The sequence below is a fragment of the Lontra canadensis genome, unplaced genomic scaffold (assembly GCF_010015895.1).
Source record: "Lontra canadensis isolate GAN:19392208 unplaced genomic scaffold, GSC_riverotter_1.0 scaffold6, whole genome shotgun sequence".
Lineage (NCBI taxonomy): Eukaryota > Metazoa > Chordata > Mammalia > Carnivora > Mustelidae > Lontra > Lontra canadensis.
The window spans coordinates 9,544,175-9,598,495 of NW_022631000.1; the positions used below are offsets into that span (position 1 = coordinate 9,544,175).

General features: G+C 36.4%; 1 protein-coding gene across 1 annotated transcript; it reads left to right on the forward strand.

Moving 5' to 3' along the window:
• Nucleotides 1-8,595: 8,595 nt before the first annotated feature.
• Nucleotides 8,596-43,169, forward strand: LOC116864529 (T-cell receptor-associated transmembrane adapter 1). The gene is made up of 6 exons (XM_032852136.1): nt 8,596-8,840; nt 20,788-20,898; nt 29,897-29,933; nt 36,699-36,760; nt 38,796-38,884; nt 42,170-43,169. The coding sequence occupies exons 1-6, from the start codon at nt 8,834-8,836 to the stop codon at nt 42,425-42,427; spliced, it is 564 nt and encodes a 187-aa protein (XP_032708027.1). The 5' UTR covers nt 8,596-8,833; the 3' UTR covers nt 42,428-43,169.
• Nucleotides 43,170-54,321: the final 11,152 nt, after the last annotated feature.

The following is a 54,321-nucleotide window of genomic DNA, read 5'->3' on the forward strand; positions in this document are numbered from 1 at the left end:
TAGTCTATCCTGAAGATTGTTCTGTGTATGTTTGAAAATGTGTATTTTGCTGTTGCCACGTGGAGAGTATTCTTTAAATGTCAATTAGGATCCTTTTGGTTAATACTGTTGTTCAATGTTTCTATATCCTTATTCATTTTCTCTCTGCTTTTATCAATTACTGAGGGAGGAGTAGCTAAATCTCAACTTTGGCTGTTGTATTTTCTAGTTCTCCTTAATTCTGTCAGGTTTTCCTTCATTTGTTTTCAGACATTGTTGTTATTAATGTATATAGTTAGTATCTGTTTCTGATGTATTGACCCATATATCACAATGAAAGTTTATAAAGAAAACCATCTCTAGTAATAGTCTTTGTGTGGAGGTCTATTTAACCTCAGGTAAGTATAAGCACTCTGTTAGGATTACTGTAGGCAGGCATTTTTTCCCATACTTTGACCCTCACTTATTTGTATCCTTGAATTTCAGGTATTTCTTTTGTAGACAAAAAGGAAGATCTTGTTTCTGGTTTTTGTTTTGTTTTGGTTTTGTCTTTTGTATTAAACAAAACTCTTTGGATACCATTTTAATTCCCTAATACTTTAGATGCATTGTTTGAGGTTTTTTCCTTTTAGTTGCTTCTAGGGGTTAAAATATTCTTCTTTAAAGAAGCCAAACTCTCTCTCTTCAGAGATGACATATACTTTATGTGGAAAACCCAAAAGACTCCACCCACAAATTACTTAGAACTCATACAACAAATCACTTATGTGGCAGGGTACAAAGTCAACGTACAGAAATCAGTTGCTTTCTTAGACACTAACAATGAAACTGTAGAAAGGGAAATTAGAGAATTGATTCCATTTACAATAGCATCAAAAACCATAAGATACCTTGGAATAAACCTAACCAAAGAGGTAAGGAATCTATACTCAAGGAACTACAGAACACTCATGAAAGAAATTGAAGACACTAGAAGATGGAAAAACATTCCATGCTCATGAGTTGGAAGAATAAATATTGTTAAAATGTCTATACTGTCCAGAGCAATCTGTACTTTCAACGCCATCCCGATCAAAATATCATTGACATTTTTCAAAGTTCTGGAACAAACAATCCTAAAATTTGTATGGAACCAGAAAAGACCCTGAATCACCAAGGAAATGTTGAAAAGAAAAACAAAGCTGGGGGCATCACGTTGCCTGATTTCAAGCTTTATTACAAAGCTGGATCACCAAGATAGCATGGTACTGGCACAAAAACAGACACATAGACCAATGGAACAGAGTAGAAAGCCCATATATGGACCCTCAACTCTATGGCCAAATAATCTTTGACAAAACATGAAAAAATATACAGTGGAAAAAAGACAGTCTCTTCGATAAATGGTGCTGGGGAAATTGGACAGCTATGTACAGAAGAATGAAACTCGATCATTCTCTTAAACCATACACAAAGATAAACTTAAAATGGATGAAAGACCTCAATGTGAGGCAGGAATCCATCAAAATCCTAAAGGACAACATAGGCAGTAACCTCTTCGACATCAGCCACAGCAACTTCTTTCAAGACACATCTCCAAAGGCAAAGGAAACAAAAGCAAAAATGAACTTTTGGGACTTCATCAAGATCAAAACCTTCTGCACAGCAGAGGAAACAGTCAACAAAACCAAAAGACAACCAACAGAATGGGAGAAGATACTCGCAAATTGACACTACAGACAAGGGGTCGATATCCAAGCTCTATAAAGAACTTCTCAAACTCAATAACCAAAAACAGCTAATCAAGTCAAAAAATGGGCAGGAGACATGAACAGACACTTTTCCAATGAAGACATACAAATGGCTAACAGACACATGAAAAAATGTTCATCATCATTAGCCATCAGGGAAATTCAAATCAAAACCACATTGAGATACCACCTTATACCAGTTAGAATAGCAAAAAGTAACAAGGCAAGAAACAACAAATGTTGGAGAGGATGTGGAAAAAGGGGAACCCTCTTACACTGTAGGTGGGAATGCAAGTTGGTGCAGCCACTTTGGAAAACAGTGTGGGGATTCCTCAAAAAGTTGAAAGAAGACCTAGCAATTGCATTACTGGATATTTACCCTCAAGATACAAATGTAGTGATCCGAAGGGGCACATGCACCCGAATGTTTATAGCAGCAATGTCCATGGTAACCAAACTACGGAAAGAGGCTAGCTGTCCATCAACAGATGAATGGATAAAGAAGAGGTGGTATATATATATATATATATATATATATATATATATATATATATATTCACATACACAATGGAATACAAGGCAGCCATCAAAAGAAACAAAATCTTGCCATTTGCAACGATATGGATGGAAGTAGAGGGTATTACGCTAAGTGAAATAAGTCATTCAGAGAAAGACAATTATCATATGATCTCACTGATATGAGGAATTTGAGAAACAAAATAGAGGATCATAGGGGAAGAGAGGGAAAAAATGAAACAAGATGAAACCAGAGAGGGAGACAAACCATAAGAGACTCTTAATCTCAGGAAACAAACTGAGGGTTGCTGAGGGTGGGGGTGGGATAGAGTGGCTGGGTGATGGACACTGGGGAGGGTAGGTGTTATGGTGAGTACTGTGAATTGTGTAAGACTGATGAATCACAGAATTGTACCCCTGAAACAAATAATACATCATATGTTAATTAAAAAAAAATCCATGTCTGGCAGGACAGAGAGTACCTATCTAAAATTAAGTTCATTCTCGGGGCGCCTGGGTGGCTCAATGGTTTAAAGCCTCTGCCTTCAGCCCAGGTCATGATCCCAGGGTCCTGGGATTGAGCCCCGAATCGGGCTCTCTGCTCAGCAGGGAACCTGCTTCCTTCTCTCTCTCTGCCTGCCTCTCTGCCTACCTGTGATCTCTGTCTGTCAAATAAATTAATAAAATCTTTAAAACTAAGTTCACTCTCAGCACCTCTTATTTGCATATTTATCACTCAGATCTAGTCTTTGTTCTATATCTCTCTTCGACCCATGGGAGGCTGACTGCTATGGACAGAATCGTGACTTCCTTCTGACTTCATTGGATGTGACTAATGAGGAAAATGTGTGGGAGATTGGAGGGCAGAGAACAAAATTGGCATGTTTTCCCACATCTCCCTTTTTGCCTGGTCACAAAACATGATGGCTGCGTTTTTTGTTCTGTTTTGTTTTTTAACTGAAAGCCAAAGTTCTAGTCAGGCAACCCTTTCTCACAGCTCTTTATCTCACCAGGTTCTAGTGGTGGACATTCTTCTAATACTTTCAAACCTAGGAGTTGTCATGGCTCCCTCTGTGGTTAACCTGGAAGTTCACCATCCCTTATTCTTCCCTTTGGCCCAGACTGCACCTCTTTATAGTCCCTACTTTAAACTCACTCAACTAATCCTTTTGACTGCTGCATCTGTTTCCAGCCAGGACCCCAACTGGAGCATCTCCTTTTCCCATTCTGTTTCTAGTCCTTAGGGCCCTCCATCTAGAGCTTATATTCTAGAAATGTCCTAGTCCCAAATCTCTTCTTCGGATGAAAATTTAGTTTACCATATGTTTTATTGGGTGGAAAATCCACTAGAACTAGTCTCACTGGGAAGGCTATTCTGAGGATACTGGTGGTATTACCTGTCCTGGGACATGTGAGTTTTAAGGGCTTATCCCTTATAATCTCAGGCACAATGTTTCTAGAGATGGAAATTCATATGTAGGCAGTAAAGTTGATAGTATCTGTGGTGTCCCTCAGGTAAGCCAGGTACCGAATATGGGTGAAAGTCAGAAGACCCAGTTCGACAGGAACACATATTGTTTGATCCAGTGTTTTGTGAAGCACACACATCAGAGTGATAGTCCTGCAAAAGGCTTTGAAAAAATAATAAAATAAGAGAATATCTCTCTTGTGAAATAATTTTTGGGAATACTGAGTATCGCTTCCTCTTGAAAAGAGAAATTTTATATTAGCTTACTAAAGTTCGGAGTTCCATGGTAAATAAACTGGATTTCCTTTGAGCCAGTTGTATTTCAAATAAGAACAGAATTTTTCAGAATGCTTTGAGTTTACTAATAGCATTCTCTCTGGGGCATTGTGTAGAAATTAGGAAGCAAATTGCTTTCTCCTAGAAAATTTGAATATTTAAGCCTTTCATGTGTAGGAAGATGACTGTATCTACTAATAGCCATTACTCTCCCTTGTTTCTGAATTTTACATATTTGATTTTCCAGGAATTCTGGTCCTATAAAGTTATAATAAGTATAATAAGTATAATAAAAAGTATAATAATTATAATAAAAGAGCTTAGAATCTTATGCCAAATCCATGCATTGTTCTATTACTTTTAACTTGTTTTTTCTTTTCTACCTGAATAATTATGTCTTCTAGAGGAACTTAGAGTATAAACTCAATGAAAATACGAATCACTAATATAGTCTAATCAGATGTAATTGTAGCACCATGATTAATTTTGAATAATTTCATATTTTAAAATTGCATAATTGGAAGCACAGGACCCCTCCCCTCCTGTCTTTCATAAAGTTGTTTCCATACCAGAGTCAGTCTTACTAAAGAATGATTTACCAGAATAAAGAAAAATCACACAGAGATTAGTTCTGTTCCTATAAAAAAAGAAAAAGAAAAAAGTATTCCAAAGATCCTTTAAAATAAGGAGTCATCGGGTTAAAGCTCAGTGGGTTAAAGCCTCTGCCTTCGGCTCAGGTCATGATCTCAGGGTCCTGGGATGGAGCCCCACATCGGGCTCTCTGCTCAGCAGGGAGCCTGCTTCCCCCTCTCTCTCTGCCTGCCTCTCTGCCTACTTGTGATCTCTCTCTGTGTGTCAAATAAATAAATAAATAATCTTAAAAAAAAAAATAAGGAGTCATCTTTAGTGCCTGGGTGGCTCAGTCAGTTAAGTGTCTGACTCTTGCTCAGGGTCCTGAGATCAAGCCCTGCATCAGGCTCCATGCTCAATGTGGAGTCTTCTCTCTCTCTCTCTCTCTCTCTCTCTGGAATAAATAAATATAATTTAAAAAAAATAAGGAGGCATCTTTTATTCCAACCATTTTGTTTAGTGCATGTTATTGGAAATAATTTAAACAATGGACAGATTTGTAAAATGTAAAGCCAGAGTTCCAGAGTTCAAACCTGTTAATGGTTTGAAACTCTGTAGACTTTAAAATACATATTCATATATACGTATGTGGAGTATATATCCTTGTATGATATATACAAATATAAATAAATATACTATGGTGATAAAGATTAAAATAAAGATAATAGGTGACCATCAAAAAAGAGACTTGGAAATTGGGCTTCTTTCTATAAACTATGACCCATTTTTCTGAGTGTGGAAGCTCCAAATGGCAGCTGCCATTTTGATCTGTTTTTCTTTTTCTTTTCTTTTTTTTTTTTTTGTTGGAGGGCGACAAAACTTCAATTTTGTTGGCCTTAAAATTCTCATTTCTTGACAGGTGCCCATCAGAGCCACATACCTTCCCCCAAAATTCCCTATATTTTTAACTGCTCCAAGCTTGTCAGGACAAATCTGCTTAGTCCCGCTATCTGCTAAACTTCATTTCAATAACCCAACTCATTAAAAAGTACTACAGAAGCCTCATGTTTATTTATTATTTGAACATGACTCATAAAGCCATCATTCAAATCTCCAATTGTACTCACTAGTGTATTTCAAAACAAATAAAAATCCATAGGCTTTTTTATATTCTGATAATATCTCCATGTGTTCAGCCACCTATATTTAATGAAAAGCTATCTTTTTTTTCTCTCCTGACAAATTCCAGACATATGTGAAGCCACCTAATGCACAGGCACAGACTTTCTGTGTGACCTTGGACAATCTTGCTCTATATCCTGATTTTATAAATCTACAGAATGGGGAACATTGTCATGCAGATCACTTTTCAAAAGTATTATAATAATTAGAAATTGTGAAGTAGTTCAGATCTATCAGCAGATGTTTTATCATTTTAGAAATGTCTGTCATGGGTCATATTCATTAACTGGGTAAAACCATTAAGTAATCATTCAACATGTACCACAGGCTGCCTTGTTGACCTGAAGAATAGGATATACCCTTTCTCGATCCCCGCCTGTCTCCTCTGCTCTCGCCTTCCCCAGATTTCTGCAGACTGGTAGATGTCACATAGACTTGAGGCAGGGAAGCCCTCAGGTAGCTTTGGGTGCTGGCCCAACTGGTTCACTTGGTTTGAGACTATGTCCCTGTTGGGCTGTCCTGAGATGTACATCTCTGGGGTAACTGCAGGATTCCTGCATTTTCACCTGAATTATTCTCACTAAAGCTGACCTTCTCTGTAACCGAAGCCAACCACTGATGGATTTGAGTTCTGTGGATCAACCAGGGTATCCCTGTTCCTTCTTTCCCCATCCTGTACACTATTCTTGCTTGAACAGAGGAGTCCTGCACAGAAACCTCCAGTCCTGAGACCCCTTTTGTCTCCCACATCTTCTCTCAGCCCCTGCTGATGTAAATGGGTTTCTACTTTGCCCATGTTTCAAGATTTTGAGGTTGCCATGCTCCTACTTAGGCCATCTATGCAGTTTCCTTTTTTTTTTTTTTTTTAAGATTTTATTTATTTATTTGACAGATCACAAGTAGGCAGAGAGGCAGGTAGAGAGATGGAGGAAGCAGGCTCCCTGCTGAGCAGAGAGCCTGATTCGGGGCTCCATCCCAGGACCCTGAGATCATGACCTGAGCTGAAGGCAGAGGCTTAATCCACTGAGCCACCCAGGTGCCCCTGCAGTTTCCTTTTGAGCCCGAGGCTTCTATTTTCCTTGCTAGGTATCCTCTTCTAGGTCCAAAATTCAGTCCCTTACAACCACAACCCCTCACAACTGCCCCACAGCTGGGCTCTCTCCTCCTGAATAGATCTCCATTCCTATGTCCTACCTAATTATTGGATGGATCCTTCTAATTCTTTGTTGTCCTCTGGTCCCTACATGAACCCAAGACTTCTGTTCCCTTGAGCTCTTGGTCTCTGGGCATCTAGGCCTCCTTCATCCCAACCTGTTACCCTGTTAATGGATGGTACTGAATCAAATGTTCTCTGGCCAAGTAGGTTTAGAAAAAGCTCTGTTAAAGTGGTTATTCAGGTTTACTTTTTATAGAACTTACTTATGATTTTAATATACTCATAGGCATCCATGAAGGTGAAAATAATAGTTTTTCCAAATATATCTGTTGCAGGAGCACTTATCTCCAAGTTTCCTTTAAGGCCTAGTGTTCTATGAAATGTATTTTGAAAATGCTTTTTTAGAAGAGTAGGAAATCTCCATGATCTTTTTCTGTTTTACAGATTCTGATTCAATGATTCACAAGAAATATTTGGGGGAAAGCAATTGAATTGGAAAAATCTGTTAGTATTAAGTCTTTATTCATTCAAAGAATAAAGAAGCACTGTATTTTGGTTACTAGGAAGTTGTTTTCTATAATGGAGCAAAGAGAAAGCAGAAGATTAACATTCTTTTATTTATTCAATCATTGTGAGAATATTTATTGAGAACTACAGTGTGCCAAACATTATTGTAGATGCTGGGGTTTTCATGGTGGATAAAATCAATACTCTCCCTGCCCCAAGAATCTTATAGAAATCAGCAAGAGTAAGATATTCTGCTAGCCATTTAATATTTTTATTTGGAGTCTGTGCATCAAAAGTCTCATTTTTAAATTTCCCTTAAAGTTTAACTTCTTAAAGTTTAAGTGCATTCCCTTTCATAGTAAACTGGATTCAGATTTGTCATTTTTCTATAGCTAAAGAAAACTGGTGGGATCCATAATCAAATATCCATAGATACACAATACGCAGCAGGTATACGTACTGCCAAACACATACAAACCATATATTCAGATACTGCCCAGATCATCTTTGACTAATGCTAAAAATGAACTCTACCATTGACACATACATGCGTTTTTCAGAGCATTATTGAGAACCTTTATATTTTAAAATAACCATGGGGCACTTGTGAAAATGCAGATTCCCGGACTCTGCTCCAAATATTTGGGTTTAGTAAGGCTCAGGAATATGAGTGTTAAACCAGAGCTGAATAGCATACTTATGCATACTAACATTTAGGAACCTCTGATTACTGAGATACTGGAGTGTGCATTGAGAGCTGGAGCCTGTTGCCAAGTGGCCCTAGACTGCACAGACTCCCACTGACTGGATTGAGAGTTGGTGGCAAAGAAGGCAGACACCTGGTCTTCCAGCAGGACCAGGTAAACAAGGCACCTGATACACAGTAACGTTCAAAAAGCCTCAATCCCCTTTCCTCCATTGTGCCTCAAAGAAAACACACCCAAAAACTGAACACACCTGGGAGCTTCTCACTGTTTCCTCCCCTGTTTACTATATTTGAGTTTGTTTCCATGTGAACTCATTTGTGAGGAGATTCCTGGATTCTCTATAGAGGCATGGGGGACTCCCTCCTGGGCTAATTCATACTTTGCTTTCATTATCATTTTAAAATTAGATTTAGGTATTGATAAAAATCTAAATACCAGAATACAGAAGCTTGTGGGATTTTTTGTCTCACATAACACAAAAATTTAAGAGCATACTGGTTTCAGATCAAACCTCTAGAAGCCTCCATCACCACATTTCCTGTTTGTAACTGAACAAAGTACACACAAAAGATTTTAAGACACAGAAGAGAGAAACCCGAGGTACGGTTACAGACACGTTTTACTGGCACACTTCTTCTAAAATACCAGAGCACCTTTACCGAGAAAAAAAGAGTTTGTGGGAGCCTTTTTAATCCATACATTTCCCTTATGGCTACATAAGGATTTCTCTGACAAAGGAAGCATGTCAGGTAAGTGGAATTTTTAATTTTTTCATTCTATTCCTGTGCCTAAAAATTCACGAAATAATTTCCACTACTCCAACCAAAAAAACACTTAAGATTTGGGGATTAAATTAGTTTATACATTATTTTTAAAATGTGAGATAACTTTTAGTATAATTTAGAACATACTTGGAAATATTTTAGTGAATATAAGTTGATTATTTTCTCTTAGAATAAAAAAATGGGAAGTTGCATAAGATAAAGCTAGTTGTAACTGTTCAGTTAGTGTTCATTGATAATTATGCCATTTACATATCTGTTATTTTTAAAGAAACTTTTGTTGATCATGCATATTCCTCTTTAGTTATAAAACAGGTCGGTAGTAACCACATTCTAATTCTTTTGAGTTTAAGAATTGTAATATCGTCCCAGAAATTAACCCAATTGCTGATATCAGAGAGGTGACCATTCTGCAATGGCCGGTGAAAATTTGATCTCCGTGGCATGGATCACAAGGCTTGAATCCCCATTGATTAGCTGAGTGTCTGTTCCATGTTGATGGTTCATACCCCTTTTAATGTTTTGTGTGCTTTGTATGTCTTTAGTAAGTATCTTTTTGTTGTAAAAGAAAAGATACACACTATACGAAGTAAGAGGACTGAAATATATATGAAAAAGAAAAACATTTACATAGTTCCCACCACCTCAATAAAACACAAGGTATTATGTTGTATTTCCTTCCCACTCTTATTTCAATACATTCTACATGATTTGCCTTTCATACCTGAAATAATAGTGAACATAAAATATACTGAGAATTTTTTGCTAACATTAGAGTATAAGTTTTTCCCTTTTCATGATGATTTCTGCCTAATCATTTTAGAAGAATGTAGACAATGACATCCATTAGACTAATTATAGTTTCCTTAGCTATTTCTTTATTGTTGGACATTTATGTTGTAAACAGTTGTGTTATATTTCAAATGACAGAAAGATGAACATCTCTATACTTTTCCTATATTAAGGGTCATTTTCTTGGGAAAAATTTCTAGACTTGGCATTATTGAGTAAAAGGTTACTAACACTGTAAATCTCATTATTATATAGTTGCTTTTCCAAGAGTGATGCCAATCCACTCTCATTCTAGTGTGTTTCTCCTGAATAGGCTGGTATCACCTAAAAAAAATCGACTCGATAGTACATATATAAAATGGAGCCCAGTGGTGGGCTGGAGCATTGGGTGTTATATGCAAACAATGAATTTGGCCAGCACTTTAATCCCAATAGGGTTTCTCAAGTTGACCAATCCCAATTAAAGTTTAATTATAAAATTGACAAGTAGTCCAGTCCTGGGGAAATTATAACATAGTGTCTTTTTTTTTTTTTTTTTTGAGGTTGTGCATTTTATTTTTTATTTTTTAATTTAATTTAATTTAATTTTTTTCCGTGATCCATAATTCATTGTTTATGCACTACACCCAGTGGTCCATGCAGTGCGTGCCCTCCTTAATACCCACCACCGGGCTCACCCAACCCCTCATCCCCCTCCCCTCCAAAACCCTCACTTTCTTTCTCAGAGTCCACAGTCTCTCATGGTTTGTCTCCCCCTCTGATTTCCCTCAACTCACTTCTCCTCTCCATCAGAGAGTCTTAAAATCTCCCCCCACACTTCCCTCCACAGGTATGTTCCCTTTAAACAAATTCAGTTAAGTGTTGGTTAAGAGCAACTATGATGTACTAGAAAGATGTCACACAGATGAGGATCTGAACTCCAGAGTTATAATTGGCTTAGTGAGGTTCAGTGAGATGCAAAAAGTCACACAGCTAGGAAGTGCCTTCACTCAGTCTCCCTCTGCACTTTGAAGCAGGCATTCCAATGCCCTGTATTGCTATCTTCCCTCTCCCCATCACTGTCCTTCCCCAACAGACAGCATCCATTTCTCAAATAACCCTCTGTTCATACCAGATCCTTACTTAAGGTGGACAGATACCAAGTTTTGCATTAAAAACAATATCTTATTTACTTGAAAGCCTGAGAGTGGATTTCAGAATATCTTCCAGTGCTTCTACCAATGACTCTTAATGCGTTTTATTGATGGGGTGATGGGGATGGATGGTGGTGGGATGGGGGGCTGTGTGGATACTGACAACGTGCTGCAAAGAGGCCTCAGGAAAGCACCTAGTTCCACAGCAAACTGTCATTAACTGTCAGTAAGAAAAAACTCTTTTTATGCATAGGATCCATGGGGATGTTATATCAGAACTTTTTCTTTGAACTTTCTGGGGTGCCTAAAGCAGGTATACCTACTCATGGAATGCAACAAGGAGACGTTCACTGCTCTGACAGAATTTGCAAGCCAAGGGAGAGAAACCACGTTGAAAAGCCATATCCTATAAACTATAAACTCATACAATTGTGTCAGTTACAGACTCCCTGAAGGAAAACAATTAAGGCATCATATGTATTGCATTTCTATTGTTAGTTAAGTGAAGGCTTCTGCATGAATCAAACCTGCCAGCAGAAAAATGATACATTTGCTGGGTTTCCCTCCAGAGCACAAGCGAATGTGAATTCCACCTACAGTGCCTGCCAAGTACTGTTGGCATTAAAGGAGTCAGAGGTCTTATAATTAGAGTGACTACGATTAGCCCCTGACAGTTGAAAGCTAGATAGAAACTTAAATCATGCTTTTCCTAGCTGTCATTGCCTCACTAATAACTTCTTGAGGCCTTTGGCTTTTTAACAGTGTGAAGAGCTAAATTCAAATTGTGTGGGAGTTCTTTTTAAATTGATAAAAGCTTTTTAAATGAAAGTAATTACAATTATGGAATAATGATACTGAAGATTGCATTTGTTGGGCAAGAACTTTTGAGCACTTTGTGTATCTAATAGTATAAGCAGCATTATCTGTGCTGAACAGACACCCACATGGGTTTGGAGATACTCATACTGCATATGGGAAATAACTGGGTGAAGGGAGGTATGAAAGTATGTGCGAACTCTTACATAGATCTGTCATTCAGGTTGAAAATCCCCACCATTTAGCTACTCAATAGCTAAATGTGTATTTTGTTTTGTTTTGTTTTTCTCATCTGTGTAAGGTTTTTTTTTTTTTTTTCAAAATGGGGGCATTTACTGTTGGCAATCAAAAAATTATGAAAGCCGAGGCACCTGACTGGCTCAGTCTTGATCTCAGACTTCTGACTCTGAACCCCACCTTGGTTGTAGAGATTACTTAATATCTTTTTAAAAAAATTATGAAAGCTATCAAGAATGTCATGAAATACAGTTTCTAAATGAAAATCTGCCTGTTTAAAACTCATATCACATTACACAAGGAAAAAATCTTGGAAAACAGAAGGTTAGATAGGAGTTGGAAACTCCCGAAATCAGAAAAAACCAGAGACCATGCTAAACCAACCCCACACTTTAGAATTTGGCCTAAGTTTTCAAAGGCCTCCAGTTGGTTATGTGAAACAAATTAATTGTTACAGTAAATGACAAAACTGAGCCCTAGAAGCATGTATGGTGTGGTCTAAGTTCTTGCCTTACTGTTGCTAACATATTTCCTGAAAATTACTAGGATTTTGTTAAAGCCTTTACATAAAATAGTAGGCTCATGTCCCTGATATGGTTATTTCTTTGTAGTTGAGAGCAAATTATTTCCTTGTCCCAATTAATGGACAGATACAACTTTTTCATGTTCCTTTTAGTTAAAGAAGCTAAAGGGAAACTTCTAATTGAAATATAATTTTGTGCAAATGATAGGATATTTTATAGCTAGAATCAGTATAATTATAAAAATAAGATGAGGGGTTTTGCCTTGAAGTATGCCTTTTTATACAGCACTCTATTCTATTTGCCCAAACCACAGCTATTTATTGAATATAGACTAAATACTAGATACTATGAGAACTGGAAAGAAAAGAAACAAAAAACTAAGTACAAAGTAAATCGTTAGTTCTCTCAAGGATAAGTTCTAGACATCTATTATTCCTTCTTTCTTTCTTTGCTTTCTTTGCTTTCTTACCCCTCCCCCAGGAAGAGTGGTATTTGAAGTACATAAAGCATATAGTCCTGTATAAGGGTTAACCAAATAGATCAAGACAAAGGAAAATAAAGAGAAATGGATACAATTAGGTAAAAAAAAATGAGTATCATATAATCGCAGAGATTTGCTTAAAATAGATTGTTTATCAAATGATACATAATTGCAGCCAGATGGCTGACGGTAATAGTCACATGAACCATAAGGGTGAAAACGTGCCAGTTCTTGGGGAGATCCCAGCTTCTTCTACCAGAGATGCCAAGTGATATCTTCAATGATGTCTTCTAGTCCATAGACTCCTTATAATTAATGAATTCAATAGCAAGTTTCATCCAGCTGGTTCTTTTCCCTAAAACAAGATTCATTTTGCCCTGATAACATAGGCAGAAATTGTATAAAATGGAAGAAAACAAAAAGAGCGACAAAGCGTTTTAATTTTTATTTTCTGATTGTAACCTGCAGTTCAGGATTCTGTTGCCATTTGAAGGCAGATTGTCAGCTGAAATGGAAACAGCTTTGATATTCTCTTAAAGCATTTTAGGAACATAACTGGTATATGTCCCAGTTTAGAAAGCCATCAAAGCCCATTCTACATCCATTCAGAGGCAGATCCAGGGAGAACTTATAGACAGGGTGAAAATTTCCTTCCCCAAACAGTTTTGCATCCTTTCAGCATATGCATGAGTGAATGATCAAGGTCCCAAAGTATATGTTATAGGATTTGATGCAATAATTCTAGACTGAACTATTTTTTTTTAATTACAGATTTTCTAAAGTAAACATACATTTTTTCTTTTTTTCCCAAGTTTTTATTTAAATTCCAGTTAATTAACATACAGTGGAATATTAGTTTCAGGAGTAGAATTTAGTGATTCCTCACTTACATACAATATCCAGTGCTCAGCACAAGTGCCCTACTTAATGCCCATCAACTATCTAGCCCATCCCCCACCCACCTCCCTGCCAACAGTTTGTTTTCCTCAGCTTGCCTCTCTTTTTTTTCCCTTATGTTCTCAAATTCCACATATGAGTGAAATCATATGGTATTTTCTTTCTCTGACTTAGTTCACTTAGCATAATACTCGCTGGCTCCATCTACATTGTTGAGAATGGCAAGATTTCATTCTTTTTGATGGCTGAGTAATATTCCATTGTACATATACACCATTTCTTCTTTATTCATTCATCAGTTGATGGACATTTGGACTCTTTCCATAATTTGGCTACTGTTGATGCTGCTGCTATAAATACTGGGGTACACTTACCCTTTGAATTAATATTTTTGTATCCTGTGAGTAAATACCCAGGAGTGTGATTGTTGGGTCATAGGGTAGTTCCATTTTTAACTTTTTGAGGAACCTCCATACTATTTTCCAGAGTGGCTCCACCAATTTGCATTCCTACCAACAGTGTAAAAGGGTTCCCTTTTCTCCACATCCTCACCAACATCTGTGGTTTTTCCTGTGTTGTTAATTTTAGCTATTCTGACAGGTGTGAAGTGGTATCTCATTGTGGTTTTGATTTGTATTTCCCTGACGATGAATGATGTTGAGAATCTTTTCATGTCTGTTAGCCATCTGTAAAAATTAGATTTGACTACTTCTAACACAAGATTACAAATTACCCAATTTGGTTACCAGTAAATCATTAATACAACTATCAAATGCTTCATTAGAAACAAAGCAACTTTCTGGCCAACTCTATAAAATATTAGCTGTGATAAGTGTTCTTAAGTAACCTATACTATATTATGGTATATATAATTACTAGGCTGAAAAAAAATGGATATTTGCCTAAAACAATAATTTGATCTTTAAGTAGTTACTTGTCCATTCTTTCTCTAACAATAACCAGACAGAACAACTATTTCATGAGGCCACTCTTGATTTAGGATAACCATGTTATCAGTACATAGGAAAACACTTATTTTTCTATTCTCATACTGGAAGAGTATGCATTTAATAAGTGAACATAAAGACATTGATCTTTAAGGTAAAGGTTGAAGAGAGTGAAAGCACATCTCATTTCATGTCTCTGGAAGTTATTGTGTATTCTATGAGGAGATTATTTCTCCTCACTCTGACTCTTAGGTCATTACCATCCCAGCATTATGCAGGTGTAAATTTCCTAAGGTTGCATCTGGCTCATACAGCTTACCTCAACTAGTGGTATTTTCTAAATTCCTTTTCCCAGAGATTTCGCTAACCCCAACCAAACTCCTTAAAGACTTATTTTTACTTTTTAAATTTTTAAAAAAGCTTTTATTTACTTATTTTACAGACAGAGATCACAAGTAGACAGAGAGGCAGGCAGAGAGTGACAGGGGGTGGGGGTGGGGGTGGGCAGGGTCCCCGCTGAGCGGACAGCCCAATGTGGTGCTCGAAACCAGGACCCTGAGATCATGACCTGAGCCAAAGGCAGAGGCTCAACCCACTGAACAATCAGGTGCCCCAAAGACTTATTTTTAAACAAGAAAAGAAAATTTTATGTTTAGAGTGGTGGACACCCCATAAATTTAATCAGATTAGTAGCTGTTAATGCAAACCACTTGTTCTAAGCATCCTGGAAAAAAAATAATAATCTGTAGGTTTTTCAGCAAATACAGATTCAGGGCAGAGAGAATTAGAATGTTGTAGATGAGCACTTACACCAAGATTACAGTGGCCTAATGTGCTCTTCTCCTTCTCACAAGGGTCTGGTCCCTAGCTGCTGGAAGGTAGGTACTTTCTCAATAGTACTAGAGACAAATGTAATAGAATCTTCAGCTTGTCTTCCCAAAGTTGTGGGTGTGTTTAGACCTCATACTTGATCAGAACCTTTCTGTTGGCCCTAGTCATTACATTACCCGTCTTCATGCCACTCATTTTCTATTTAGTTAGTTGATACATACTTAGTGAGAAACTACTTTGTACTGAATAGGTTGCAGAAATAAAAATAGGAATTTTACTGGTAGTAAGATGAGAATAACAATAATTTTCAGTTATATATTGAGGAAGTCATGAGAATAAAAGGTATAGTATAGAAAACACAGTCAATGGTATTATAATAGTGTTGTATGACAGCAGAAGCTAACTACACTTGCGATGAGCCTAGCATAACATATAGAAATGTTGTACCTCTGAAACTAATGTAACATTGTGTGTCAGCCATACTCAAATAAAATTTTTTAAAGAATAATAGCTAACATTTATTGAGCATCTTATTACTGAGGAACACTCTTCTATAAATCCCAATCTCCACAAAAATAGGTACAATGAAGAAATTGAGGCATAAAGACCACAATGAATATGACCTTCTTTCAGTCCTTCAAGAAGTTCAGTTAAGTAGGGAGAGACTTTTACACATAAATGATTACCTCAACAAATATTATCTCAATATTTGTTGAAATACAGAGATATAAAAGATATCACTTGGTGGGGGACAGGCAGCATAGAGTGAATGCTTCAAAGAAAATGCAGTCTTGAAGGATGACTAGGAACTTGTTAAATAGTTAAGGGGGAAGGCATTTCAGGCAAAGGGGCAAATACAAAAAGACCTAAGGACATGAAATGGCAAGTATGGTATCTATTGAAAATCTTAAGTGCCTCAGAATGACTGGAGCATGGTATATTATTGGGCAGGCATAGCAGATGAATCCTAAAAGATAGGAAACCTAAAGTAATATTTTGTGGAAATAGTTCATGGTGAGGAAAGAAAAGTGTGAGGTTCTCTATGCTTAGGTCAGAGAGAGGAGCAAGTTCCTTCTCCTGGGAGAAAAGACAAGGGAACAATTTCCTCCAAACACCACAAAGGAGGGGACTATATGAGACAGTGTGGAAAGATAGTAGCTACCAGGAATGGTGTTCAATGAACCAAAAGAACCATAAACTTAAAGTCCGGACCAACTGAAATAATAGGACCAGAGGCCAGATCAACCTGGAAAGGGACTGCTTAATATTGTGTTTTAAAACCTGAGCCATCATTATATCAAAATCCTATAAGACGTGTATATCCTTTGATCTATCAAATCAAGAATTTCTAACATGGGAAAAAATTAAGATTGGATATATAGTTGTAGCTACAGATATTGATCACAACATTGCTTATATAACTAAAAATCACAAGCAACTTAAATATCTAATGATAAGGGATTGTTTAAATTATGGAAAATTCGCTCAACGGAATATAGGGCAGCTAAAAGAAATGAAAGCATATTTTATTTATAGGAAAAGAAATGCACTATAGATTATTAGAGTGAAAGTAGATAATAGTATAGTCAGTATAAATGAATCATATGTCTTTGTCTGTAACAATTTCTATACGGAGAAAAATAACTGGAAGTATATGAACCGAGGTGTTCACAGGGGTCATCTCTTGAGAATAGGACTGTGGTTGATTCTTAGCTTTCTGTTTTTGCTTGTCTCAGTTTACTAATTGTTTTTAATTGTGAACAAGAGTGATACATACAGCAAATCTGGCCTCTGTGTAGCAACTGAAGTTCGTTTATTTGTCACCAAATACAGTGACGGTAGAGGGTGAGTGATTCGATTCTACTTGACAGACTGAATATCCTCAATTGATCATTATGATCTATCTCGATAGAAAATATAGTACGTGCCCTCAAACTGCCTTAAGATTTAAGATGTGAAAGAACCTAGAACTGCCTCTAGACTGTGGGTCCGTAAGTGACAAATACACGAAGTTTTTAATAACAGAATTCATTGATTTAACCATTAGTTTGATAATAGAAAACGTAAACCAACACCTTTGTATTGTGATAGCAGAGAGAGAAACTGAGACCCATCTGGCAATTGAGACAGCTTGCTGGCCCCATTTGTTCGCAATTATAGTCACATTAAGCACCTGAGAAGGACTATTAGCAATGCGCAATGGGGAACGAGCTCTCTTTGAAAGCATGTCTTAAAAATTCCCTGTGATCCAGCAATTATATTCTCAGGAGCCTTTCTACAGAGGCCTGTACAAAAGGCCTGTACAGTGAAGTTCATTGCATTATTGTTTATAAGAGAAACCACTTTAAAAAATCGGATGTCCATCTTAGAGAAGTGGATAGGTGAATTATAGTACAGCAATACTGTATAATTCCATGTAGCCACTAAAAATAACGTAATAACATGGCAAACATCCCCCAGACGCATTGGTAACTTTTAAAAAAAAGGCTAATTAGTATAAAATCTGTGACCCATTTTTGCTCCAATAGAGAATCTTACATGTTATTCTAGGAATTGCTCGGAGTTTTGATATTGCTAGGTTTTTTAAAACGTATACTCAGCAGGCACGTGTGTTCTTTTCATAAACATAAAAGTCAAAGAAATAATTCTAGGAATATAGACAGTACCACGCAAAACCTAGAATTTCTGGTATATTTTAAGTAGTTAATGAATACTATGTTGTAGAATTCTCATAAATATTTATGAGATGATGTTCATGATGAATAAGGCCTTTTTAAACCTTAGTGTTTTTAACCAAATGAATTGATAGGTCTATTGGAGAATTAAAAAGAATTCAAGTCTTCTCATTTTTCTTAAACTTTATGAAACATAAAAATTCCCTTAAAGGGGGCGCCTGGGTGGCTCAGTGGGTTAAAGCCTCTGCCTTCGGCTCAGGTCATGATCCCAGGATTCTGGGATGGAGCCCCGCATCGGGCTCTCTGCTTGGTGGGGAGCCTGCTTCCTCCTCTCTCTCTGCCTGCTTCTCTGCCTGCTTCTCTGCCTGCGTGTGATCTCTGTCAAATAAATGAATAAAAATCTTAAAAAAAAAATTCCCTTAAAGAAAATAAAACCAGGGGCTCAGTCATTAAGCATCTGCCTTCAGCTTAGGTCACGATCCCAGAGTCCTGGGATTGAGCCCTGCTTTGGGCTCCCTGCTCAGTGGGAAGCCTGCTCTTCCTCTCCTACTCTCCCTGCTTGTGTTCCCTCTCTTGCCGTCTCTCTCTCTGTCAAATAAATAAAATCTTTAAAAAAAAGAGAGAAAGAAAATAAAACCACACATTTCACTACCATTATCAGTTAACTTTTTCCATTTATTAACAAATTCTTTAAAAATCTTTATAAAGCATGTGTATTATGCCTGGCACTGCAGAGCAGAAGGCAGAGATGATTCTATCCTTTGTGGACTTTATGGTATTTTGAACACCTAAATAACATGGTATGAAATTAAAAAGGAGGTAGCAGACATTAGTAGACAGATTTGTTTATGTTTAAAGAGCCACAGACTAGTTCAAACAAAAGCAAAGTATATATAAATAAGCAATATGCAAATTATATGCATATATGTAGATGTACATCTATATCACAAATGTTCATTTAAAAATAAATGATGCAAAGGAAAGAAAGAAGGAAGGGATAGAGGGAGGAAGGGAGGGAGGGGGAATGGAAGGAGGAAGGAAGGAAGGAAGGAAGGGAGGGAGGAAGGAAGGGAGGGAGGAAGGAAGGAAGGAAGGAAGAAAAACAGTGACCTCTAATACACAGGTCCACTGACGGCAATTCAACAACCACACTGCAATGTCAATAAGTACTCAAAAACAAAAAAAAAACAATTCAAATATCAAATTTGAGATATAGAAAATAAGTATAAGAGAGCGGCACAAAGGACATTTTGGTCTAAGGATTATTTGCTGGTTTAAAGAAGGATAGGGAAGCAAGACTGATTTCCCTCCTGTTAGGGGTTTGTCTGTTCTGCATCTAACATTATGCTATTTAGATTTCTTTGAAAGGGCCGAGCATGGTGTCTGATTTGGGGAAGTCATAGAGGGAGCCGAGGCTGGGAAGGAACATAAGCTCTGTTGTAGCTACTGTCACATGCCATTTCTGCTTGTCTTTACACATCTGTGTCCCCAGCTAAACAGTGCCTTGAGGGCCAAGATTCTGTTTTCTTTACCTTTGATTCCCAAATATAAGGCACAGGTCCTGACACAGAAGAGATGTCTGATGTTGGTTGAACACATAAATATATAGTGTTAGAGAATCATAAGCTACTTTTCTGGGGTCAGTATTCACATGACTATTTGGCTACTAAGATAATTGTCTAATTTGTATACATATATATGTATACATATATAAATATATAAAATTATAATATATACATATATAAAATATATATGTATAAAATACATATTAATAAAATATAAATTATGTAACAAATATACATTTATAATTAATGTGTAATGTTTATATAGTATATGATATATGGTATAGACTATATGTATACACATATGCATATTATATATATTATATATAAAATCAATATATTTATATGTAAATATAATGTATTTTATACATGCATTATACATAAATATACACATAATGCATATATCTAAATACATAAAATCAGGGTAATTATCTTATAAATCACTCATATACATGTAAAGATTACCATAAGTAACCAAGGACAACTGATAGGCAATAGCCCACAAACCCCCTATGGTGCAGGAATGAAAAAAGAATCTCTACACAAGGGTAAAGAGAAGCATAACTATTTATAGAAGGGGATAGGTGGTTTTCCATAAATAAAATAAAAATAAAAGTATATATGACTATATCTGAAGATTAAAGAAAGGGAAAAAGTAGGGCAAATTATCATTCTAGATAATCTGGATGATTTTCATTTTGAATCAAAGTCTTAATAATCTGTCACCAGTTGTCAAATATTAGCAGCTAGACTAAAAACAGCTTTCATTTCATCAACACTGAGAATGAGGGAAACTTGCTTCCTTTTGTCCATGCTGAATACAGGGACATAATAGCAATACCCATTTGAAATCTGTAAGGTGGCTTTGTTTGTCAATGGTAATTAATTTCTTGGCAGAGGATTTGTTCTTCATTATGAATAAAAACTATGGTTTTAATTGTGGGAATATTCAATTCAAAACAAATTGGTGAGCAACTATTATGTTATAGGTATTTTTGGTTTGTTTGTTTGTTTTCCAGGAAACTCTGAATGCCAGTTTTATGCCTGGATAATTGTAGCCTTTTTGGGGTTAGCTCTGGTTGTATCACTGATCTTCAATATTTCCCACTATGTGGAAAAGCAGCGACAAGGTAAGACATTTTGAAAAATAGCGATAGTACCAGCTTGAATAGAAACAAGTCACTGGAAAACCTACAGAAGAAGACAATTTTATGAAATGTCATGAAATAGGGTATTTTCATCTGTAGGAATCCTATATGATACTTTTTTTCTACCCTTAGGTTTCTCTTAATTTAAAAATGCCATCATATTAGAATATAAACAGACTCCCAATCTTGGCTTTATCTCTGCCTTAACAAATATAGAGTAGGAAGGAATTGTCCTGGTAAAATGTAGTTTTCCTCCTCCAACTCAACAGCTCATGAAATTGTAGCCCCTTCTGCAGCAGCCATAAAAGCTCTCACTGATAGCTGATGTAAAGTGCGGAAACCCAAATCCTCAAGCTTCCATTCAAGCCTACTCAAACCCCTCAGCATCAGTCAGAGCCTCTGAAATACAGTTAGCTGGACTGGGATCAGAAGAAAAATGGCAAAGCAACAGGCTGACCCACAGGCTGACCCACTGACCACAAAGCAACACTCCTGGGGTCAGCTGTTCCTTTAAACAAGCTGGTCAGAAGTTTTAGCCCTGTGGCTTTCACCCTCATGAACATGACTGAAATAGTTCAATGCCCAGCGATGGCACAATCTTTGCACACCACTGGCATTCAATACAAGTGTGTTGGGTAGATGGATGGATGGATGGATGGATGGATGGATGGATGGATAGATACGAAAGTCCAGCTATTTCGGGGAGCAGGACATTTCAGTGGTTATAATGATAGAAAAGAAAATGTCAATACATTTTAACAGATGAAAAGAAGTAAAACAAAGTTAATAAAATTGCATTAGACACATGACCAAGAAAAACTGCATGAAGCTAATTTAGACAATGGTTAGAATCTGGGAGAGTCCCTGATCCTCTTGGGATAACACAAATATAAAATATGAAGATAGTGTTACTGTCACACCTCTCAAAAAAGAGGAGAGGCACTAGAAAGTGAAGCCGTATAGCTGAGGTCACATGTCTACTCAATAACAAAGTCAAGGATAAGGGTCCTGTCTAATTCTCTGTCCAAAGTGGTTCCCACCAGCACACGCTGCTTTTACATTGTGTACCAACTATCCTCGGCCAGAAACCCAACACTCCTTTAGGATCTCTATTACATCATTTCTAAGCCTGAAATGCCAGGCAGGCAATGCTTTTTCATTAGCAATGATTTCAATAATTCTTTTTTTTTAATTTTTTATTAACATATAATGTATTATTAGCCCCAGGGGTACAGGTCTGTGAATCGCCAGGTTTACACACTTCACAGCACTCACCATAGCACATACCCTCCCCAATGTCCATAACCCAATTAATAATTCTTTTTTAAATCAAATGTTTTTTGAAACAAATTTCATAAGTCAGATGCATGAATGACCCATCCTCTAACATTTTTGAAAAAGGCTTCCGTCATAGAAAAAAATGAGCTAAGAGCAGCACTTTTCTTTATATAATAGCTTAAAATGGCTATATTTTAATTTCTCCACTAGGATATTTTATGAATGCAGATAATACTGTCACTTGTATTAGAAAAAGGTGAATTGAGGGGGACCTGGATGGCTCCACAGTTAAACATCTGACTTCAGCTCAGGTCATGATCCCAGGGTCCTGGGGTCAAGTTTCACCTCAGGCTCCCTGCTTAGTGGGGAACCTCCTTTTTCCCTCTCCCTGTGTCCCTCCCCTTCCTTGTGCTCTCTCTCTCTCTCTCAAATGAATAAATAAAATCCTTTAAAAAAGAAAAAGGTGAATTGAGAGCTATAGAGTTGAAATAATTTAGGACGGAAGCCAGGACAAGAATACCATGTGAACTAATACTTCACTCTCTGTTGATTTTGGTGCAGGTCTCTGGAGTCTCTGGTCCCTGTGTGGGACCAAGGAACAAGTGTCCTTCTCAGTTCTCATGTTTTGGTAGTTTGTGCTTTGGAATTTATTTATCCGTATTCATACCATTTGCCACCATATGGACTCCTTTTGGGAGTTGTTCTCATATAACGGTTAGTTGACCACTACCAAAAGACAGTAGACTAACTTTTTAAGAAAGAAAACAAGGAATAAAGGAAAGGAGGAAGGAAGGAAGGAAGGAAGGGAAAGAGAAAGTCTTTTTCTTAAAAAAAAAAAAAATTTTTTTTTTTTTTCATTTCAATTGTACAAACCATGTCTCAGGCGTGTCACAATTACTTTGTCTAAAAGCAGTATGGTGGGAAATAACATTAGAAAAACAGGAAATAGTCAATTATATTCATTGTTCTATTTTTAAAAATTAATTTTGATTCTCTCAATTTGTTCTTAACATCATGGCTTTTGAAGTCAAGTGCCATTAATTAGAATGTTGCTTTCAATATTTACCTGGGAGACCTCTTGTACCAGAAACATAGTTTCTCATAGTTTCCTTGCCTACAAAATGTGGAAAACACTGTTCAGACCAAGGGTTCTTATAAGACTTCTAGAGATCCCTCAGCATCGTGCTGGGGACTGAGGAGGTCAGTCTTGCTCAGGGCACAGCCCACAACACCACTCTGGGTGGCCCCAGTGCCTCCTTTCCTCCTTCCACTCGTATTTGTGAAGGGCTTGCTCTAACTACATCTTTCCCCATTTAATTTTAGTGTCAGGTTCAGGGAACGTTAGTTCCTCTGACTCCTCACTCCTAGAGAGAGGAGAGATCTCTCTAGAGGACCTAGAGGATACATCTCTGTATTTTCTAGGTCCTCTCCAGCTCCCATGTCACTTCCTGCCCCATGTCTATATCATTTAACGTGTCTATGCAATAACTTGAGCTTTAGCAATGACGCTGTGTCCATTGAAGTCCTACACAGATGCCTTTTAGAGCATTTTCCATAGGCTTTCATAGACGGTTCTAACTGTTAGTGTACTGCAAATTATTTTATTTAAGCAATAACATGCCTGGGTCTTGCATTTTATTGCGTGCAAACCTCAGATTAGCTTTGCAGCAGTGCTCATGGATGCCAAAATGCCCTTCATTCTCATCCCACCTCACCATTTTCTCACTGCAACCTTCTCCTAACTGCCCCAGCTTCTCCTGACGTCTTTCCGCTAGCATCAGTAATAAATGTCACCCTTTGCTAGTCCACATGAGCAAGTATCGCACTGTCTTATCTTTCTCACATGAAGGCTACAAGTGGCTCTAGGATTAGTTCTGCAAGCTGACTTCTGTCCCGTCCTGTTAAAGCCTCCTCCCGGCTTGCTTTGTCATAGGCAGAGGAGATTTGATGACATTAGCCAGCTTTTCTGCCACTTGGTGTGCTATTATTTGTGGCTAAGAAACTTGAAAGATAGGACTCCACCTATGGCGAACAGTGAGTGAATAAGTTGTGCTGGTGTATTAAATGGCTTACGAAAGAAAATCTCCATCCCAGCAACAACGCAGTATCTCCCCATTCAATCAGATAGACATGATAAGCCTCTCCTTGATGTTTTCTGCAGCAGTGCTAGCTTGGTAAAAGCTTTGTAATGGAGTTCTCCCTTCCCCCAAAATAAACCTTACATTTTTAGGTGATTCTTTGTTCTTTAGGAGGATTATATTTATTTCTTTTTCTGCTAGGAAGGTATTAGCTTTGTCCTCCTTTAAATCCAAAAAAATTTCTTTATCCAACCTTTCTTCTCTGTTTTGAGGATAAGTAAGTGTATGGTTTGCTCATACATCAAAGTCTTATCAGTACATCTCCTATTCACTAGAAAATTATGGTGTATTTTTCACATTTTCACATTAAGAATGTATCAAAAAATGTTATTATGGAGTTTGGGCCATGTGCTGTTTTTCTTGTTATGTATTGCACATGGAAGAGTAAACACTATAAAGGAGAAAACATAAAAGCAAATGTTTGCTTACCTGCTCTCAACCATGAACCTGACCGCAAGTTGTCTGTATCTGAATCACAGAGAGGATTTTGAAAACTCACCCACCTCTTCTCACACAGAATCTTGCAAATGTACCTGCTTTATAGCAACATAAAAACTGCTTTTAGTTTTACTAAATATCATTGAGGTTATGGACATTGGGGAGGGTATGTGCTATGGTGAGTGCTGTGAAGTGTGTAAACCTGGCGATTCACAGACCTGTACCCCTGGGGTTAATAAGACATTATATGTTAATAAAAAATTTTTTAAAATATCATTGAGTTGATTAGGTAGCTTCTAAATCATGCCATTTATTTGTAAATAAACTTATAAGCCTTCATGAACGAGCCAACGCTCTTCAGGACACAAAGCTTGCTGACCTTTCTCCTTGGTCCAACCTCTAAACTTTTGATTACCACTCCTCTATTTAAAGAAATCATATGCTACCACACTTCTTACCATAAGAAGGAACTTACTGAAACCATACGAGTACAGACTGTCCAGCTTCTGATTATACATTTAAATTCTAAGAGTAGTGCAGAAGGTGGTGACCTTGAACGTTTTAAGAACACTTTCAGGCTACAGTTTTAAGAACGCTGATTGGTCTTGGTGCATAATGTTCTTTTCCCAATACTTATTTTCTTCCTCACACTGTTTTAGCTTCTTTTCTTTCATGTAAGCATCACATCATTAAATCATATCCTTCATAGAGTTGCTTCTGTTTCCTTTTTCCCCACAAAGCTTTTTGGTCCAAGCCTTGTTTTCCTTCTCTCTACTGATAACACATCCAACAACATTTTCTTTCCATAAAGCTATCCTTTTAGATGTGCCTGGGTGGCTCAGTGGGTTAAAGCTTCTGCCTTCCGCTCAGGTGGTGATCTCAGGGTCCTGGGATCGAGCCCTGCATTGGGCTCTCTGCTCAGCAGGGAGCCTGCTTCCCCACCCCCGCGCCCCCACTCTCTGCCTCCCTCTCTGCCTACTTCTGATCCCTCTCTGTCAAATAAATAAATAAAATCTTAAAAAAAGAAAATAAAAGCTATCCTTTTACGTATCACATTCGTGTACCTTCCAGACACCAACATTCACACTCCAAGCACTTCCAGCTGGAAAATCCACATTATCTTTAGAAATTATTAGTCTGTATATGGAAACATTTGACCCTATGACTATTTTTTTTCTTATTCTCTGTAAGTAATATCATTATTTTTGTTTTCAAATTCTTTATTTTTTATCTTTTCATTTAACACTCACTTGGTGACAATCCTCTTGCCAGAAGTGAGATTTGGTCATTGCACTACAAATCCAGCTTTACTTATAAATCTTGTAAATAGCATTTTAATTATATCAACTTGTTTTCAGCTACTCCATTTAATGAAGAGACTCTATTCCAATCAGCACAATTAAATTGTGGCTGAAAATGTGATTGAATTTAGAATGTATAATATTGAAAATCAGCTTTGTCATTTTCCAAAGTGCTTTTAACAAAAATTATTTCATTCATCTTCTGTATCTACTCACATGCTATAGGCATTATTATCTCTACTCTATAGGTAAAGTGAGAATCAGAGTTTTAAAATGATTTGCATATTGTCACATGTAAAATGCATTGAAGATCTGCTACCCAAATCAAAATCTTGCGATATCTCAACCTGAATCTTTTCCATAATACATTAGGTTACAGTTTGACTAAATTCTTGTATATATATTTTAATTCTTCTGAATACACTGACATAAGACATGTCTGTTTCATCCTCCAACATAATGATTTTAATAATTTGTTCCAATAATGTTTCTCTGCTAGTGACCCTTCTGGAGAATACTTCATCTTGGTCACATATAAATTTAACTAAAAATAATCTTTCTAGTTGTTTGGTAACTAATTCAGTCATTTGAGATATTTTTGCTAGTTCCTTACCAACACAATATTCTTTGTATGTGAAAACTGAAAGATCACACTCTGGTTACTATTTTCTCTGTGTTATTGCCAGAGACTTAGATAATAATGGGCTTCATTTTTACAGAACTATCTTTTGCAAGATTTTGCTATTCAATGTCACGTTGAATAATACACAGTCAAAATGTAATAAATATCATAATATACACATCCATTGATTTCAATATCTAAGAAAATTTATTGATGAACAGATACAGACTTCTTCATAATATTGATCTTAATTATTAAAATTGGGCTCTAAATTCCCCCTATTTTCTCTCAATAATTCATTAGGAATCTATTGCTTTTCACTAAAAAGATTCTTCAAACTTTTTTTCAAATTTGAATATAAATATTTAATTTTTTAAATTTAATTTTATTTTTTTTTAGTGTTCCAAAATTCATTGTTTATGCACCACACCCAGTGCTCCATGTAATACGTGCCCTCCTTAATCCCACCACCAGGCTCACCCAACCCCCAACACCTCTCCCCTCCAAAACCCTGTTTGTTTCTCAGTCCACAGTCTCTCATTGTTTGTCTCCCTCTCCGATTTCCCCCACCTTACTTCTCTCCATCTCCCAGTGTCCTCTGTGTTATTCCTTATGCTCCACAAGAAAGTAAAATCATACGGTAATTGACTCTCTCTGCTTGACTTATTTCACTCGGCATAATTTCTTCCAGTCCCGTCCATGTTGATATAAAAGTTGGGTATTCATCCTTTCTGATGGAGACATAATATTCCATTGTATATATGGACCATATCTTCTTTATCCATTCATCCATAAAATCTATCTATGAGAAACCTCCAGCGAATATCATCCTTAATGGGGAAAAGCTGACAGCCTTCCCCTTGAGATCAGGGACACAACAGGGATGTCCACTCTCACCATTGTTATTCGACATGTATTAGAATCCTAGCAACAGCAATCAGACAACAAAAAGAAAAAAAAAAAGGTATTCTAATTGGCAAAGAAGAAGTCAAACTCTCTCTCTTCGCAGATGACATGATACTTTATATGGAAAACCCAAAAGACCCCACCCCCAAACTACTAGAACTCATACAGTAATTCAGTAATGTGGCAGGATAAAAAAATCAATGTACAGAAATCAGTTGCTTTCTTACACACCAATGATGAAAATATAGAAAGGGAAGTTAGAAAATAGATTCCATTTACTATAGCACCAAAAACCATAAGATACCTGATAAGATACCTGGGAATACACCTAATCAAAGAGGTAAAGGTTCTGTACTGGAGGAACTACAGAACACTCATGAAAGAAATTTAAGAAGATACAAAAAGATGGAAAAACATTCCAGGCTCATGGATCGGAAGAATAAACATTGTTAAAATGTCTATACTGACTAGAGCCACCTATACTTTCAATGCCATCCCAATCAAAATTCCACTGACATTTTTCAAAGTCCTGAAACAAACGATCCTAAAATTTTTGTGGAACCAGAAGAGACCCCGAATTGCTAAGGGAATGTTGAAAAAGAAAAACAAAGCTGGGGGCATCACGTTGCCTGATTTCAATCTTTACTTGTGATCACCAAGACAATATGGTACTGGCACAAAAACAGGCACATAGATCAGTGGAACAGAGTAGACAGCCCAGATATGGACTCTCAACTCTATGGTCAAATAATCTTTGACAGGGGCACCTGGGTGGCTCAGTGGGTTAAAGCCTCTGCCTTCGGCTCAGGTCATGATCCCAGGGTCCTGAGATCGAGCCCCGCATCGGGATCTTTGCTCAGCAGAGAGCCTGCTTCCTCCTCTCTCTGCCTGCCTCTCTGCCTACTTGTGATCTCTGTCTTTCAAATAAATAAATAAATAAATAAATAAATAAATAAATAAATAAATAAAAATCTTTGACAAAGCAGGAAAAGATATCCAGTGGAAAAAAGACCGTCTCTTCGATAAATGGTGCTGGGAAAATTGAACAGCTATGTGTAGAAGAATGAAACTCAGCCATTCTCTTATACCATACACAAAGATAAACTCAAAATGGATAAAAGACCTCAACGTGAGGCAGGAATCTATCAAAATCCTAGAGGAGAACATAGGCAGTAACCTCTTCGACATCAGCCACTTTAAGACATGTCTCCAAAGGCAAAGGAAACAAAAGCGAAAATGAACTTTTGGGACTTCATCAAGATCAAAAGTTTCTGCACAGCAAAGGAAACAATCAACGAAACAAAGAGGCAACCCACGAAATGGGAGAAAATATTTGCAAATGACAGTACAGACAATATCCAAGATCTATAAAGAACTCCTCAAACTCAACATGCACAAAACAGATAATCACACCAAAAAATGAATAAAAATATTTAATTTGAAGCAAGAATACTTTCTTTTACTTGCCTTTGAACCACCAGCTTCAAGGTTCAGCAGTGGGTTACTTTCTGAGACTTGGTACAGAATTTTTTCATGGTTTTATCATCCTACATCAGATCTCTGGTCAGTATGGTTACTGCATACCAGCATAGAGTTTCTTTTAAAAGCCAATCAATGTTTTGATTATTTTTAGACTATGGTCCCAACTTTTTCCAGATCTCTTCTCCCTAGAATTGTTATCTCTCCTTACCTCTATTTGCCATGTAGATGAGATAAAATCACAACAAGAGAAACTTCCGGAACATAATTTTCATGTTGTTGTTCACATGACAAGAAGTGTTAACAGACACTTCAAATATAGATAAATAAATAAGCCTTTTAGTATTTGTTTCATTTTGTTTTTGTTTTCATTCATCTGTTTGTTTTGGGTAAGGAAGAAAAGCTTATTCAAATCTGCAAGAGCAAAGAGGGAAATCTGACTGAAGGAAACAGAGGTGTTTCATGAAGTGCGAAGGCAGAAAGGACAATATGTCCCACTCATGATGGACTGTCCCACAGCAAAGGCACTAGTAGAGTTCCCCATGTTTATAGCTTGGTTTTTCCCACCCATAAAATGGCCACACATCCAGGCCCCACATCACCTCTAAGCTGTGCTTGTGTTTCCATCTCAAATTACCAAGAGAGAATATATGATTGGGCCAAATCACAGAAGATCTTTATGTCTGGTGGTGGTGGCCAAGTGCCTTGATTTAAGATATCAACTGACTCTGAAGCTAAGCTCTCCTCACAACATTCTCTAGAAGATTTAAATGTAAATCAATATTTCTTTTAACTTGACTATTTTTAATATCTTTCAGATAACATGTACAGGTACCCTGAAGACTACATTCCCAGGTATGTAGAAAATAAGTTATGTATTATGATTCCAAGTAATAAGGGGGCGTAACAAATGTTATATTACTTATAGGTTTGGCTCAGGGATGTCACATTTGGGTAAAAATGAAATTAAAGTGAGCTTTAATTACTATTATTTCTCTCTGAAGATCAAAAGCTATAATGTTATTATCTTCCTTAGTGACTTACTTATCCTGAGTCAGTAAGAGAGCTGGTTAAGGGACAAAATGAGACTCTAACCTAGTATCTATAGAATTCTTGTCAATTTCAGATGGATATATCCTAGATTATGAATCAGATCAGATTGTAAGAATGTAGTCTAATTATACATGGAATTGTGGGGCCCTTAAGAAGCCAGGGTGGAAAAGAAGTGTGGCAATACCTAATAAAATTTAAGATATATATACATACATACTTAGATAAGGATGCTTTGTGCTCTGCTGTTGTTAAGATTAATGTCAATCAATAGGGAAATGTGATAAATCAACCCTAAAATAATATATGGATACAGATATAGTGTATTCTCTTTAATACCTGTTAACTGAATTGCAGAGAAATTTGTGACTTTTTTTTAACAAAAGAAGGTTTATGGCATAAATCATAGCAAAGAATTTTCATTTTCTTTCACAGTATATTCTGACCCAAATGTGTTATTAGATTGGAGATTTCTCCTTTAGGATGAAAACACATCTAAATATAGAGAATTTCCTAGAGGACTCTTCAAGACCTTTCTGAAATGGTAGGCTAAAAGGCAGAAAGGTCTTTCACAAACACAGAGCTTTCTCACTGGGTAGGATAAGATTATAAGCTTTCTGTTAGCCTCTAAAAGGTCTTTTTAAAATTTTTCTCCATGTGGAAATATCTCTGTCAGATTCAGGATGTAGGCTGCAGGCAGATTCACACAAAAAAGAAAATCTTTATTTTTGCGATGTATCATTGAATTCTATAACAAGATAATCTTCAATGCATTATCTTGTATCAAGAGAGATTTGCTGATTTGGTTAAAACAAACAACATGACAAAGAAAATCCTCTATGGATTTTCCATATAGAAGTTAATCTTTTGGACAATTGATTTGATACTTGTTATTTGAAAGGCAATTAAGATGCAATGTGATAGAAAGTCTAGTGATTTCATCAATCTGCTAAAGATTGGGTTGGTACTCTTGGGTTGGAATGGCAAGAGTCAGGAGGGAAAACTGGTAAAATACCCATCTCATAGCAAGCAGGCTCTTACTTATGGGGCAAGTATGGAAAAGAAATTGGTTCTTTTATAACATTCATTCATTCAATAAGTATTCGTTCAACAAATAGGAGTTGTGCTAGACAAGAGATGCAAAGATGGAAAGATGCAGATTACTAAATTGTGGATTTAGCAATCTGTTATCTATTGTAATAAATCTCAATTTAGGCATAATTTGAATATAAAATGCATATTTTATCTATAACAAGAGGCTGGCATGTTAATTATGTATGTACTTCACAGCTTGTCTATTTCTGATTATGTATTTAGGGAGCTAACTTCACCTTTGTAGGAAGGACGTGGAGACTCTAGGAGATAACAAATGTGAAACTATTTCCAGCCATTAAAACTTCAACATTAAAACAGCAAGTGGAAATAAAGGCTATTTCTTAGGTAGAAGGTAGAAGTAGAAGTAAAATTAGTGATGCCCCTCAGTTCTTAGGTGGTTTGAGGCTATGGTTCCCCATTGAACCCTCTCTCTGCCCCTACTCAACATTGGTTTAGGTAGGAACCCATGCTTCTCTGGTCTTATCTTCCTGTTTCCCCAAAACCCTGCCCTTCTTGTGCTGTAGGTCAAAAATGTGATCACTTGAAGGACAATGTAGCATCTATATGTAACAGAAAGTCAGGTACATACTCCCTGGGATTTATCCCTGGACCACTTTATTTTTCCTTTAAAACAAAATTCTAGGGGTGCCTGGGTAGCTCAGGTGGTTAAGCGTCTGCCTTCTCAGATCATGATCCCAGGGTCCTGGGATCAAGCTCCCAGTAGGGATCCCTGCTCAGTGGGGAGCCTGCTTCTCCCTCTCCCTCTTCCCCTGCTTGTGCTCTTTCTGTCAAATAAATAAAATCTTTCAAAAAATTATTTAAAAGATAAGTGTACACAATGCTGGTCTTTTGATCTGTGTTAGGAGGATAATACAGTGGGAATATTAGGATTTGAGATCTAGACAATTCTGGGTTTTAATTAAACTCTTGTAATTACTAGGCTTGTAATCTTAGCTAAATGAGCATTGCTGAATTTAAGTTGTATCATCTGAAAAATACAGATTATAATGTAATACTTCCCTTACAAAGCATAATTGATTTAGAAAAAAAGATACTGCTTTATCAGATGAAAATTAAAGTCTAAGAAAATTCCTGCCCACTTATTGTATATTTATCCTCTAATTTAGGAAATCAGTTCAGGTTTACGACTACTTTAAATTTATCATGACTCCTCAGTTTCAGAGTCTCTCTCAAAAACCTTAGGACAGATTCCCAGCAGTTTTTACTTGCTCTGTTCCTGGGTGGCACTGAAAGGTGCTTTTATGGCAAGGCATAGCTCAGCCATTCTTCTACCTTAAGATGATTTCTTGGATTTCTGCTGCTCTGCAAGCTCCTTTCACTTCCCCTCTTTACTAATATACTAACCTAGTACCCTGGCCCAGACTTTTGGTCTCAATTGTCCTCCTCACCTGAGGATGTTTATGACAAGATAACTTTTTTGAAGAAAAAAAAATATTTTATTTATTTATTTGAGAGAGAGAAAGAGAGAGCACAAGCAAGGGGATGGGCAGAGGGAGAGGGAGAGGCAGACTACTTACTGAGCAGGAAGCCCTACTCAGAGCTTAATCCCAGGACCCTGGGATCATGACCTGAGCAGAATGCAGATGCTTAACCAACTGAGCCACCCAGGCGTCCCAACAAAAGAACTACTGTGTAGTCTTCCCAGACTTCTGAGACTTCCAAGTGGGTGCACGGATGGAGCCCTCACTGTGATCACTGCCATGCTTATAACCAAAATAGCTCCAAGTTTTCCAGCCTTCTGTTTATTTGTTTTAATGTAGAAGCTCCATCCCTGTGTGACTGCAAGATGTCCAGTCCTTTCTTAAGTATTGTTTCTTAAGAAACCTTGAGAAGTACAGATAGGTTCTAAATTGTCCAAATTGTCCAATTGTTCCAAATTGATAGGTTTCAATTGTCTTTTTGTCACTCCTAGTTCTGTTTCACTGCTCTCAGTGTCTTTGCCTTTATCTTTAGAATTCTTCATGCTGGTAGATATTGCTAGTCTCCTTTCCCCAAAACCTTGGCAAAAGACCCTTCTTTTTGAGTACTCCAAAGCACTGGCAATATAAGTGCCTTGTGTTTTATAGACTTTACAAAGAAGTGGATATACTAGAAGAAAATTGGAACACTGATAAAGAGAATAAAAATTTAGTAATTTAAAAAAATTAAGTAGTATTTGATATTATTGCTCTGAGAGTCCATTAAGCATTCCTCACAGGGAACACCACTGGGTTCACTTCTTAGTCTCCAACCCTACAAAGCCAGTGCTGAGGTTTATACTCTTTCCCAGGACCAGGGGTCTGTATTTGGCCCTCTCACCCCAGGTTCAAGACACCTATACCCATGGTATGGTCCCTGCCAAAGAAAGCAAAAATTCAGTGAGCATGTACTCAGTGACACGTCCAACCAGCAACCTTCCCTTTTCTCTTCTGCATTATTGCTTTTTCTGTCCCTTTTTTATTATTCTCATCAAAATGTAAGAGTGTCGTTTCACACCTGAAAGAAAGAAGGAAGGAAGGAGAGAAGGAAAAGGAGAGGAAAGAAAGAAAGGAAAAAAGCTTTCTTGATACTAGATTTCCTACACCTACCTCTCCTTTGCTCTGTACCCTTTATAGTAAAACATGAAAGTTCTATCTACATTCTGTCCATATTTGCTGGCTTCTCCTCTTCTCTTTTTTCTTGAACCTACTCTATAAAATTTTGTGCCTTCATTAATCTGCCTGCTCAGCTCTTGTCAAGGTCAACAGTGAAATCCACATGGCCAAATCTTAGTGTTTTCCTATGCAGTCCATCTGTAGCATTTGACACATTGACACTCTCTTCTTAAAACACTTACTTCTCCAGGCTCTGGGTCCTCTCATCTCTAGTTTTCCTCCTCACCAGTGGTTCCTTGCCCTTTGCTGATTTCTGAACCTTTGACATCAGAGTGCCCAGGGCTCATCTAAATAACCTCTTCTCTCTATATATATACTCATTCCCGAATGTAGCTTGGTCTTTCCCTATGGCTTTAAATAACATTTATATACCAATGGAGCCCAAACACATATATCTGCCAATTTAAGGAAATACCTATTAAGCAAATCAAGGTAACATCAAAACCAATTTTTAACAGACCCCTCAGCTTGCTTTTTCCTCAATCTGACAGCTTTCCAGCCCCTTAAAATAGCTTTGTTTTATAGAAATATCTTTGATTTTTCTTTGAATATTGGAACCCTACATTTATAATATAGAATTTCAGAATTGTAAAGAACAACAATGATTAAATAGTTTAATAAACTTGTTTTAAAAATAAGGAAATTGAAACTCACAATTTATGTCCAAAGTCACTCAGATAGAAGTAATGATTTTTTAAAAAATGAATGTACTTATTTAATCTACTTAGATAATGAAGTATTTAAGAGTTCACAATAAAATAATGATGAATTAAAAACTTTAAAAATAGGGACTAAGGAAAATATACATGAAAGTAGAAAATAGTAAAAGATACAGTTAATATTATTTTAAATTTTGGAGTGTCAGCAATTGTGCTTATTGGTCAGAGGGCCATTTCAGACATGTTCAGAGCAATGCACTCACCTCTGGGATGTGGGCTTATTTATTAATCTATTTTTGATAGTAAATAATCTTCTACATAAAACACTACCAAACATTGTGCTTAAAGTTTATTAGATATTTGCAATAGGCTGGAGCTATTTGGCATTGCTAAGTAAAAATATATTTTTTAATTTGTTGGTTAGGCAACTGTTCCTTTATAATACTTTATTTGGGATGATTAATCATTTGAGACCTGTCTGTAGACACAGGGCACTGCATTATAAATCACATCTTATTTTCATTCATAGGGAATGAAGTGATATTCATTTTTTGGACATGATTTATCATTTGCAGGTTGTATCTGCTATCTATGTGAGCTAGGAAAATGGATGGATTGCCTTATTAAAAATTCTTCACATTTTGCTATTATATTCTCAGCATAGCCAGAGAAAAACCATGAACAGGGACTACTCCATATTCCAATATTAAGCTGTACCGAATTACTGATGAAAGGAAGGGTTACAGATGAGTTCCTTTGTTATCAGATAAGAGAAATACATACAAGCATCTGGACTTTTCAAGCCATTTTATACAAGTATCATTTGATCTGTTTTTTTAAGGACACCTACTTACTATTTACATATACTTTGTCCTCTTTCAGAAGCATAGGGAGTACTATAGGTGTTATGCCTTGAGATCAGTGTTCTTTTTTCTTTTCATGCAATTCCCTCCAGCTCTTGCCAATCTGTAATCTCAAAGTTAAAGCAGTTGCTACTATTTTATGAAATGCTACTCTCACTGCCTGATATGTTCCTCTGTTCCCAGCCTGCCATTGTGAAGGCTGGTCACCAGGGCCATTGTCGTTGTGTGGTGGCAATGACAGGATGTCCACTCTAATCCTAAAAGAATTTCTCAGATGAAGGTGTAAGGAAAATTAATCAAACACCAAAAGCAAATAGTATTCAGGGCTTTTGGACTAGACTTGCATTATAATCCTAGCTCTGCTAGTTACTGTCTTTGTCTTTGGACAATTTAACTCTAGGAGTTACAGATTCTTTATAGGCACAGTGGGAATTTAAAAACAAAGTATCTCAGAGTTTTTCTGTGTGCTGAATGAGCACTGGCATAAAGAAAAGCTTTCAGAATTGTTATATTGCTGGCTTTACACATAAGGCCAGGGAAAGTATGTTAATCTATCTATCTGACTCTCAGACTTCCCACCTATAAAGTGGGAAATAATATTTTTGCAGAATTTCCCCAGGACTTTGGTATAATGTATATAAAACATTTAGCATAGTATTTGGATGTAATAGATGATCAATCATTTTACAACATCTGGATGTCTGCCAAGCTGAGTCTACAATATCTCTTTGGCCTTGTATTTTTTTAAGCATCATTGTCAGTTAGTATTTAGATAGGAAACATAGTTTTAGGGGATTATTTGGAATGATATTCTGGGCAAGTAAACTGGTAGCACAATGTATGGTTAAAAGTACAGATAACCTCAGTTCTAGTCCACCTCTGCCACTTACTAGCATTCTCACCTTCAAATTATATGACTTCTCTGTGCCTCAAATTCCTTATATATATAATGAGAATATGATAGTGCCTGTCTGGTCAGATTGTTGTTAAAATGGTATAAATGAATATAGAAAATGAAGGTCAAGTAACATCTGACAAACATAAATGCTACATAAGTATTTGCTATTGTTATTTCCTGAAAAATCCAAAAACACCTGTTTGAATGTATACACACATGCACACATGCATGTAGGCCTTCATGCAGTTTTGCATCCATTCACTTATACATGAACATATCTACCTTGGCTGGCTGAGGATAAACAAGAACACGCAATCATATATTGAATTTAGTTGAGAAATTAGCTAAGAACTATGTGTAAAGTGGATTCTAATAAGATAAATTATCTTTCATTATTATAGGGAGGATGAGTGTTATATTGAAGACACACCAATTTATGGTAACTTAGATGACATAGTCCCAGGTAAGTTTTATTTTTCCTGAAGTTATATTTATCTATAAATTAATATCCCTCCCCTTAATTCCACACCATTTGAGGTAGTTTATTTCTGGTTGCAATCACATTTAAATATCCCAATGGCAATCACAGATTCAATAATGTTTAGTATATTATTTAGTATACATTTCCAAGGCTGCATATTATAAATTGTATTGCAACATCCTGTCTTTCTATATTCTCCTCATTTTACTGTAGTAGAAATGTGAATACAGAAGACTATCATCATGAATTTTGACACACACAGTTCTATGAAATAAAGCTATTTCTAGAACAGAAAATGGCTCAGGGAAACAGATCCTGCACTCTGTCTACAAAAGCAAATCTATCGTGTATAATCTGGAGCAAGGAGCATGTTCTCTGGTTCTCCTTGTTTTAACTGCTCCTGTTAAGCAAAGAACCTAGGGCTTCATTGATGGCAAGTGGGTAAAGAGCAGAGCTAAATCGCCACTGACTAGGTTATACATTTTTTATTCTTAGGTAACAAGTACTTTTCAATTCCCAGCATCCCTTATTACTTGAAACATCCCAACCACCCCAAACAAAATGCCACTAAATTCCTTAAGGCAGACAATCATGATCTGATCCCAGAGCTCTGATGAGAGAAGCTATGAGGCTAAATGCTAACACATTCATCCTTGCACCCTCAAGCGCTTCAATTCATTCATGAATTGGGGGTTAACCAAGATTTCCAGAAATGGACTAAACTATCTGAATCTCTGTATATCAAATCAGCTATCTAAATCTCTGAATATGCAATTCTCCTAAAGTTAGGAATAACTAAAGGATTCAAAATTTTATTTAATTATTAAAAATGTATTTAATCTTTGTCTTCCCCTTCTTCTTAAAGTATCTTCTAATCTCTGTGCTCTGAGAAATCAGCACTATTTTTTAGGACTATCTTGTTAAAAATAATTTACCCTCCTGCTTCACCCTGCAGAATCATTGTGCCCACATGTAATATTTGAGATTTCAATTCTTCTGTACTCTGGTGGTGCAAAGCCCACCACATCTGTAATTTCAGTATCTAAGGGGCGCATTGGTGCCACTCCACACATTCTGATTCAGTAATGTTTAGGAATAGGGTTTAGGAATTTACTAGTTGACAAATTTCCAGGTAAGTCTAATGCACGTTTTCCATGGACCATACTTCGAGAAACATCACTCTGGGTTAATTTTCAGAAGGGGTTGAATGATTGATTATAAGATAACTTGCACTATAGTGAATATATCTTTTTTCCTATGGGATCAAATCAGTGCAATCCACATTTCTGCCAGGTGACTGGCCATCCTATGAGTCACTTTCTCTCTATCTTCTCCCTTTCAAACACACATATGTGGGGGAAGAAAGGGATGGATGGTTTAATAAGCATGTACCCACAGGATGAAATGACTTCAGGTCTGCTGGCTATTGGACACAGCACAAAAACCCTAAATACTTAGGACCAGCATTACAGAGCTCCAGACCCCCCAAAACAGCCTGTCTGTGCTGTCACTGATTTATGGGACAAAAAACAGGATCTAAACATTTTTTTTTAAAAAATAGAGATGTTTAAATGCCTCTGAGTAAAACCTCTTGCTCATGGGGAAAATAACCAAATTCAATCATCTGTGCATGTGCACTGCACTCTGCCGCCATGACCTTTTGCAATCACACACAAATATAAGCAAACACATGGGATCTCTATATCATTCAAATGGAAACTGAAGTTGAGCCTGTCATGTCGTACAATGGCATAAATTAATATGATCTAGTCCTTATGTCTAGTGACCTTCTTTTGTCTTATTATTAACTCTCTGGGGTAAAAGACTTCTTCACATTCTGATATGCAGAAAATGGTTTGTGCTTCCTCACTTTATTGCGTCTCCACAAAAAAAGACAAGTCGAATGATTCTTGGGGGTTTCACATGTACAGCTAAGTATGGTTTGTGTCATGTATTTTTATTTGTGCCAGCATTTTTTATTTTTCCATTGTAAATCATGATCTTTTAAACCCCTAAGAACCAGTGGATGAAAATTGTTATGAACAAATGAAGGCTCGACCAGAGAGATGTACAAATAAACTGCAAGAAGTGACCCCGCCTGCACAGGTGAGTTTTGTTGTCTGTATTAAGGGTCAGGCTCAGCCTAGATCACAGCATGGCTGCATGTTTCAACAATCTAAGAGCAGCACATTCTGATTCGTATCTGAAGCTGTCTGTGATTTTACAGGCCAATTCAGTGTCAAGTTCTGGGACCTAAGCTCTAAAGGAAACCTCAAAGGCAAATAAACAGTACTCAGAACCACACTCAAAAAGTCCAAAGTGTATATCATTACAAAGGCAATAGGTTAAAGGGAAAAATAGATTCTCTTCTTAATCAACAAACTTTTTCTTTCAAATTGAAAAAAAATTGGGTACATCACACAGATAAATATGAAATTTTACACTTATATAATGCTCATAAGACCTAGGTATCAGGAATTTATGGGGGCAGGGGGAGAAGGGGAGAGGGAGGAGAGAGAAAAAAAGAGAGAGAGAATGGGAGGGAGTGAGGGAGAGGGAGGCAGAGACACAGAGAGACAGTTCTTTAGTTAAAAGATAAATTAGCTAGATATAAAAGACCATATTCCTATTTTATAAGGCAACTGAGTATAAATTTTAACACAAGTTCTATGGCTATGGGCTAATGGCAAAAGATTTTCACATATCTTAGGTAGGGTTAGGGAGGACATAAATGTAAGCAGAAATATGTGAAGACCCTAGAAGAAATCGATAGTTTTTCCTTTTCTTACCACAATCAGTTCAACTTCCTCAGACATAGCATTGATTTTACCAGAAACCATTCATAATTTTTCATATGCATGCTGTTGACATGTTACAAATTTCTGTTAAGAGTTCTTTTTTCTTTCCTTTCTGGATCTTGTTCCCTCAATTATGTATTCTCTTGCTACTCCCTAGAAATAGTCAGAGGGCCAGCCAGCATTTCCTACGTGGTCTTTATGTGTCAGGCCTTGTCATATGTGTTTTACATGTATTATCATCTTGAGTTTTATGAGGGAAACAGCATTATTTCTCCCATTTGACAGAGGCTTGAGAAGGATGAAAAACTTACGCTAAAACACTCAGGTACTAAGTAGAAAGAGAATCTAAACTTAGTCCTGCCTAACAGAAAAAATTCTCCTCCCTAAGATGGGTCACATCTTGAAAACTTCCCACTAAGATAGAATTTGTCTCCTTTTCTCTATATGAATCCACCAAGAAGTCAGAATTCTTGAAGTTTTTAAGAAACCAAGATGTGGTAAGGTTTAAATGGACTATGAAGTCACTTTCTGATGCACAAATCTGTCATCTGATGGTCCATTAATGGCAAAATAAATTTTAGATAAAACATATAAAAGCCTTCTAATACAAATTGCTAAATCCAATATAATAAAGAGAAAACCTCTTAGAGAAAGCTAAAATATAACCACCCTATCTGAAATGTAGAGATTCACAGCACCTTAATTGTAAAAGAGCTGAAAATTCATAAAAGTTGCTACTTACTACATATGAATTGTTGTGCATCTGGTTTTTACTCAAATGGAAATTGTGCAAAGCTTAAAATGTCTTAAACGTCTGCTATTTTATAAATTATGTATTTAAAGATACTTCTAAGGATATTATTACCCTTTATTCTATTACATCCTTCTCACAAATTTAGTTTCACAAATTAAACATAATTTCTTTATATTTGCTCAATTCCATTTTATTAGAATGATCATGATCATCAAAATCACTACCCAGTTTGCTACTACAAGACTTACTTTGGTCAATTACAAGAGCGCTCTATATTATGCAGAGAGCTTTATGGGTAAAGTGTCTGTTTGTTGGAAAAAGAAATCAGCTCCTTGCCCTTTAAAAATGATAGGCACATCAGAAGTTGTAATTTCAATATCTACGTCTACCATCAACTAGGAAGAGTTCATCAGGAAACCTAATTAAGAAAATGAGTCCATAGAGTTCCTGTATCATAAAACAAAGAGAGGGACACAATTGTGAGCTTATTCCTCTCCTCTTCATGTCCCAGTCTCCCACCAATCTTAACCTTTCCCTTCTATGTCAGAAGTATCCACTCTCCTTTTCCAAGCCAATAACAATTTATGCTCTTGATCATTTCCTCTACTGCTTTCAAGATCTTGCACCTTCAATTAATTGTCTCCATTTTCAATCTTTTCTTTAAAAAGAATCGTTACTATTTACCTACCAATCTGCACAAATCATCCCAATACTTAAAAACAAAAACAAACAAAACAACGAAATTTGACTTCTACCTGTGCTTCTCTCTGATTCTTAAGCTGATTTTTACTTTCCTTGACTGTTTTCATAGGTACACATTCTTTTACTCCTGGCTATATTTTTTTCCACCCATACACTCAGCTGAAACCACACTCTGGAAGTCACAAGTGACTTGTGTACAATCTGTGATCCTTTCTCAGGACTCACATTCTTTGAATTCTGCAGCACTTGATAAAGTTGACCAACTGTTGACCAAACATACATTATTTGAAATGCTTTTAGTTATAAGTACAGAAATAAAGATCTCTAAGTCCAGCCTAAAATGACCTCAAAGGGAACCTGGGGTCTGGCAGGCAAGAAGGAAATAATGGGGGAAGATGGAAAACTATAATTCTTGCCAGAAGCCAGTCACAGAAATGGATATTGTCATCTTTATACTTCTGAATCTTTGTACTTTATACGTCCGAATCTCAAGAAATGTAGAAAAAGTGGGGACTTTTGTGGGTACCATCAAATGACCAGTTATTAAACATATGCAAAGTAGATTTTGAGATTCATTTAATTGCTTCCTATTATGCTTGTTCTGTTTTAACAAATTGGGGTATTGTCACTTGATGAAAGCAACACAGGGCAAGAGCTACCTAAGGTGAAGGCAGGGGAGAGGCATGTGAGAGTCCATCTAAATGCTTGTGCATGGGACGCCTGGGTAGCTCAGTTGGTTAAGTGTCTGCCTTTAGCTCAGGTCATGATCCTGGGGCCCTGGGATCAAGTCTCACCTCAGGCTCCTGCCTGATGCACAAGGAGGGAACGCTTGTGTGTGCATATTCTCTCTGACAAATAAGTAAATACATAAATAAAATTGCTTAAAAAATAAAATATTCATGTATATTTTGTGTATAAGAAACAAAAATACACACACAAAAGTTTCATCTAAGCCTTTTTATACTCAAAAGTCTTCGTTGACTATTGTTTTTTGTTGTCATCCTACCTGACCAATTTGGCAAAACAAGGTAGCCAAAGCCCAGAAAACAGCTGCTTGTTTTTCACAGATCTTAGAAATTCCCAGCAGTCGTCTAAGAATGAGATAACAATGAAAAATGAACGTGACTTTCTTTTTAGGCAACCGAGGAAGGACAGATGCTCTATGCCTCACTGGATCACAGCTGTGGGGGGAAGAGCAGGATGCCCAAGAAGGAGAACGGTAATTTGTTAGACAAGGATGAAGATGGGCAGTTACATGCAGGGGATGCCAGCCTTTCCAAGGTCACTTCGGTAGACAATTTCCCACTTGAGAGCCAGGAAATAGAGGAAAATATTCATGATGATCCCATCCGATTGTTTGGATTGATTCGTGCGAAGAAAGAATCTATAAACTAGATGGACTGTGATCGAGCTCAATAATCCAGCTCTTACTGGAGATGTTAAAGCCAACAAAATCCCTATACGACACGACGTGATTTGGGAGGGTGACGATCTACATCATTTGTTAGTGAGATGGTGGCTGACCTCTTATCCAGAGCTTATGTTCTTACATACCAAACGTAATGCCATGAAAATCAGTTATTTGAATTTGCTTAACAAATGCCCAAGTCGTAAAATGTAAAATAAAATCAAGTCTGCACACGGAGCCTAATTATGGAGTCATAACTTCACCAACAATACTGAATACTCAGAGAAATAAAACAAACAAAACAAATGTTTTAAGCACAAGTATATTCTAGAACACATTGAAGGAAAAATAAAAGCCACCTTTTAAAAAAATATTTCATCCTTTTTCATCCACGTAACATCCCTTAATTGAAAGAAATTTCTGATCAAAAGACATGGCACATTAAATACATTCCTACAAGAAGTGGAAGAATCTTCTTAAGAAGAATTGTTCCGAAATGGAAGTATCTTTATTGCTTTTAAAAATTATTATAAAGTTAGTGCATGCTCCCTATAATAATAGACAAATATACAAAAGAAGTTGGATATCACACTAGCCAGAGATAATTACAATGAGCAACTATCCATATATACATGCATACATCAGTTTTTTTTTCTTTTTTTCTTTTTTACCAAGAAAAGGGAGTGATTATTTTATACATGTTATTTAAACTTTTTCCACTTAATATATTGGAGATTTATTTTCCTTATTTTTTTAACTATAATGAAATACAGATATACATTATCATTTTAATGCCTGCATAGCATCTCATTGATGACTACATTAGAATTTATCCAAATAATTTGAAAGTACATTTAGCTCATTTCCAAGTTCTGCTTTTCACTTTTACAAATAATATTGCAGTGAGAATGCATCCCCACCGGTGCTTACACACTTACCTGACTTACCTGACTTCTCAAGGCTAAATGCCTGGGAAAAGAACTGTTGCTTTAAAAGGTGTACATAGTGAGTCTCCATCGAATATGTTTCTAAAAGGTCAAGAGTTTGGTCAAGTTATGTGTCCAATTTAAATTCCTAAACTGCCCTCCAAAATGTTGTTTAAAAAAAATCTCTCTGTTATCTTTCCATTTGGAATAGGAATTTAATTGGGTCTCAAGTCATCACTGACCAAGGGAAGTATACATGTGAGCTGTCCCGCCTTCTAACCACAGCCTAGTGGATTTTACTCATTCTTTTTTCAGTTCTTTGTTGGGTTCCTAGTGTAGCAGAGGCACTAAGTTAGAAGTCGTGTACAATGAGGGAAACAGAGGTAAAACAAGGTAGGCCCTGCTCCCATGGAGTTATAAATGGGTAGAAAAGATGAGTATCAGGTTAATAAAGTATCAGTACTAGTAAAAAAATATATAACTAAGAAAATACAAGAATGAGAAATAATGATGGAGAGAAGGGCATCTCTGAAGAGAACACTTTAATTCTGAGAACTGAACAATGAGGAGCCACCCATGTAAAGAGAGAGAGGAAGGAAGACCATGTTGTGGAAGAACTCTGTCCGTACTTGGAAGTACCAACTTCTGTCAGTAATTGTTTTCTGTTATGAACTGGCATAAAATTAAATGCCAGTGATAAAGTAAAATCTCTGAAGTTGTCCACAATGCCATGAAAAAAAATCTAAAAACTCTTAATGTCTAAGGGCAGAAGAAAAGAATTGGGTTTCCAATTTTAGAGAAGCATAAAAACATAAGAAATAATAAGTATATATCGACTTTAAATTTTCAAAATATTTGCTATTATACATTTGTGTTACATTTTTATACATACCATGATTTAGTAAAAATAAAGTTTGACTGTATTTTTGGCAGTTACTTTTTCCCATAACTAATCTCATCATTCACTTGTATTATTTACCTAGTGCCTAAAGATATTTGAATTTTTGCCTCGGGTTTATATCATTTGAATTCCACTCAATATTTTGAGTTTTATGTTTCAAATGTACTTGACGACTGATAATTTGGAAGGTTTTTAATGAGAAATCTATATTCCTTAATAAATAAAAGCCTATTCAAGTCATCTATTTCCTGTTGAGTGAATGTGTTAGTTTGTATCTTTGGGGGAGTGTATCCCTCTCATCTAAGTTGTTTAATTTATTAGCATGAAGTTGTTCAAAATATTCCCATACTGTCCTTTTAATATCTATAGAATCTGGTGATTTAGCTTCTCTTTGATACTGGGAATTTGCTTCTCCCCGCCCCCCATCTGTCTAGTTAGAGATTGATCAACTTTTTTCCTTCCTCAAAGAACCAGTCACCATTCACATAATCTTTCTATTGTTTTTATATTTTCTGTTTCACCAATTTGCTCTCTGATCTATATTATTTCTTCTGTTTATTGTGTTTTCATCTGTTCTTTTTTAGCTTCTCAAGGTAGAAGCTGAGGTCAGTAATGAGACTTTTCTTCTTGTCTAAAATGGACATCTGGTTTCACAAATCTTCCACAAATTTTGATATATTGTGTTGTTATTTTAATTTCAAGTATTTGTAATTTCCCTTTGGTTTCTTCTTTGAACTATTGGTTGTTTAGAAGTGTGTTATTTAATTCCAAGTATTTGAAGAGTTTCCAGATCTTTTTTGTTATTGATTTTGAATTTAATTCCATTGTGATAAGAAAGCATATGATTTGAATCCTAAATTTATTGAGCCTTCCTTTAATGCCCAGAATACAGTCTATCTTGGTGAATGATGATACGCACTTGAAAAGAATGCATAGTCTATTTTTATTAGATAGAATATTCTATAAATGCCAATTAGGTTAACTTGGTTGATAAAGCTTTTCAAGTCTTCTATACGCTCTCTATTTAAAATGCATTTTTATAGGCAGCATGTAGTTTATTTTGCTTTTTTTAATGCAATCTGATAATCTATGACATTTAATTGGACTGTTTAGACCATTCTCATTTAATGCAGTTATTGATACGGTTGGGTTCAAAGCAATACTCTTGATCTCTGTTTTCTATTTGTCTTCTATTTTTCATTCATCCTTTCTATCTTTTTATGACTTCTTCTATATCTTCTATATATATCTATATATTGATACATGAACAATACAAGAGCTAGAGGCACAACCCCCAAAACAGTCAAAAACCAACATAAAACTTTTGACCCCCACAAAACTTAACCAGTAATAGCCTCCTGTTGACTGAAAGCTTTACCAATAAATGTAAACAGTCTGCTAACATGTATTTTGTATGTTGTGTGTATTACATACTATATTCTTACAATAAAATAAACCTGAGAAAATATTAAGAAAATTGCAAGAAAGAGAAAATATAGTTACAATACTATACTTTATAAAAAAAATCTGCATATAACCAAACCCATGCTGTTCAAGGGCCAACTGTACATTGGTATATTTTTATGACTCTATTTTATCTTCATTGATAGATTATTAGTTAGAAGTTTGTTGTTGTGTCATTTTAGTGATTGCTTGGGGTTTATAAACATCTTTTTCAAAAAGATTTTATTTAGTTATGGAGAGAGAAAGAGATAGCAAGAGAGAGCAGGGGGAAGAGGGAAAAGTAGGCTCCTCGTTGGGGAGGGACACCCACATGGGGCTCCATCCCAGGACTCTGGGATCATGAACCAAAGGCAGAGGCTAAACTGACTGAGCCACACCAGGCACCCCTATGAAAAACACCTTAAACTTATCACAGTCTACATTCAAGTGATATACTACTACTTTGGTATAGTATAAGAACCTTAAAATGGTGCAATTCTATTCCGACTTTTGTGCTCTGGGTTTTCTTTCTTTTACACATTGTTATTATTTTTCTCTTAATAAGGAATTATCCATGTTATTTCCTTTAATAAGGCTAATTCTCTTTTTTAAAGATTTAAATAAAAATAAATATTGTCATGCTTATCCCTGTATTTAACATTTCCAGAACTCTTCAATCCTTTGTGTAGATCCAAGCTTCTATCTAATTAGTATCATTATTCTTCAGCTTAAGGGACTTTCTTAAACATTTTTTTAGAACAAGTCTGCTGGTGATTAATTCCTCCAGCTCTTACATATCTGAAAAAGCCTCTACTTGCCTTCATTTTTGAAAGATACTTTCTCTGGGTAAAAAAATTTATGATTGAGTTGACTATATATTTCTTTCAGTATTTTAAAGATATTGCTTTACTGTTTTCTCAGTTACATTTTTCTGAAGAAAAACTCTAGTGTCATATTTGTCTTTGTCCCTCTGTTATTTATTTTCTCTGATTGTTTTAAGATTTTCCTCCTCACTGATTTTAAACAATATGCCTTGGAGTAGTTTTTGTTTGTTTGTTTTTATGTGTCTTATGTTAGGAGATTGTTGAGCATCTTGAATCTGTGTATTTATAGTTTTCATCAAATATGGAGAAAAATAACCAATATTTCTTTAAATATTTTTCCTGTTCCCTGCCCACAACTCATTTTCAAGATCTTCAATCACTTGCAAATCTCCCACATTTCACTGATATGTTTATTTCAGTCTTTTCTCTGTGTTCCATTTTGGGTAGTTTCTTTTGCTATGTCTTCAGGGTCACTAGTCTTTGCTTCTGAAATGTTTATCTACCAGTAATCCAAGATGAATACTTTTTAATCTCAGATAATTTGTTTTTACCTCTATAAATTCAGCTCGAGTAATTTTTTCTTCATTTTTCACATTTCTATCATACATGTCTAACCTTTCTTCTTACTTCTTGAACATATTGCGTGTGGTTTTAACAACTGTTATAATGTTTTTATTTGCTAATTCTATCATCTCTGTCATTTTTTTTAAGATTTTATTTATTTATTTGACAGACAGAGATCACAAGTAGGCAGAGAGGCAGGCAGAGAGAGAGGGAGGAAGCAGGCTCCCCACTGAGCAGAGAGCCCCATGAGATCATGAACTGATCCGAAGGCAGAGGCTTTAACCCACTGAGCCACCCAGGCGCCCCCATCTCTGTCATTCTGAGTTTCAACTGACAGATTTCCCTCATTATGGGTTATATTTTCTTACATTTTTAAATTCCTAGTATTTTTTTTTAAGATGGGGTACTTTATTATGTAACTTAAAAGTCTGTGTAAAAGCTACAAACAATGTATCAATTAATATTATACATTTATATATGTACAATACAGAATATATATCCAATATTAAGGTAAAAATTCCTAGGCTTACAGGGGCTCCTGTGTGGCTCAGTTTGTTAAGCAACTGCCTTCAGATTCAGGTCATGATCCTAGAGTCCCAGGATCAAGTCCCACATCAGGCTCCCCACTCAGCAGGGAGTCTGATTCTCCCTCTGACCCTCTCCCTTCTCATATTCTCTCTCTCACACTCTCTCTCTCAAATAAATAAAATATTTAAAAAAAAATTCCTAGGCCTACAGAAACACTTAATAAAGAGTTATAGTTGGACATTTTAATATATTGTTTGAAAAACTTTGTGGGTCAAGTAAACAAATAATGATCTTATAATATAGAGGATTAAGTAATAAAATCAACATGCTCAGTTTAATAGGTATTTTTAGAATTTTTAACATCAGAAACAAAGAACATACATCCTTTTCATATGTCTCTGGGAAGTTTACCAGATTAGTCATGTATTAGTCACAGTGGAAAGTCATAAATTATAAAGAGCAGAGATTTTGCAAAAAAACGTATGCTCACTATAGGCCATTGAAACAAGAAATCAGTAAAATTGACCCCCAAACTCCCTCAACTATCTGAAAATTATAGAACACTTTCTTTTTTTAATTTAAAGATTTTATTTATTTATGTGACAGAGAGAGAGAGAGCACAAATGGGGGAGCGGCAGAGGGAGAGGGAGAAGCAGGCTCCCCAATGAGCAGGGAGTCCAATATGGGGCCTGATCCCAGGACCCTGGGATCACCATCTGTGCCGAAGGCAGACAGTTAACCAACTGACTTACTCAGGCTCCCCCATTATTTTCTAACATAACTTCTAGATCAATGAAAAAATTGTAATTAGAATAACAGATTTTCTAGAAAAAAATGAAGCAAAGAATATATCTAAAAACCTATGCAGTATGATAAAGATTTACTCAAAGGAAACATTATGACCTCAATTCTTTTTTGTTAAATATTATTATTTTTTTAAAGATTGTATTTATTTATTTGACAGAGAGACAGTGAGAGAAGGAACACAAGCAGTGGGGGTGGGAGAGGGAGAAGCAGGCTTTCCACTGAGCAGAGAGCCCTACACAGGAGTCAATTCCAGAACCCTGGGATCATGACCTGAGCTGAAGGCAGAAGCTTAATGGGAGCCACCCTGGTGCCCCTAAATATTATTTTTAATAATTAAATTTAATTACTTAACATATAGTATATTATTAGTTTCAGAGGTAGAGCTCAGTGTTTCGTCAGTTTTATATCATACCCAGTGCTCACTACATCTATTTTTTTAAGACTTATTTATTTATTTGAGAGCGAGAGCTCTGGAGAGTGTGTGTAAGCAAAGAGAGTGGCAAAGGTACGGGGAGAAAAAATCTCAAGCAGACTGTGCTCAGCGTGGAGCCTGGCTCAGGACTTGATCTCAAGACCCTGAGATCATAACTTGAGCTGACATCAAGAGTTGAATGCTTAACTGACTGAGCCACCCCTGTAGAGTCTTGCTTTTAAACTTTGTTAGACAGGTCCAGAGGAAGGACTTGCCTCAGCAATAGGCTAAGTTTAACTTAGTTTGAAAGCAGCTCTGGCCCTCACGAATTATGAGGTGTTCTACTCTGGCTGTGGAAAACAGGTACTCTGCCCAGTCTTGGGTGAGCCATGGGCATTTTTTTCTCTTTTAAGGTGGGTCTTTCCCCCAAGCTTTTGGTAGCTTTCTTACATGCATGCACTGATCAGTACTCAGCTAAATACTCGAGGGGGACTCTTTGCACATCTTCAGAGTTCTGGGTACAGTTCTCTCCCCTCCAGGCCTCTACCTTCTTGGCTTGACATGAAGTTTCATCTTCTCGGTTCTGGGAATCAGTGGACAATACCACAACCCCTCTACCTGCTCCAGGGCCTGAAAACTTTCTCTAGACAACAAGATATGGCAGCAGAGTTCACCTTACTTCCATTCCCATCTTTCAGAGATCATTGTCCTTCTTCACCTGATGTCCAAAGTCTTGAGTGCCATTGTCTCATATATTTTGTCTGGATTGTAGCTGTTTGAGGTGGGAGGGTATATGTATCCAAGTGAGAAGGTAAATCCAACATGTAATTTCACATTGAACAGAAGCAAAACTCCAAGTACCTCATAGCCCTTTAGTGTAATTCTACAATATATTTTTAGTATAATTTAGTGTAATTCTGTAACCAAACCTGTAGTCTTTTAAATGTTAATTAGTAAGCTATGAATTACTGATCATTATGCAATTATTAAGGGAATATATATACTTTACCTGTGGCAGTTCTCAGGGCTTATGTCCCAGAGGAGTCTCATTATAAGCTTTCACAGTTCAACTAAGAAAAAAATGTACAGACAGGATAAAGAGAAAATCTGTGACTAGAAAACAGATGAATTCCAGACTCTCGAGATTTTCACTGAGAATGTTAAAGTTCCAAAAAGTTCAACTCAAATCTCAAGAATAAGAGCAGTAACTCATTTCCCTTTGGTATTAAAGGGCTTATTTCTGGCAAAGTAAAAGTAGGGTGATTAGTTTTAAAATATTCTTTAAATCTCTCTTTGAGGTTTTTCCTTCACTTGATTAACAGAATAGACAATTCATATTAAGATGCTAAAAATAGGAAACATCAAAATGTAGAGAAGGGAACAAGAAAGAATACATATGCAGTAGAGGTGCTCCCTTAATGCTGCTTGTCATTCCTCCAACCTGCTCTATAGGAAAACACCCTACCCACTCACAGTTTACTACCTAAGAAGTCATGGCTGCCTGGATCAGAGGTGGATACTGGAATCATGACAGTTAACTCATCTACTGAACCAATCTATACACAGGAAATTAAGCAGTCATTACTGAAGGCAGAGCCCTAAGGATACCAGAATGCAGAAATGGGCCTTGGGAAGCAAGGCAGGATTACAAAGGACAGAAACTAAGAGTAAACACAAGATTATAGTTGCTAGAGAGTGGGGTTCAAGACTCCATAACTAATCACTAATCAGATAACCACCATAACAACAACAACAACAACTATTATTAAAAACTTGCTAAGTGTAAGACATTAGTCTAAGAGCTTACTCGCATACTTAAACACATAAAACCCTAAAAGATGGATGCTACTAAATCTTAATGTTACGGATGAGAAAAACAAGAGTGATGAAGATTAACTTGCCTAATATTGTACAAATAAATTGTAGGTTCAATATTTGAGCACACAGTCTAAGTCCAGAGCTGGCTCTGTAGAGTAGTGATCTTTTAGTGATCTCTCTAGTTGGTTCCAAGTACTCTGAGTCCTATTTTTGGATTGTCCTATGCCCTGCCTATTTGGCCATAATTAATCTCTACTTCCAATAGATTGGATTTCTGTTATTTAAATAATAAAACTTTATTTATATTTTTATATTTATTTATATTATTTATTTTTGGATTTTATATTTATATTATATAAATATAATATTTGTATTTATTTATATTATTTATTTATAATAAAAATAGGACTTGAAATAATAGAAATTTAAATAATAGTTATTTAATATTTAATACTTTAAATAATAGTTATTATTACTTAATAACTTAAATATATATTTATATTTAATATATATAAATATAACATAAATATATAAATATATATTTATATTTAATAACTTAAATATATATTTATTTATATATTATAAATAACTTAAAAATATTTCTTTAAAATGTTGAAAAATAATGCCCATTTATGTTAGCTTTCACACACTAAGAGCCTCTGCAGTTTACGTCTGATCCAAATATAAGTTCACTTACATGACAGTCTATAGCTCTCAATAAACACTAAGTCATCTACCATAAAATGTTCATATCAAAGTGCTTTTATAGGTAAGCATTTTATCAATGTCACTTGCTTTTAAATACCTTGAAAGACAGAAGTCATCATTTTGGTGATTTTGGATACAAAAGTCATGCTCATGCCCCATAACAGAGAAAACTTAAAACTAACTTACACACACTCACACATTTCAACACTAAAGCTAAAACCTTATTTTGTGCTCAATTTTGTCCAACTTTATCTTGGGGGGCGGCTAAAGTTATCTCACTTAGAATTAGAAAAATCTTTGCTATTTAAACCAAAATGAAAAAAGAGTAAGCATTTCAATCAGTAGTGTTGTTGGCCACCTCTGATGCAATGGACAACTCTCTTTGTCATAAAACTGGACAATTAGTAGAACTTTTATTTTGTTCTGTTTTCATCCCAGTTGATTGAAGCAGTAGTTGGTAGATTATTAAAATTAAGCACTGAATTGGAGCACCTGGGTGGCTCAGTGGGTTAAAGCCTCTGTCTTTGGCTCAGGTCATGATCCCAGGGTCCTGGGATCAAGCCCGGAGTTGGGCTCTCTGCTCAGCAGGGAGCCTGCTTCCCCCCTCTCTCTCTGCCTGCTTCTCTGCCTACTTGTTATCTCTGTCTGTCAAATAAATAAATAAAATCTTTTAAAAAAAATAAAAAAATAAAATTAAGCACTGAAAAATAAAAAGTATCATAAACATTTTAACCACAAATGCATAAGTTTATCTTTATTAACCTGTAGACGTAGGACCAAGACATTGTCCTGATAACATCTATGATGGGATTTCCATGTCGTATTTTTTTCTCTAAATCTCACTGCCTGTAAAATACTGTTGATAGCCCCAGTCTTAGTTTCTTTAAAGTGGAATAAAACTTTAAAACATTTGTGATGAAATCTAAGTGCAGGATCTCTCCAGACTTTTGGCCCTTCTTTGCAAGACTTTTATCAGTATTTTGTAAGTATGGCTACCGTCTAAATTGGCGGCAATTTTTAAGCAAGTCATGTTTATTGATTCTTTGCAAAGCACCAAACTGAATTATCAAAGAAAATGCTCCATCCACACCCATATTTCATTAGGAAACATAACAATTAATTATCTTATGTAACTACACTAACGTGTATAGCTAGGACAATCAACTTCAGAAAGGAACACCATTGACTCTTGGAAAGCATACCATGCTGGGACTGGAGGAATTTCAGCAGGTTATAAGAGAATATCTAGTGGTCTGAGTGTTTTTCATGCGGTGGCCAAAAATCAGTCTGTTTATAGAAGGAAGAGAGAGTAGCTCATATACATGGAGATCACTTAACAAATGTTCTACTTCTCAAATCCAAGTCAGCTTTACAGAATGAATTTTTAGAACACTGGTAGGGTCCCCCACATCCACAAAATCTTTAACACACAAGTTATAGGAGTACCTGAAACTCTACCAATAAAATTAATTACTGAATTAAACATTATTGTATTTTGTAATTTTTCTTCAAATAACTGAGAGAAAAAAGTATTAAGGCAACTGGGGCAAATTGCCAGTTGTCCTCCAATTTCCATTCTCCCATTCTTTCTTAGTACAGAATCCTGATTTTTAACTGGGGGCCCATAATATTCTCCTCAGCTTGACAAACCTTAGACAGATTTCTTCCTGACTATAGGCCCCTGACCTCACTTTTCCTAGAGTATTTCCTTTAAAACAATGTAGTTGCAAATTATTCCTCTGCCTCCTTTGAAATACATACAAATTGCTTAAAAGCCTCTTGGCGGTTTGATGACCCAGGTACCTGGGAACCATCTGTTTTGCAATGTGAACATCAAAAGAAGATGGTGCCACTATTTCCCAGTGTCCACGGGAGGGTAGAAGCTTAATTTCAGTGGGTATTATTCTCAAAGTTGTAAAACTGCCCCCTGCCACAAAGATAGAAAAAAGTTGGGTTTTCCTTTGGGTAAGTCCAGTTTAGTAAACACAGGAGGCCTAAGTTACCTCCACCCAGCTTTTAAAATCTCTCCAGTTTTTTGGTTCAGTAGAGTGGAGTTCAGGTTCCCTCCTTTACTGCAATAGTCTTGAATAAATTCTTCATTGTCTGTTTAACTTCGTTCAGTGAAATGGACACTGAATGCATAGCTACAGGAAAAACCCTCCCCCTATAGCTGGTGCGGTCTTCTTTGGCCCTCATTTCCTCTAGATGGGAGAAAGATATGGTGACTGAATTTAAGCAACCATATTAGATCAGAGGAAAGAAGCCATAGGCTGGGGATGGCAGAGAAAAAAGATAAGAAAAGCCCAACTTCCTCCCATGTGGAACATCACACCAGCCTTGGACAAACTATCACTAGCTTTTCAATGTGAGAGAGAAGATTCTGTTTTATTTAAGCCATTGTTATTTGAGTTTTCTGTTACTTGTGAGTGGACCTAATCTAGTTAACATATGCACAAATATCTTGGTTTCAGTTTTTAGTTAACTTTTCCCCAAAAGGTAAGAAGGCTTGCTAACATGATGTAATGTGGGGTGCAATGTGGGTGGCAAAGTGGGGTCTACGGTGGCTTTCTCCACAGACTGAATCTACTCCACACCACTCAGAATATTCTCAGAGATGCTTAAAAAGCCCATTTTCAGGAAGGTGAATATTAAAATTCCTCACAAATGCATAAACTTGTTCCTCACAATTAAAATTTAGAATACCTGAGGGGTACCTGGGTGGCTCAGTCGTTAAGCGTCTGCCTTCAGCTCAAGTCAGGATGCCAGGGTCCTGGGATGGAGCCCCGCATCAGGTTCCCTGCTTGGTGGGAAGCCTGCTTCTCCCTCTTCCACTCTCTCTGCTTGTGTTCCCTCTCTCACTGTGTCTCTCTCTGTCACTTAAATAAATAAATAAATCTTTCCAATAAAATAAAATAGAATAAAATTTAGAATACTTTATATATGACAATGG

Excerpts from the sequence above, each read along its gene's own strand:
- LOC116864529 (XM_032852136.1), top strand. Across the intron at positions 20,899-29,896 it reads TGTGGAAAAGCAGCGACAAG|ATAACATGTACAGGTACCCT; the intron begins GTAAGACATTTT and ends AATATCTTTCAG. Across the intron at positions 38,885-42,169 it reads AAGTGACCCCGCCTGCACAG|GCAACCGAGGAAGGACAGAT; the intron begins GTGAGTTTTGTT and ends CTTTCTTTTTAG.